Raw genomic sequence first — 69,613 nt, 5'->3', positions numbered from 1 at the left:
TCTCGTGTGGGGTTGGATATTTACACGGCGAGCCGCCGACCGTTGGAAGGTGGCGATGCTGTGATTTCTTTCGCGGACTTTTTCTGCGGGAGCCATTCGGCGTCACTAGCGGCTCTGGTTCTCCTGGTCTCGGAGCCCGTGTCCACCTGCTCCCTCTGGCCCGCGTGCGGGGGAGGGCAGCTCTGGAAGACGCTTCCGTGGCTTTTCCATTTCGTCTTGGCAGAACTGTAACAAGCAAGCTCTGGCTTCTAAGGCTCTCATCATGTCTCTGTTTAAAACACCCGTTCTTTCTTCTTTAGGCCGAGTGGTGGGTCTCAAGAGGCTGCCGTAAGCTCACCTCTGCTGCAGAACCATTTGAAAGCGCTCTGCTGCACAAGGCACAGTGAGGGAGCCAGCGGTGGTAAAGCCCAGGAAATCGCTCTCGTGTCTTTGCTTCTCACTTACACGCCCACCCCGTTTCCCCGAGTGCTTTCCTCTTCTTCCTTCACGTTCGGTGTTTTTAGGCATTGACTGAGCAGGTAGGGGCTACAACCCGAGTCTCCTGGTCTTCCTCACTAAGCCAGCAACCTGTCGTCGAACAGAAGACAAACATTTTATAAATAAGTTTTGATTTTGAAATAGAATGTCATGATTTTTTAAAGATTTATTTATTTGAGAGAGAGAGAGTGAGCGAGCAGGGGGAGGGGCAAAGGGAGAGGGAGAGAGAGTCGCAAGCAGACCCCCCCCACTCTGCTGAATGTGGAGCCTGACATGTGGCTTGATCCCGTAACCCTGAGATTATGACCTGAGCCAAACTCAAGAGCTGGACACTCAACCAACTGAGCCACCCAGGCACCCTGTAATAGAATATTACTGAAATCTAAAAGAATACACTTTTGATAAAATTTGGGAAAATTCCTAAGAAATTAAAATATTATTGCAAAACAAGACAAGCAAGAGAAAGAGATTTGACTTCAGGGAGAAGAAAAACCCTTCAGAGGATTGATTAGAGTTGTCCAAAAAGAGGCAAGGAGGAGTGAACTGCCCATCACTGGAGGTAATCAAGCATTAACTGGACAACCATAGGCTGGGTACTGTGGAGAGATTCATCTTGCAGTGGAGCAAGGCTCGGTGACCTGGAAGGTTCCCCAGCCCTGGGGGTCTACTTTCTGGGGCTGCCGTACACCAGTCCTCCCAAGGTCTCCCTCCCCACCCCCGCTGTAGGTCTTCCTCAAGGTGGGTGCACAGACCTTCTCCTCCTTCCCCCACTTGCCTCCGAGACCTCGGCTTCCCTCTGACGGGGTGGCTGTGGAGAAACAGGAGATCAGGTCTTCATCTTCACGGACTGAAGTCCAAGCAGCAATGGAAGCTGCTTGCGATGGGGAGGGAGACACTTGTGGGCACCACCTCCCACCAGGGGGTATGGGACTGTGGCCACATGGCGCCATCGCTGTGCACGGCCCTGTGTGTGCATCACCCGGAGGGGGCAAAGCTGGGGCTTCGCCACGGGGATGGTGGGGATCCCATCCTGCTGGTTAATGGCTGCTGATTTGGGGTGAGTTACATCTTATCTCTTGGTGCTCACCGGGGAAATGGGGCCTCGGAGGGTGGCTGTGGGGTTGAAATGTCACCCAAAGGTGCAGGAGCAGCCCAGCGCCGAGGAGGGCAGTCACATAGACCGGGGAGGCCCCCCTCCTGCCTTGGTATGTTTTCCTCCAGAACACGGTCTTCTTTGGCAGGATCTGAACATCCTGCATGTAAGTGACAGCCAACATGGGATTTCTCTGGCTTTAGCAATGAGAAAAATCGCCTTCCTTCCTGGGAGTATGTTTCCATTCAAAATACTGAGTTGCTATAGCAAGGTTCAGCGACCCAGAACTTGGGCACACGCGCTGGCTGTCTGCCTCTCTCAGGACGCGACGACAGCCCCGCTGTTGATGGCCCCCCGGGGGCTGCTTGGAGCCAGGGCCAGAGCTGACCCCCGAGGCTCCACAGGCGGGCACGCGGGTGAATGGGGAAGTGGGCTGGAGCTTCAGAGCCGCCGCCTTCCCGTTTCCCAGCCGCCACCTGGGAAGTGGACTCTTGGCATTCGGTCTTCCCTGATGTTCCCACCGGCATAGCAGTGGCCTGAAGACGGTGCATTCAATACCTTTTCTACAAAGGAAGGAGTCAAAAGATAAAGATTCATCCTGTCTTTGACCTACAGAGACTTGGAGACTAAAGAATACTATTACCAACATAAAGGCAGGCTCTTACAGAATTAAAAACAGGATTGATATTTTCAGAACCACTGGTTAAGAATGAAAGCCCAAGATCGCTGTTTTAATGCACACAGAACATTTTTTAAAAAAGAAAGAGCACAAGGCATAAACACAAAACCCCAAACATAAACAAAGATACAGCAGATCAAGCTTCTCTGTTTGGGTCCTAAATAGCTGATCTTCATGTCTTTACTGGAGGAACAAAAACCACTCTCAAATTGGGTTTAAAGACAGTCACTACGTATTTCCCCACCCACTCACCCATCCACTGGTGCATCCATTCATCAACACAGCTAGCCAGGAAGCCGTCCATCTATCCCTCCATCTATCCCTCCATCCACCCACCACCCATCACACACGAGTCCCAGCGCGGATCTGAAGTAGCACCGTGACCCACCTGCAGCCCCACCGTGACCCACCTGCAGCCCCACCGTGACCCACCTGCAGCCCCACTCTACTGTGCTCCGAGGCAGTCATGACTTGCCTATCCATGTTCCCAGGAACATGAATCCATCCATCCGTAGATGGATCCATGAATCCATCCATCCATCCATCCATCCATCCGTCCGTCCATCCATCCGTCTGTCCATCCATCCGTCCATCCATCCGTCCGTCCATCCATCCGTCCATCCATCCATCCGTCCATCCATCGTCCGTCCATCCATCCGTCCGTCCCTCCATCCATCCGTCCGTCCATCCGTACGTCCATCCGTCCGTCCATCCATCCGTCCGTCCATCCATCCATCCGTCCGTCCGTCCATCCGTCCGTCCATCTGTCCATCCGTCCGTCCATCCATCCATCCATCCATCCATCCATCCATCCATCCGCCCATCCCTTCCCAAGCATCCTACTGTGCCGGGGCCCAGGATTCAGAGATGATTCTACCGTGCTTCTTACCTTTAACTCTGTCCACATGTCCTTAGCAAAGACCAATCTGTAAACAGACACGTTAATAAGATAAAGGTGGTGTGTGTGGGGGTGTCCAACAAAGGGCATCAGGGGAGTCAGGAGAGCGTCCCAGAAGAGGTGCATCAGGTAAGCTGGAACTTCAGAGATGACGGAATGCTGGTTAGTGAGCAGAGAGGGAGAAAAGAGCGCCTCCCCATCAGAGGGAAGAGAATGCTAACGTTCTGCGGGCAGAGACTGTGGCAAGAACCTGATATGGGCAGGAAATCACAGAAGACAGGGCCGAAAAGGTTGGAGCTGAGGGACAGATCCTAGGAGTCACTGGGTTTCGGGCTGAGTGTTTTGGACTTAAACTGTGGGCAGTGGGGGGTCTGAAGTCTTTAAACATGGAGTGATCAGATCGCATTTGCCTTTCACAGATGTTGCCGGGGCAGTGGTGGGGAGGAGGTCGGGCTGGAGGCTCCAAGTCGGGAAAGTAGGAGGTCAAGAGGAGGTGATTGCAGTGTCCCAGGTGAGAGACGGGGGGCCCGGGTCAGGGCCTGGCCGTGAGGGTCCCAACTCCTCTAGTAAAGCCCGTGAATGTATGGGTCAGCTGGTTGCTATGGACACATCAGGCGTTTCCCTTCCTGTCTGAGCAGGGTGGACTTGGAGCAGAACAACAACTACCTTGGGTTTTATAGGCGTGAAGGTGGAACTGGGCTTCCCTAAATGGATGCTGCGGTGAGATGTGTGTTCCCACCCTCCCCTGAGTGACACTCTGCCCAGAGAAGGCCATCGTGTCAGGGATGAGCAGAGATGGAGCGGCCCCTTCTATCCTGAGGGCGGGATGGGAAGGCGTTGAGTTCATTAAGGCTGTTTAGGTCAATTACTCCAGTGGGATGAATGACCTCACCCAAGTCTGCAGTTCAGCCGTCCCTTGGCAGCAGAAACGTGTGACCAAGAGCGAGAGCTGGAGGGACTCAGTTCTAGCGCAGGAGCATCTTTCGGGGCACTTCCTGCGGTCTCATCTGGGTGGGCAAATGCTAACAATGGAAAAGCAATGGTAACCGGTGCCGGTGCTGGTGATTCTGGTGGTGATGGTGGTGTTGGTGGCGGCGGCGACGACGGTGACGGTGAGGACGACTGACATTACGTTGTGCCTGTTTGCTGGTGTCTATTCTAAACACTGTACCTAATTAACCCCTTTAAGCCCCCCAAAAGCCCTGTGAGGAGGTATTCTAATCCCACCCTACCAGTGGGGACCTGCGGCACAGAGAGGCCAGCGTGACTTGCCCAGTGTTGGGCGGCACTGGGGGTCGAGCAAAGGCTGGACACCATCCCGCGTTCTCGTTACTCGGGAGTTGATGCAAACAGCAGAAAACATTTTGGGAAAAAGTGTCCGCCGTCAGGATTAGACAGAAGTGGGCTTACTGTTAAGTGACTGGTGACTCTACGGGCGTACTTTGCTCTGCTTTGTGCTTCGGCTCGTGCCTCAGCCTTTGTGTGGGAGACAGAGGGAGAGGCAGTGAGGACGTGAAGGCTCAGAGAGGGCTGCTCCAAGCCACATACCTTTCGTGCGGCTCCAGGGGAAGAAAGGGAGCTCAGGGCCCGTCACCCTGCAGGCCCAGGGTAAAGACGTAGGGATCCAGGGAACTTCCCACCTTCAGAGGCGCGCAAGTAGAGCTTCATGGTCGTGGGCTAAGGGCTGGGGCTTGAGTGACTTCTGTGGCCTCTTCCAACTTTGGGAATGTATTATCTCCCCACACAGATGGGGAAGCTGAGGCCCAATGAGGTGACCTGTCCCTGGAGGCCGACAGTGGGAGGTGGTTGCCGTAGCCGGGATCTTTCTATTTAGCCACCGTTCAGAACGGGTAGACGGGGACACTTCTTCCCCCCCTGCTTGTATTTCCAGGTATTCCAGAGGGACATCTTTTTGTGTGACTCTTCTGGACCCAGGTGAGGAAGGGAGTGGTGGTTCCGCAGCCTGAACCCGCCAGGTCCGAAGCACCTGTTCGGCATCACCCGGCCTCTGCCAGGATCTCAGGGGCCAAGTGGCTCATCAGTGAGGACATCCAGGCAGGTCTTGGGGTAGGAAGGGACAGTTGCTGTGTGGCCTCAGGTAGACCAGTTACCACGCTGAGCATGGGTTCCTCACCTGTAAAGCAGAGCTGTCGTGTGGTTGACGTGGAGGTTGTGGGTCGCATCACCGGCCCACGGCTCAGAGATGAGTCCGCACTGCAGAGCTCCGGCTGGGGATTCCCCCAGGGACTCTCTGCTGCCTGGAGGCCCCCCCAGGGCATCCCAGGCTGAGGGGCTGGAGGGTCCCTCTGTGCTCCCTCTTCAGGGCGCCTCTGCCTGCCTGCCTCACCCCTGCTGGCCCCGTCCACCCTGCACATTTCCCGGCTCTTCTGTTCATCTAAACAGCTGGTGCTATTTGTTCTGGGTGATTTCCCTTATTTATTGCCACATTTTCGGGAGGCACATAACTCTGTCTTCCAACCATTTTCTGCAGCCTCTTTAAATTGAAACAATTGATCAGGCCTTTGCTTTTCTCCCTTTTGTTCCAGCTCCTCCTTCCCAGCTGCCCCACCCCACCCCTTCTCTTTCAGGCAGCAATTAAATTTAAATCCCTTTTCTCTGAAGGAAAAAAAATTAATCTCAGTCTCAGGCCCAGGACCGCCCCAGAGTCAGGGGGACGTGGCTGGACACATGGGGCCAGAGAGGTGGGCGGCTGACTCTGCCTTTTCTGGGGGGAGAAAGGCTCCAGCCCTGCTCCGGCCGTGGTGAAGTCCAACCAAGATGGGTTGAGGCCCCACAGGTCTCGGAGAGTGTGGCCGGGTCTTGGTGGAATGATGGTGGTGGAATGGGCCGGGGGGTCAGGGCAGGATGTGTAGGTAGTGCACTGGCCTTTAGAGATGAGGTCGAGGTTATCATCATGGAAGCCTGTGTGGAAATTCTCTGGGTATCCGAGTATCCGACAAGGAACTGAAGGGGATGGATGTGTCCTTGGCAAAAGGACAGTGAGAGTCTTGTCCCTGCTCATCCTTCCGTCTGCAAGCTATGAGGAGGCTAAGGGCTAAGTTTGCAGTTGAAATTCAAGAGCCGTGCCCTTGAGCCACGGCCAGCCCCCTCGATGGGACCAGGCTGCCTGCCATGCACTCGACCACAGCTACCTTCGCAGGTGTGGTCGTTGATCCTTTGCTTGATATCCAAAGTGGTGATGCCTCCTTTCACCTGCCCTGAGCCCTGCGGAGCTAGTGAACTCCTCCTCGCTGGTGCCTTCCCAAGGAGGAAGTGATGTGGCTAGGAGCGTCAGTCCTGTTTGGAGACCCTACCAGTTGGTGATGGCCAAGGACACAGGGCCCCAAGAAGGGAGAGGCAGCCCTAAGGACCAGGCTCTGGAGGCCCAGCAGGTGGGCATCCCAGCCAGGGGTTTGTGCCTGCCTCTGTGAGGCCAAGAACGGTGCCCCTCCCTCCACCAACTGTGGTGAGGCAGATGCTGGCTTCCAGGCTCTTCTAAAGAGGGCCACTGTGGGGTGGCCCTGGTTCCTGTGAACAGGCACGAATGTTAGCATCTGATAAGGCCCTGGATGTTTCATCTTTTGCAGAACAGAGGACAGAGGAAATCCTTCACAGGGACTTTGTGAGCAGAGCCCACCTCCGCACCAGTGTCTGCACACGGAGAAATCTTCCCCAAACTGCCTCTCACTGCCCACTGCCCAGTCCCCATGAGCGTCCCAGCACCTGCCCCTTCCGTCACTAGAGATGGAGGGCTGCTCTGGGAGTGGCTATAGCCCTGGTTGGCAAGAAGGGGGAGGCTGACAATGAAAGGCAGGTTTTGGAGGATGAGCACAGAGCGTATGAGTCAGCTGACTGACCCCATTTTAGAGGCAGGGAAACTGAGGCCCAGAGAGTTTCAGTAACACACTCAGGGACATGGAGCCCAAAGTGCCCAAAGCTGTTCTTCTGACATGAGGCGTGACCTCCTTTTGCCTCCACCCTACAAGGCCTGCGTGAGCATGAGAGCCCACCTCGTGATGGCCACCCTGGGAGCAGCCCAGAGGAACATCTGAGAACAGCACTGGCTAGACTTCTGTCCTGGCCATGTGGTGGGCTGCCTGCTTTGAAGGGCCCCTTCCTGGCCAATCTGTGTCCTCCACCCCGATCTGACACTCTCACCACAGTTGAGCTCCACAGGCCCTGAACCGAGTATGGGTGGAAGCCTGGAGCGTGTCCCTGCGTGCCCGGCTTCTCGCAGTCAACATACTGGCTGTGAGAGGCTCCGTGTCATTGTACCCGAGGTCTGCTCCTTTCTACTGCTGAGTGTTTTCCTCTCTGTGGTGCTTGACGGCTTATTTATCTCCTGCTGAACGGCATTGGGATCATTCCCAGCTTCATGCTAATATCATGACTCTTTCCCCTTGGTGTCCCTATGCATCCTCTTGGGTATAGTCCCAGGTGTGGAATGCGGGGTCGATGGTTAATGCTTAATTTCAGTCTATGCTGCCAGACGGTTTTCCACAGTGGTCTTGCCGTTTCACCTGCTCCGTGGGGGGTGTGAGAGCCTCCACGCTTCCACATCGCCCGTGCTTGTCACCGTTGACCTTCCCGTTCTTGGCCCTTCTGGTGAGCAGGAGATGGTGCTTCTGGTTTTAATGTTCACTTCCCTGATGACTAAGGAGCTTGAGCCCTAGGCATGTCCTTATTGGGCCCAAGTATCTCCATTTTTGTGAGTTGCCTATTCACGTCTTTTGCCCATTTTTAATTGGATTGTCTTTTTGTTTATTTTGCTTTTCATTTAAGGGTGCCTTTGAAGAATGGAAATTTTAAATCTCCGTGAAGTTAAATTTGTATTTTTCTTTCTCATTACTTCTTTGTGTCCTCTCTAAAAATATCTGCAGAGATGTCTTGGTGGATCGGAGAGGCTGGGAGGAGAGAGGGACTGTGCTCTTGGCCCTGTGACAGGTTGGCAGGGACAGTCCTCCAGGTGAGACCCCTGCCGCCCAGCCCGGGATCTTGACCGAGACTCCTGCATGCATGGTGAGGCAGACTGGAGTCAGTGTGGCCTAAATCAGGTTACACAGGGGCTGACCCGCCAGTCCAGGCATCCTGGGCTCCTGTGTCCTGGGGAGTAAGGTGTCCTTCCTGGTCGCCATGTCAGCAGGGCTGGGACCAGGGTAAAGTAAGCCAGGGGCTGAGGGTACGAGGTTCAAGGGTGTGCTTCTCTTAGGGATGCAGGGCCGGTGCTGTTTCAACCCTGAGAGGTAGCTTCCCCCTTCCATGTTGGTTCCCCCTCCTGACCCTGGACCCTGCCCGGCTCTGGAGTCTCAGCCCGGACATCCTCACTGCCGCCAGAGTGTGGAAGGAGTGACTGGGGTGAGTTGGCCCCCCTTTCTTTGTGCTCTGTCTTTGGGGGTTCTGAACCCTCCCGAGTCCACCGGCCCATCTCTCACGTGCGGACAAGGCTATCCTGTGTGCTGGACATGGTGTGTGTGCGGAGCCAGCACCGTGAAGGCAAAGCAAGAGGGAACAGTTTCCTTCTCGGGATGACTGGAAGGGCGTGTGCGGAAGGGAGCGCCCGCCCCGTTCCACGGGTGGGGATGCTGGGGCCCAGAGAGCTTGTCTTGACGCCTGCTGTCAGGGGGAGGGTTGGTGACCCTCTCAGCAGACAGGACTGGCCAGCAAGGATAAATGGCGGATTCAAATCTAGCTGGAACCACTTGAAATCAGTAGAGATGTGGCCAGGCCTTCAGAGGGACACTCGGGATGTGATCTCCGACCGGTTTTCAGGCTCTTTGAGACTGACTTTCTTGGGGGAGCCACGAGGGGCCCACCTCAGTCCTGAGAACGTCCTGTTCCCAAATCTCCTTCCCTCACCTGTGACTGCCTGAGGCGGGCCTGGTGGGTGATGCCCTTGACTGTAATTCAGTGGGAGAGCCTGCACTCTGGGGCTAAAGACAACCCTTGGGGACCATGCCTGTCCTTCGCAGGATGGTGGGGACAGCATTTAGGCCAACAAGCCACGTGCTCTCACCTCCTCCGACAGCCCAGGATGCAGTCTGAGGGAAAGTCTGCAGACAAGGGGCGGCAGGCCTTGAACCCGGGTCTCTCTGACTCCAGAGCTGCCCTGATTTCCGTGCCTGGCAGCCAGCAGGGCTGCCAGAATCTGATCAGAGGGCAGGGTTCCAGAATGAGGGGGTCATAAGCACAGCATGGTGCAGAGCAGGAAAGGCTCTTAGGCTCGGGGCGCCCCCGGCTGTGTCCTGAGACCCCTGCCCATATCCAGCGAGAACCCCGAGCTAGCCCAGCACCGGGCAGCTTACTTCTTCCGAGGGGGTCAGACGGGCTTGGGGCTGAGGTAGGAGCAGACATGACCTTGGCCAAGCTGTGTCAGCAGACTCAATGCAAATACTTGTCTTGGCGGTTCGAGGGGCGTAGAGGGAGTGAGAAGGGTCCCCGAACCCCAGAGAATGGAGAATATTTCCTGGTGGAAGGGAAGTCAACAAGACATTGGCACGAAGCGTGGGAAATCGGGCTCCGCCATTTTTATCTGCGACGTCTCGGGTGAGTCGTGTAACCCTATGCAGCCCGTTCCTCCGCTGTCAAATGGAAATAGTCCTCTGCGTGGGCCTGACTCGGAAGTAAGGACGCTAAAGCAGCTCCCACAGGTGCTGGCCCTCATACCGTTATTTCCATAACGACAACAATAATAATAACGCTGTATCACTGTATTATTTTGTTCAGAGCTCACAGCTCTTTGTGCAGAAAGCTGGCCAAGCTTGGCCATACCCATTTTGCAGATGAGAACACTGAGGCACGGGGGAGAGTATATACAGTGGCAGGCAGCCAGTGGATGGCCCCTGGAGTCCCGGGTCCTGGTGCTGCCTCTGCCATCCAGGGAGCCCCATGTCTAGCCCGAGCTGGGCCCGCCCTGTCGTGGAGCCCTGAGTTGTTAGAGGCACGGCCTAAAGGATGAGACGGAAACGGTCATGGGGTCTGAGCCATGCAGGGGAAGCATCCCAAAGGGGCGCTGGAAACGATTTGTCTCTGCGGCCCCTGAAGCCTGGTTGTGTGCGGACCTGTTGACCCGTTTGGGGGCAGAGGCAGGAGCTCCTGGGGGATGGCCCAGCCTCTCCTTAAGCGGGAAGCTCCGGGCCGACCCATCAACTCTGTGCCAGTTGCTGTCGCAGGGGATGGAGAGGGAGCTCGGGCAGAGCCGACGGGAGGCAGGAACCTGGCCGTGGGGGAGAGTTGGGAGGCGCGGGCCCAGCCCAGGGTCTGATTTACTTCTGCAGAGACGCGTTGCAGGGACGAGATGTACCAAACCAGCCGCAGCAGGAACGCAGAGACTCGCGGCTGCCCGGACTTGCCAATAGGCCGCGCTCTGAATGGGCTCTTGTTCAGCGCCATCGTCCCGGAGGAGGGGACTGGCGGCAGGTGCCCTCAGAGGCTGTAACTAAGCGTCCTTTCTAAGTGAGGCATTTTAACCGAAAATCGATGTCCTTTATTTGAATAAAAATGTGGTTTGCTCGCAACTCCCTGGCTTTCCGTGTTAACGGATCATGAATGCGCCATGAATGGATAATCATCTTCTTGGAAAACAAATGCAGGGCATAAAAGGAAAATTATGGTTGTTTAAACTTTAAAAAAAGTGATCATCAGGAAGGGAGAGCTGTGCTCAAAAAACAGGCTTCCCGGGTCCCCAGCTCTGGGAATGGGGAGGTTGGCAGGGCCGCGCCGGTGGGTCTAGCCCCGGCCTGAAACCTCCAGAGCCCGACGCGCCCTGGCCTGCAGAGGGCGCTCCAGGACCCCTGCCGCAGTGGTGAGCCGCAGGGGTTGCCCGCAGGGGTGCATTTGGTGAGCCACCCCGGCAGGGTGCGACGGGCCGGGTGCCCGGGAGCAGGCTCTGTAGGAGGGGAGCGTGGGGAGGCTCCCTTTACCGCGGACGGGGCGTCTGCTTTCTTGGAGGCCCACCTCGTGTGGCCCCTGCCCTGCCCCGTGGGTCTGTCCGGAAAGTGACCCGAACACTTGCCCAGATTCAACTCGTGGGAAAAATCCTCTGATGCCGGGTAAACCTTCCAGTCCGGCCTCCGTGCGGCGGCGGTGGGACCAGAGCACGCCCGTGTGCGCTCATTCATGGTCCCGCAGTCACGGCAGCTCCGAGCCAGGCAGGGTGGGGGGCGCTCGTGCGGACACGGACACGGACACGGACACGGTATGTGTGAGATAAGAGGGATGAGTTTCAGGGCACCTGGGTGGCTTCGTCGGCTCATGATCACCTCATGACCCTGGGTCCTGGGTGCCCTCCCCTTCTGCTCCCCCTCTGAGGATTCCCACCAGATTCGTCAGCACAACGCACAGTCCCGGGCAGAGTCGCTGTCCCTCTGTGTGTTTGTCCCCAGAGCGAGGCTCCCTAGGGCAGGTCCCATATCGAATCGGTTTCCTTGGCCCAGCATATGGCATCGGGTGGAGATGGGTGCTTTACCAAAGATTCTCTCGGGGAGAAGTGGGCAGGGAGGGCTTCCTGGAGGAGGGGGTATGCATGTGCTCTTCCTGTACTGCGAGCTGGGGCTGAGAGCAGCGTGTCAGGCCGCGCCAGCCCTTCTGGGGTTGAGCACAGAGTGGTTCTGAGCGGGCTGCAGTCATCCAACATGTCTGGATTTATTGTGGTGAATATTTATGTCGTCTGGGTACACAAATTAATGAGGTTCTGGTCCCGGCTGCTAAGGCATCAATTACGGACCAGCCCCTTCTTGTCTGAAATAGTGTTTTCTCTCGAAACACATCATCCCAACCAGTCCCCGCAGTGATGCACACGGGGGGAGACCCAGCCCAGCTGGGGCCTGGGCGTCCTGCTTCCATCCCATCCCCATCGTAGCTCTCTGGGGACCGTGATGGTGGCATTTACAGCAGAGAAACTGAGGCACAGGGAGGCACACTGGTGGCCAGAAGGAGCAGGCCAGGGGTCGCCCCGATTCGCCTGGATGAAGAGCAGCCCCTCCCCCCGGCAGCGGGCCCACGGGACGGGGCTCAGAGGTGAGTCCCGGCTCTGCCGTCGGCCGGTGGGCCATTGCTCAGGCCTACAGTGACTCAGTTTCTCGTCTGCAGGAACGACAGATAGTGCTTCCTTTCCAGGGTGGTCGTGAGGACCCAGTTTCCTTAATGCCGGTGGAGGCTTACGATAACTCCGGTGGCTGGTTAGCGGTCCCGGCGGGCTGACCCCCGTCGGCGGTCCTTGGGGCCGAGAGGGAAGTGGGGGTTCCTGGGTCAGGCTCTGGGGAATGTGTGTCCGCTGGCCTTTTATTACACACGTGTTAACTCAGCGTTCTTAGCCCCATTGTGCAGAGGAGACTGCTGCGGCCCAGATGTAGCTGGAAGGCAGGATATGGGACATTAAAAAAACCCGAGGCCCCTGGGGGGCTCCGCATCTGCCTTCCATTCAGCCCATGGTCCCGGGGTCCTAGGATTGAGTCCCGCATCGTGTTCCCTGCTCAGCGGGGAGCCTGCTTCTCCCTCTGCCTCTGTCCCCCCCAACCGCTCGTGCTCTCCCTCTCTCTGTCTCTCATAAATACCATATTTAAAAACCCATGTCTTGTTTTAAAACACGATCCCGCCGCTTCTCACCAGAGACGCAGGCTACAGGGCACCTGCCGTCCAGCCCGGGGGGCCAACGCCCGAGAATTCAGGGCAGAAGTTTCAGGCTGAGCTCTGGAGGGAGGCATCAGTTTTTTGGGGGGACATCTGAGTTGCGTCCCCAAGGAGGGCTGTGACAACACCCCCTCAGGCTTGTCTCCCTCACTCCTCCGTGCTGGGACCCCGCTTCCGGAAGCTTCCGCGGGTGCAAGACTCTCCCCGCCGCTGCCAGGCCCTCTCAGCCATAAGGGCTAAGGCTCTTGCTCCTGATCTGCGGGGCAGAGGCATCTCTGACTGACATTTGGAGCCTCCGCCTGAGGGGGGACGCCGGGGGAGTGGTTACTGGAGGACCTCTCTGCCCAGAGCATGCGGGCCTGGCGGGGTGGCCTCCAGGCTCCACGCTGCCTGGGCGCCCTCCTCGTCTTCCTGTGTGTGTCCCGTGTGCCCTGGGTCCTGGGGCTCCTCGTGGCAGGGCCGGGCCTGGCTAGTCTCAGCCAGAGCCGACTCTGACCTGGGGCCTTTCCCTCGGCTGTGTGACCTCTGCCAGGTGACTTAGCCTCTCTGTGCTGTAGCTTCTCTGTCTGTACGGTGGTTCTACTGTCCTTTCTTCGGAAGCTGTTGCCAACGCTCAGTGACATTCAATGCACGGCCCTGGGGAGAAGGCCTGGTTCTCAGCACCGGGAGACGTTACCCCCGTGTGGTCTCCCGGGGCTGCTGTCCGGAGCCCTGCCAGGGGCTCACCGCAGCTGGAAATGACTCTCACGGTGGGACCCCAGGCTGCAGGCAGGGCTCCAGGGGGTGGGGGGGGCGGGCCGCCGGGGGTGGCTGGCCTGGAGATGGCTGTGGGACACGGGGACGCACAGCGCGGAAGGGCAGGGCTGCGTGCCCTGCTGTGCGTGCAGAGGGAGGTGTCACATCAGGAGACTTCCAGGAGAGGGGACACCCTTGACCCGAGTTTTGAAGGCAGGTCCTAGGGTCGGGTCAGAAGGGGAGGGAGGGCATTCCCACGAGAGGGAACAGTGTGTGCCAGGCCCCGTGGGGAAGGCACAGTGCGGTGTGATCGTGGGTCCTGTCGCCCCAGGAGCCCCGGGCTGGAGGCCTGGCTGCGGGGCTGGTTTCGGCTGGGGGTGAGGTCCGCAGGCTGTTTGTCTTTGAAGGGCTGCCGCGTGGCCCCGGGGGGAGAGGCGGGAGGGTCCAGGCCCGAGCAGCACAGGCCGGGTCCCGGGTACCCTGGTCGCCTCTGCCGGGCCTCCCGGGCCTCCCGCGGCGGCACCTGCCCAGCCCCCTCGCCCCGGGGCCGGCCTGGCCTCCGAGCGTCCCTCTGTTCCATGAGATCTGCGCGCGGCGCCGGCGCGGGGAGACCGGCTCGGGGGCGGGTGCGCTTTTGATAAGTCGTGCCGGGAAGGCGGCGGCCGCACGCGGGGGACAGCAGGTCAGACGGAGCGTCCGAGACGGGGAAGCTGAAAGGCCTCCTTCCCTGCTGGGCGACCGGCAGGCTCTCGGCTCTCAGCCTCGCTCTCTCCTGCTGCCGCCGTTGGGAGGCGAGGTTTGATCTGGCCGGTTGGTCGCCGCGGTCTGGGGGGTGACACGGCTCCTGCGGGAGATGGGGGCGGGCGGGGAGCAGGGTGGGCTTGTGGGGGCGCCGGGTCCCTCGGGTTCCGGGGGAGGCGCGTCTGCGGCCTGCGTGGACCGTGGAGCTGGGCAGCGGGTGGGGGCCGGGGAGGCGTGAGTGCCCGGCCGTGCCGCAGGGTCCACGGAAAGGCCGCCGCAGGCATGGGACACACGACACGCGTGCACACAGTAGCACACGGCGGGACCCGGAGCAGAGGAGGGATGGATGCTTCGAACACCACAGAGCCGCGGTGAGAAGCGGCCTCTGGCTTTGTAGCTCCCCATGGATCCCGCTCCGGCGGGTGCTGCCGGCCTTCGGAGGGCGAGGGGACAGCCGGCCGCTGCTTAGGACCTCCGCAGAGTAGGGCGTCCGCGAGGGGGTCGGCAGGGCAGTCACCTCCGAGCTCGGCAGCCCGTGAGGGTCTAGTCTCGGTTCAAGCCCAGGCTTCCCAGCTGAGGGGTCTCCACCTTGTGGGGGCCACAGAGCCTGGGCTGGGCAGTCCACTCCCGGGCACAGCCGGGGCCCCTGGTGTGAGGGTCTTTCCGTGCCTGATGCTCCACCAAGATGGTGACCTCACAGATTCTTTCCTTTCTGCTGCTTCTGGCCCGGAGGCCTGTCACCCCCCGTCAGTCAGTCCCGGCCTTGAGCCTCCTGACGGATGTGGGTTGAACCGCGACTCTGTCTCCTGCCAGCTGGGTGGCCTCAGCAGGGGAGGAGCGACATGGGGGCCGGCCGGGCTCTCGGGCCTCAGCTGGAGGGCCTGTGGTCGGTCAGCCTGCACCGAGCGGTGACTCTGACCTCGGCACCACCCCAACCCCCGCCCGAACATTCCCAAGGTCTCTCAGCTGTCTTGGGAGCACGCAGGGGATGGGAGCGTTCGTGGTCCCCACACAGACCCAGGAGCCGGGGCTGCCGCTGCCGTGGTTTCCCTTGGCCTCCGTCCCAGACCATCCGTCTTATGGCGAAGAAGCCCCATCCCGAGTCACAATATGGCACGGGGCTGGTGGACACCACGTGTGCCCCAAGATGACCCGGGCTCTTGAGCGCCATCCGCCTGGTCCCTGACGTGGTCTCCCAGGGCAGGCAGCGCGTGGGGCCCTGTCACGCTCCCTAAGGTGACCCCACTCCCCGCCGCGGGCGGCACGTCCTTCTTTGAAGGGATGGTCGATGGCTGGGCTCCACCTGCAGAGTCTGGAATGGACCAAATTATCCCAGTTTCATGTCATTTTTACCAGATGCTTCAAAGAGAAAATCAGTTAATTCCAATGATAGTTTGATCATTTTCATCTAATTTGCAGAATCAAAGTAAAGCTTTTGAAGTTCCTCCCGCAGCTGTGGAAAGGGTGTCATTTGGGGGAAGCTGCTGTCCTGGTAAAGACCGTTCTCGGTGCACTAAGCCCAGAAACGAGCTCGGGTTCCGGGGCGGGGAGGGGCGGCTGGAAGGAGCCGCGAGCCAGGCCAGCCGGACCAGCCGGACCAGCCGGCACCGAAGCTGTCCCTGCGGGGAGTTGGGACTGTTGTGTGTGTGCCCGGAATGACTGGAAACCACACTTTCTTGTGACGACGTTAATGTTAGACACGGAAAGACCCTGGAGCTTAAATTTTTCTGCGTGGTGGCGCTTACGTTGTCTCTCTTTTTCCTCGTCCGTCAGATTGGAGAAATGTTCGCGTCTCGGCTCAGTTGCTCGGTAAAGCAAGTCGCGTGTCCCACGATGGCCCTAAACTCGGCATAACCAAGCCCTCTAGTTTTGGCGCAGTTGTATAAAATCCGTTGGAAGTCGAATGGAAGCAGTTAGTGGGTGAAAGCCATGAAATGTCCCTTATTGACAGGCCCCCCCCACCCCACAAATTGTAGTTATTGGAACCAGACTGTTGCAGCCTCGTATTTGATAAAACAGTCACAAGAATCACGAACAAGGGCCCGGCTGGCTCGGTCAGTAGAGTATGTGACTCTCCATCTCGGGGTCCCGAGTTTGAGCCCCGCGTGGGGCGTGGAGAGTACTCAAAATAAAAATATTAAGGAGAGGCAAGAGATGACGTATTTGGCATCGTTTGTCAAAAACAGTAACCTGATATGGAGGCAAAAGGCAGCGTCTGTGACGACGTTCCTGAGATCTTCACACGTTTCAGCACAAAAATATGAGGGTTGGAAGGGCGCTCCGGTTAGCGGAATTTATTCTGAGCTCACCGGGACCTCTCCTCCTGCGGAGGTCATATTTCCTAAATGAAAAAGATTGTGCCCTGTCGAGAAGAGCCAGTCGGGCTGTTAACAGTTTAGAAACGCAATTCGAGCAACGATACAGGGACTTTTAGGAAAAACATAAAATACTCGAAATGCGTTCTCCCGACAAAGACATGGACGCCGAGTGGAGATGTGCGCACGGGACGGGAAATGACCACATAAGCGTGAGCCAAGAAGAATAATTTTATGCTCGCGTTTTCATGTTTAGATAAGAACGTAATTACTGCACTTTGCTTTAATGTACGTAGATATGTCTTCGTTCTTGAAGCTGAAAAACAGCCTCCGAATCAGACTGTTTTAGGCCAACGTAACAAAACGGGTTTACTGGCGGTCGACCGGTCGCTTGAATCACACACACAAACGTGCACGTGTATGACGTCATACGTGGATGTATCCGTAATGTGGATTTCAGCAGCACCACGAGGCCGAGGCCGCCAGGCTCTGAGCGGGGGTTAGGGCAGAGAAGCCAGTTATCGGGGCGCCTGGGGGCTTAGTCTGTTGGACGTCTGCCTTTGGCTGGGGTCCTGATCCTGGGGTCCCGGGATCAAGCCCTGTATCAGGCGCCCTGTTTCTCCCTGTGCCTCTGTGCACACACACACTCACTCTCTGTCTCAAATAAATAAATAAAATCTTAAAAAAAAAAAAAAAGAGGGAGAAGCTTCTTACCGAGGACCACAAGACCACCCGGCGCAGCAGTATTTTGTGGCATGTGTGTTTCTTTAAAGATTTTATTGATTTAAGCGAGAGTGAGAGAGAGAGAGTGTGCAAGTGGGGGGAGGGGCAGAGAGGGGGAGAGTCCCCGGCAGACCCCCTGCTGAGCGAGGAGCCCTGCTGGGCTCGATCCCACAGCCCCGAGATCACGACCTGAGCCGCCATCAGCAATCGGACACTGAGCTCTCGGAAGCCACCCCGGCACCCCCGAGGGGTGAGGGCGTCTTCGTCCGTATCATTGCCAGATCCTTTCAAACGCAGTCTGGATAAAAATTTGCTAATCGAACGTCACGCCCGGGGAGCGGGAACTGCTGCGTGTGGGGCGCTCCGACGTCCAACCGGCGTCCGCGGCCCACAGCACGGCTCCGCACAGCCGCAGGTGTGAGGAGAGACGGTCTCCCGTGCGTCCTCACCGCAACCAAAGCGAACCCCACACCGAGCGTAGGACGGACACACTGAGGTCCCACAGGGGCGCACGGGAGCCGGGAGCCGCGCTGGGTTTTCCCAGGACCCTGCGGTGGCGATGGCCTCCCAGGCGTGTGCGTGTCCACTCTCGGCGCACACACACCCCACGGGCCGTTATGACACTGAGGCAGCTGGTGGCCCCTTCTTTCTGCTGTTCCCCCCTTGTTTCTTTTCCTTTGCTGTTGTTTCTAAATTAAATATTGAGTAAACTAAAAATACGTGCCGAGTATCTGCGGAGGACGCAGATGAGCCCTGGCCCCTGGCCGTGGCCACAGGCTTAGGGGACGCCGTGTCACCTCTGCAGCCTGGGGGCCCCTCGCCCCTATCCCCGCGTCCCTCTGGAGGCACCCTCTGCCGCGGGGTTTTGTAGCCACGGATGTCCTGATTCGCTTTTGCTCCAAAGTGGCACCGCAGTCCAGTGCCTGTCTGCAGGGTTCGCCCGGGTTCCCGCAGTTGGGACGGTAGGTACGCGGAGCGCAGAGCGGAAGGCCCGTCGTGGCGTTGGACCTGCCAGGCCCTCCCGAGGGCCACCCGTTCGGTGGAGCGCATGGTTCCACCTTCCTCCCACGGGAGCGGGCCCCACCTGATGACATAACGGCTTCACGTGTCCTTTCTCCTACCGAGGGCCCCTCTGGCCGACTCTAGCTTTGTTTTTTGGATTCGTACTGGGAACCGGGCATTCCGGTCACGCGTGGGAGGGTCCCCAGAGGATTGTCCCAGGGTGCACCCCAGTGTTACTGTGACCTAGGTGAGTGTCTTCAAGGTCACCAGACCGGGCCAGCGCCGTCCCGCCGCAGAGCGGAGAGGCTGTTCCGAGTCCTGCCTGACGCTTGGTCCCGTCAGACCCTGGCATTCTGCTTCGTTTCCGGGGTGTGAAATGACACATTGTGGCTGTTTTGACTTAGGGTCTCATGATTTTTTAATGAAGCCACATTTTTTCCCAAATGCTCAGTGTCCATTTTGATGAGTCTTTCTATCCGCTCCCGTCTCCCTGGCCTCCCCAGGAGGCCGCAGTGGCTCCCCAGCTGTCAGACAAATTTATATCCAGCGTTAAGAGACACCTGTTCCGAGGCATCTCTCCCTCCCCTCCTGAGCTCAGGAGCCAGAAAGCGGCCACTCCCCATCCCGTGCGCCGTGTTCTCTTTGTCCTCCAACGGTTTGCCCATGTTGCTTTCTCTCCCAGAAACCCCCTTCCTGAGCGCATCCCTCATGTCTCATTTCAGGATCCACTCCTCCAGGAAGCCTTCCTCGAATGCGCTTGTGGTCCTCCTAAGTCACGATCTTGGTCTGCTCAGGCCGCCCTAACAGGACGCCGCAGGCGGGGGGCAGGGGGAGGCGTTTAAGGAGCCGACGCTTACTTCCCACCGTTCTGGAGGCGGAAGTCGCAGCCCCCAGTCTGACTGGCTGTGCTCCTGGCGAGAGCTCTCTCCCTGGCTTACGGATGGCCTCTCGACATGGCAAGGAGGGAGGGAGCAGTGGGGGACAGAGAGGGAGGAGGAGAAAGCTCCGGGGTCTCTCCTCACAAGGACAGCGATCCTATCCGGTGAGAGCCTCACCCTCAGGACCTCATTCAACCCGGATGTCCCCTTAGAGGCCCCTCCGCACACACAGCCACACGGGGCTGAACGCTTCAGTGCACGGACCTGAGGGGACACAGACACGCAGCCCCCAGCAGCCGGCTCCGGGCATGCCGCTGGTGCTCACCCGGACCCTGCCCCTCCAGACTCAGCTCCCCGGGGCCGGCCCGTCTGATGCACGCCGGCCCCCGAGGGGCTTCCCAGCAGGTGCAGGAGCCACGATGGCCACGTCCAGGCGGCTCTGAGGCTGGGTCAGCACTGACCCTTCAGCTGCAACCAGCCTAGCTCGGCAGTGTGACAGACAGGATGGGACCTCGGGCCAGTGGCCTCCAGCCCCAGGGATCAGCGGCGGGGGCGGTGGGTCCGCTGAGCGGCCGGGACCGCGGCTCCCTGAGCTCATCACCCTCCTTCCTGGGTTCTCGACAGGCTCTTGTGTGCTGTGTCCACCTTTTCTCGCCCAGCATGAGCCATCCCTGCTGGCCTCCCACGAGGGCAGAAACCGTGTTAGTCTTGTTCACTTGGTCTTCAGACGCTGGCCCAGCGCCAGGGGCGCGTAGTCGGTGCTGCGAGATTCACGGGGGCCCCTTGACCGTGGCGATCGATAGCCGAGGCAGGTGCCCCTCCCCGCCCACCACCTGGAACAGTGTCCCTCGCTCGGACCCAGCTGGCGGCACAGAGGGGCTGACCTTGATGGGTGGCGAAGGAAGCCTAGGGAGCCCCCGTCGCAGCGCCCTCTGGCGGAGGCGCAGGGGCGGGCGATGCGTGCAGGGGTGCCCGCGGTGGCCTCCGCCCCTTCTCAGCCCCTTCTCAGCCCTGCAAGCCTCGCCTGCACTTGACACCGGGTGCCCTGGTGGGGCGCAGCCGTAGGGGCTCTGGGGCTGTCCAGGCTCCTCTCCTCCTCACCCCGGCCTGTGGGGACCCAAGGACTCGTGCCAGCGACCGCCCGCAGGCAGCCTCCAGAGAGGGCGTGCGACGCGCGCAGCCCCAGTGCTGGGAGAGGAGACGTTCGATCATGGCCCTTCCGGGCCGGCTCACGTCTGGCTGAGAAATTCCGATCGCCTCCAAAGGCTTGTTTCCGTTCCTGGTGCAGATGAGCCTGTCCTCGAGGGGACGGAGGGCGCAGCGCTGCAGGGACGGTGTTTCCGGGGCTGGCGACGGAACGGCCTCGGCGTGGCGTGTGGCCGGGCACACGTGAGGGGCCTCCTCGGGGGGCTGGGCTAGGAGTCCTGCAGAGCACCCCCACCCCCAAGGTCGCACCGAAGTGCGACAAGGATGGAGCCCGGAGGCTGGTGAGTAGGGAGTGTGCTCGAACCCCCAGCTCTGGCGACGCGCACACGGTCCTGCTGCACAGGGAGGGGAGCCACGGGGGCCCTGAGGTGGCTCGGCCTGCAGGGGTGGCCAGCCGTCCGGGCTGGTGGGCCCCCGGAGTCACCTGGAGCACTTGGCATAGATCCGCTTCCCTGGCCCTGCCCCCGGGAGTCTGATCCTCAGGCTGGGACCCTGCCCGGGTCTCTTCTCCTTGAGCTCAGGACCTGCCCATCAGCAGGGACCCTGGCCCCGGGAAGGTTAGTTGTCCCTCTCCTGGGTCCCCATGACCCCTTTCCCCTCCCGTACGGAGCCTCTGTTGTCAGGTTGTGTGCGTGTGTGTGCGCGTGTGTGTGCGTGTGTCCCGTGTGTCTCTCAAGGACTCGGGCATGTCCGAGCCCTCTTGCCGGGTCCTCCAGCGGCTGGTGGGGCCTCCTGGCCTGCAGCGTGGGGCTGCCCTGAGCTGGGTCCCCAGTCTGAGCAGGGCTGGCTCGCGTGGTCCCACCGGCTTCTGGGCCTCAGTGTCTCCGTGCTTCCCGCGCACACTTCGTGCTCAGTTCCCACTGGAGCTCATCTGGACCCAGAGTCCGAGTGCCCCCGGTTCCGGAACTCCCCTGCCCGGGTGTTTGTGAGGGACGTGACGCCGGGTCCCCTGCCGGGGGGAGCTACAGGGGAGCCCACAGGCTCGTCCAGCCCTGGAGCAGGAGCATGGCCCGTTCTGTGTGCTGCGGGCCCGGCGGCTGCCCGGAATCCCATGCGCAGGAACACAGCAGGACGCTGGTGACCTGACCCCCCTGCGGACACACCGCCTCCACTCCCGGCCGGGCTGCAGCACCAGGTTGGCTCAGGGGTGCCGGGGGGTGTCCCCCAGCCACGACAGCTCCCCAGGACGGTCCCACCACTGTGGAGAGCAGCCTGTGGTCACACGGAGGGACCCACAAGAGGCTCGGGAGGGCAGGGCCACAGGGCACAGGTCGCCCAGTCACGTCCTGCACAATAGCCCAGGGCGACGGCCCCTGAGTCAGGTCAGCGCACGGCCTGGCGCTTCCTTCGGCAGACGTGCGGCGGGGCCCCTGGGGGCGCCGAGTGACCGGCCGTGAGAGCCGCCCGGCGGGGTGACCGGGCCACGCGTGTGTGCGTCATGGAGCCCAAGAGACGTTTTCGAAGTAAATCGCACACAGTGTGTATGTGGATGTAGCAGAACGTTTGTTCTCGTGGGGGGTGGTGTGCGTGTGGGTGCGTGTGCGGGCTGGGACTCGAAATCACGTTTCACAGCGAGGGTGGTTGTTTGTCTCATTGCTGCTGTGACATGTGACCCCAAATGTCCTTCTCCAGTCATCTCAGTCTGATGTCTGTGACAAGTCTCTCTCCCGGATCAGAACCACGGTGGGGACGGGGCTGTCCCGAGACTCTGGGCACCGCCACGGGGGAGGGCGCAGGGGAGGAGCCGAGCTGCCTGCCCCCCGGCTCTGCCACTTGACTAGTGGCCCCCAGGCCTGACCGGGCACCTGCAGTCACAGGCCCAGAATGGCCAGGGTCCCCAGGGCCACCCTGCCACCTGCCGACGCCAAGCCACCAGCACGTGCTATTAACGGCCCATGGGTCCTGGGGCCTTGTTGGAATAGCAGCGGCTTCCCCGCTTGTCTCTGTGTCTTTAAACTGAGAAGACGGGGCGCTCGGGTTGTGATCTCAGGGTCGGGAGATCGAGCACCCCGGCCGTCTCTCTGCTCAGCACGGTGTCTGCTTGAGACCATCTCCCTCCCCCTCTGCCCCTCCCCCACCCGCACGCTCACGCTCTCTCTCTGAAATAAATAAGTAAAATCTGTAAACTGAACCGATACTGTGCTCGGTCTCTAGAACCAGCGGTGCGCGATGCCCTTCCAAGCGTCGCCGAGAGGCCCGCTCTCCGTCCGGGCGCTGCTGGGCCAGACGCGGGGACTCTGGTGGCTGGGGTCCCGTGTGTCCCTGCCCTCGGTGAGTGGTGGGGTTCGCTAAGTGGCTGTGAAGCCAGTGAGCCGTGGGCCGGAGCAGCTCATTTTCACTTCTAATTTAATTATTGACTGATTCTGCCTTCACGGCAAAAGGGTCTCGTGAAGTGCAATTACTTCCTTGTACCCAAGCATTTGGAGCGTCTAACGATCGCCTCCAATATGGGCAAGCGTCCATCCTGCTTCTAATTAACCTGATCTCTGAGAGACCAGCCAGCCCGCTCCCGGCCCCATGGCCGGCTTGAGCCACACCTGGGGGCCAGAGCGAGCACAGGCTGCTGGGGTCGGGATCCTGCGTGGCCCTCAGGAGCCACCACGACACCCTGGAGTCGAGACCCCACGTGGACAGGTCACCTTGGTCGTCCTGCCGTTGTCCCTTTGGAAAGCAGCCTGCTGTTCACCAACGTGCAGCTCCCAGCAAGTTCTCGAGGCCCCCGACTCGCAAGCCCGGGGACCCGTCAGGCGGCGTTTAGAGCCAGGGCTGAGGCACAAAGAGGCCCGCGCTGCGGGAGCACAGGCTTGGGGGTGGAGGGAAATGTCTTGCTGTGTCGTCCAGCCGCGCTGCACCACGAGGAGCCTTGTCAACCCCTCCCGGGCTCCATGTCTTCCTCCGAAGCAAGGGTGACACGGCAGGTCTCGGATGTCCCAGCCCAAACCCTCGGGCCAGGCAGGTTTCGCATTGGAGATCTTTCCCTCCGGGTTTTAGGAAGGTTGAACCGCACGTATTACAGACCAGCCGGGCTAGGGGCCGGGGCAAATCCTCCCAAATCCGACTTGTCATTTCAGTAGCCAAACGTGATCCAACTAAGGTGTCGGCAGAGGGGGCAAGTGGTGCTGCCTGGGAAGGCCGCGGAGACTCCGCTGCCTGATGAGCGACGGAAAGTCCGTTCGACTCATGAGCTCTTCGGGTGCTGGAATCGGGGGTTCCCCTGCCCCTCGGGTCACCCCTAGATTATCCTGGTCACCCACATGGGTCCAACATAAACACAAGAGCCTCATTAGAAGGAGGCAGGAGGGCCAGAGGCATAAGGAGACGCGACCACGGGGAGAGAGGTCAGAATTGGCGGGGTGTCAGGCCGAAGCCAGTGGGCGGCCCCAGGAGCTTGCAGCGAGAGGAAATGGCCTTCCTGAGCCTCCGGAGGGAACGCGGGCCCTGCTGACCCACTTTGGACTTGCGGCCCCAGAGCCGGGACATAAGAAATATGTGCCCGGGCCTGGAGGCTGAGGAACGGACGTCCAACCGGCGCCCGGTCCAGGGCAGGTCGGGCGTGCTGGTGTGAGCGGAACGGGGAGCCAGCTGCACTGTTCAGGGCCGTGGGCGAGTCCCTTGCGGCCCGGCCTGGGTTCCCTCCACTTCAGCCTGTGCTCTCGACTGGGCCGTGGCAAGGCTACGAGGGAACGTGAATGTTGCTGGAACTTTCCAAGGACCGGGCGTCGTTGCCTCCTGCTTGCTCGCTGGACGAGGGCCAGGTCCTGCTTGGCGGCGGCCCAAAGGGCCAGACGTCCATCTGCCAGAGTTCTAGTACCTTCTGCTGCTGCCGGCCCTCCGCCCTGCTCTGTCTGGCCTGGAGGGAGACCCGGCCTCTCCTCTGTGCGGGGGGTCCTGCCCTGCTCTGTCCCCCCTCGGTCCTCAGCAGGGCGGCCAGGGAGCCTTTCCTGCTCTGCTAGAGGGCATGGCTCCCTCGGCGGCGTGACTCCCACCGTGGCTCCGTCAGGCCCGAGCGGGGCAGCGAGTCCCCTCCCCCAGGGGGCTTGGTCCAGCCTGCTGTGCTGTCTGCCCGGCCCCGGTAGGACCTTCTTTGCTTCTGGAGCCAGAGCCCCTCGACCCATCCTGCTTCAGCATCGTGGTTGTCAACGGCGCTTGTCCCGTTCTCGTGGGCTGTTGGCTCCCGGGTGACCCGGCTCGGCCACCTGAGTCACGCTCCTGTCTCCTGCGCAGCGGAGCCTGCACGAGTATCTGCGGGGTGGATGAATGACCCCATTCCTGGACTCCCCCGTCCCTCTCCTTAGAATCTCCTTGATGGCCCGAGGGCTGGCCGAGGTGTTCCCGTCGCTCTGCGTACCGCAGCCCCCTTGGCAAAGCGCGCTCGCCTGGGGGGTCTCTGCAGCCTTGGGTCCCCCTGGCGGGCACGTGGTAGCCGTGGTGGGTGCACGTGTCGGGGGTAAGGCACGGTGTCTCCGGTCGGCTAGTGTTGCCCCGGGCCAGGGACTGTGTCCACACCCGGACACAGCTGTGACCCAAACACCGGCCCCCGAGGTCCTGCCTCTCCGATGGTTGGGCAGGTTGTCCCCACCCGCCTGGCAGCCCTGGGGCCCCCGCTGGGGCGCAGCATCGGCAGACGCGGCCCAAACACAGATACAATTTCTGTTTTATCACTGCCTGGTTGTAAAAAGCTACATTTTGATATATTTCCGCTGGCTAAAGATTTCAGATAAAATTAATCTGCCAGCTCCAAGTTGGAGTGACTGTCAAGGTTTAAATAATTCCATATAATAGACCGCAGCACATGGCAGTGGCTGTGTTTGCCGGGAGTGGACGGGCTCTCCTGCGGTCGCCGTTCCACCATCCGAAGACCCCATCCCCAGGGCCACACGACAGCCTCCAGGCTGGTAGGTGCTGGTCTCCTTCCCCGGAGCCCGCGGCACCCTCTGCCCGCACAGAACCAGCCCCGCAGCACGCACGGCGGCCAGGGGGAGCCCTGCTGGCCTCCATCCACGTTTCTCCCCCGCTTCCCACTGTTCTGTCTGTCTTTAAAGTTTGCACAGTTTTGAATCTGACCTTGAGACACCGCCAAGGTACGGGCAAAAGGGGCAAATTCCAGCAATTCCTTTTTACAGTTTTTCAAACCAAAGCCTTGAAGAGAATGCCAACTTGAGTTGTCCTCACGAGGGAACAAAACTCTTGTCACCTGAAGGGCGTCACCTTCGGGAGAGTCTCGACCCGGCCGGGATGTGGGAGGACATGGAGGAAAAGCTCTTGGAGATGGGCCCCGGGGAAGCAGGATCCGCTCTCCTGACTGAGCCCTGGCTGGACGCCCGCACCACCCGGGCCTCAGTTTCCCCATCTGTTGAAGGTGGTGGTGGGTGAGAAGATCCTGAGGGCCCTTCCTGCCCTACCTTCCATGGTTTGTGGCTCCAGGAAGGAGTGGTCAGCAAGCCGGGTTTGATCGTGCTGTAACTCCTGCAGGGCTGTCCAGGGATGGTCCTGCCCCTGGGAGGAAGGGAGCCGCCGAGTGTCGTGGTTTCCGCTGCCCAGAGTCCCTCCTGCTCCGGCCCTGTGCGCCTCAGGGGACCGAGTCTTACAAAGCCCAAGGGGGCTTGAGCCAACCGGGATGAGGGTTTCCTTTGTGCATTTGCGTCCAAACTGACCTTGGTTGGAGGACCTAGCCCCCAGGGGTCACCCCTCCCCGCTGGCCCGGGGCCTGTAAGTGGGGCTCTGGGTGGAGGCGGGAGTGGGCACGTGGGTGGGAGCCTCCTGGAGGCCCGTCTTTGTGTGTCGACGGCTTTGTTTGTGACAGGGGCATTGCCGTGTGCGGGACCAGTGGGTTCCAGGCCCCTTTAAACACCAGGATTGTCAGGGAGCTTTACAAAAGCAGCCCCGGAGTCCACATCTTCTGGATCAAAACGCCTGCATTTGGGTCTGGGTATCCAAGCCCTTCGTCTCCTCTGTCAGGGGCGTGGAGCCACGCACGTGCTGGTCCAGCTTGTTCTGTCCATCTCTGGGGCGCTGGTCATGCTGGGTTAGTTGAGAATTTGCCTCCATCAGGCCGCGTCCTGGCACCAGGGACGTGGGGATGGAATGGCTCCCGGGGACACAGGTGAGGCCCCCAGCAGCTGTGATGTGCCCGCGATGGATGAGTGCCGTAGGAAGACGGGCATCTGGGGGTCCACAGAGACCCCTCCCCTGTGCTCGGGCTCCTCGGTGCCCTGCTCTCAGCCAGGCCTCAGGCTGGGCCTGTAAGGACTGCAGGCTTTCGGGGTAAATCGTTCTCTCTCTCCTCCGTGAGACTCCAATGCTCCAGGCCCGTCAGGGCCCGCCCGTGCCAGCCAGCCACAGCCAGGGGAACGCACGGTGTGTTCGCCCAGCACCCCGACTAGGTGGACAGGCAGGAGCCTAATGGGTGAGGGCTACCAGCAGACCCCGACGGGCTTTGCCCCGGCCGCCCTTCCCACTCCTCCTGCCTCCCTGCCCTCATTCTCCCTTTGAAGCGCAGGTCCCCTCTGTACCACGGACCATGAGCTCGGGGTACACCGGCTCTGCCGCCACGGCAACACACGGAGTAAAACCTGCTCCCACTGCCTTCGCCCAGCGCCTGGCCCTGTGCGCCCAGACGGGGGTCCAGGCAGCCCCTTAGAGGAGGGGTCCGGGCTTGCAGGTCCTCACAGTGGAGACTCTGGCCGGGACTCCCCACTGGAGCCCGGGCTTTCCTCAGCTGGGTGGGCCGCCCCTTTCTTGGACCCGCCTGCGGTTTCTGTCTTCCAAAGTCCGGAGGTTTTCAGGCCCAGCGGGCTCTCCACTGGCCTCCAGACTTGAGAACACTCGTGGTCTTGGGACTCCATTCTTTCCCCAAAACAGCATCTTTAGAGACGCCCTGGATGTCTGTTGTCCAGCCCCTTTCTCCCCCTGGCAGCAGACTCTTGTCCTTGGGGACCCGGGCTTCTCGGTTCTGATGGCTCAGGTGGGCGGGCCCCACGCCAGCTCCCCTCCCAGGACCCCCAAGGCACCCAACATGGGCCATCAGAGCCTGGTGATTGGCTTGGAGAAGGGCCCTGACCTCAGGCTGGCCAATCAGAGTCTGCCCTGGGACCTTCCTCTGGAGTGGACAGAGAAGAGGCACTTACAAAATTCCGGTGTTCCCACCGTGTGCTGAGCGCCCGCCGCGTGTCGGGCGTTGGGCAGGTGTTCGCCTGCCTTGTCTGTGAGCCTTCCGATTGTGCACCAGGTGGGCAGGAGTCTGCCTTTGTTACAGGTGAGAGACCGAGACTCGGGGCGACTTCGCGACGTGCTGAGGCCCACCGACATTGTTTTTGCAAAGCCGAGGTGCGGTTCAAGCCTGCCTGCCGCTCCGTGGCTTTCAGACCCACTGAGCAACTCGCGCTGCACACCGGGGTGACCTGGAAAGGTCAGCAACAGGCGCATAGACGAGAACACCGTCGTCAGCAGCCACATCTGCAATCTAAAAACCCTCCAGGCCACTTCCCGGTGTTGACCCTAGGAAAGGCACCGGAGGTCGGCACAGAGACGTGGGAAACGCACAGCGTGTTCACGAGCCTTGTGAGTGAGGCGTTAGACACCCCCAGCCGCCGTGTCCTATAATGAGCTCATGATTAAGTAAATCACGCCGCCAGAGGTGCTCACAATGAGTTGATAATAACACGGGGAAACATCCAGCATATTAAATGAGAAAACCAGCAGGGTAAAAGGGGATATCTGGTCGCTGATCTCAACCCTACAAAATTACAGATTGAAAGATAGACGTGTCTTTTTCTTTTTCTTTTTTTTTTTTTTCCTTAAACGCTCAACTCAGCCCGTGTCTCTGCCATGGTTTTGTCTTGGTAGTGAGACAGATCCTTGCTTTTTGTTCTCAGACTCCACTTTTCTCCAAAACGGGCAAGTCTCATGTGTGGAGTCCGTACAAAGGAAACGGGTTATTAAAAATTCTGGTAGGGAAAATGTCAACAGGGTTCTCATTCTCGGCGGAGCTGGTAGTGTTCAGACCCCCGGGCCAGAGCCAGAGAAACAGTAAGGACGATTCGCACCGAAGCCACGTTTCCGGTTTACGATGTGCTTTCCTGTCTATGACCTTGTCTGGGAAACGGGTGACCTCTGTGTGGCACACTGGGCGAATTCTTTCCCTCAACGAATTTTAATTTAATTTTATTTATTACTGCCATAGATACCGCACGTGAGAAAGAATGCCTAAAATATAAATACAGTTTACGGAAAAGTAATACGGTAAACGCCTACTCCCCTGCCCCTCGGACGAGACGGGGAGCGTTCCCGTACATTGGAGTCTCTGTGAGCCCCTGCCCAGTCCCGGGTTCTTCCCTCCCTGCCTCACCCCGGCCCACCCCTAACATTTGTGGGGCTCGGAGCGATAATAGAAACACAGCCCCACATACCATATGTCAAAATATTTATAAATTATAAATCAAGTTAACGAACTGTTAAATAAAAAATGTTCCAGCCTCCTGCTTTGACAAATATACCTTCATAATAACAAAATTGAAAAAAAATATATAAAATTATGGGTTATATTTTGCTAACTGAAAGCTGGAAAATATCAAAGAGCTGTGCATTTCATTATCGCATATGCCTGGGTGTTCTGTTGATGGGGCAATAGTGCTCGGATGAGTAATAAAACAAAAACATGCATCATTTATAAATTATCGTATGTTTATTCTATAAAATTTATTTTCTTGCCTTCGTTTCAGCAATATCACTAATTACGTTGTTATAATTAAGATTTTCACATAATTTGCATCATATTGACAGTAGTGACAAGTTGGAACCCTCTCTTGAGTTATTGTAGTTCTTAGATAGTTTCTAAAAATTAATTTCAATTTGGAGGAACTTCGATCGGCCAAGGCCCTCGCAGCTGGGATTGTCAATAAAATTTTTTTTAGAGCAGGGGGAGGGGCCGAGGGCGAGGATCTCAAGCAGACTCCCCGCTGATCGAGGAGCCGATGTGGGGCTTGGTCCCACGACCCTGAGATCGTGACCGGAGCTGAAACCAAGACTCGGGCGCTCCCCTGACGGAACCCCCGGGTGCCCCCCGCCCCGTCAAGAAAATTCTTAAAGGAATGTAATGATTTGGAAATTCACCAATTTCTGTGAAATTTTGCTTATAACGTTTGACCACAGTGATGGGGGTGAGGGTTACACACGCTTATTCCCACAAGGAGACTCCCGCGGTATTTCATTTCACCGGAGACTGTCACCATCCCGCGTCACAGAGAATGGACACCTCGCACGGTTCCGTGGAATTCTCCCGCAGGTACAGATGCGTGAAGGTCGGAGGGTGCTCTGAACTTGCAGATGGTCCCAGCTTACGTGGCTCGTGCAAGTGCTGCGCCCCCTGAGGACCTCCGTGACCGCGGAAGGCCGCCCAAGGCCAAGTGGGAGAACGGACCGTCAGCACCGCTGGGAAGGGGACCTGAGCGGCAGCGCCGTCCGGATGGGCAGACTGGTTATGCGGGAACCTACTGCATCTGTGCCTCGGGGGGATGTTCTGAGCCTTTTCTCGATCCCGGGGCTTCCTCCTCTCCAAGCCTGTCCCCCCAAGGTCAGCGTGTGCCTGTGCCAGGGACGGTGGCACAGCCCCTAACCGGGGCGCGGAGGGAGAGGGGAGGGACGCACGTCCCTGGCTGCTTGGGGCGCTGGTCTTGCTGGGCACGGGCTGCGGGCTGGCTGGGAGTCAGGGCGACACCCGGGGATTCCTTAATGGATGACTCTGGAGGACGTTAGAGTGTGCGGGGTCTAGAGGAGGGAGCCCATGGCTCTGGAGGCCAGAGCCTGACTTGTGTCCACCCTTCCTGAGTTCCGCTGACGGTTGGGGAGGGTCCGCTGGGCGCAGCTGGTGCCCGTGGGCCGGCACAGTGTGACGTGTGAGCGAGGGCGTATGGTGCCGCCGGACGGCTCTGGAGAAGACAAGCCAACAGCCTCCAGTCTCGCCGCCTGGCTCCAGCTCCCACGAGGGTTTGCCAGCCCCTCTCGGGGAGATCAGTGGGCGAGATTGTCTGGGAAGCCCCACATCACGGCATCTGGAACCGCTGTGGGGAGGCCCGGTGCTGTCTCATGGTTTCGGAGCTCTGCAGGGAGGGTGATGAGTCTGGAGGGGAGACAGGGCTCCTTCCGTACGTGGCCAAGCCCAGTGCAGAGCCCCGCTTCGGCCTGTGTCACCGGAGCGTCTGTCCTCGCATTACCGGGTGGTGTGAGGGAGCGAGCTCTGTGGTGCTGTCCATCCTCGGACCTCTGTCTCTCGGGCCATGCCATGACCTGGGCACCCCATGCCCACCTCCCCCTGCCCTTCACGGGGGTCTCTGCCTTGACCCCTGCTTCCCCTTCCTCTCCCCTTTTGTGCTTTAATTCTGGGGACATCGTCTCCTGGGAATTACTTGTAGAACGGTGCAAGGATGTTGACGTTTCGAGACCTTGTATATCTGTCATTGTTTCACCCGCGTGCTTGACCGGTGGTCCTCCTGGATAGTGGACTCCAGCTGGGAAGGTGTCTCTCGAGGCTCCGGAAGCTTGGCTTTGCTACATTCTGGATTTCAGGCTCCCGTGGAGGTGTGCAAATCCATTTTGCTTTCTCATTCTTTGTACCTGACCTGTCTCTTCCCCCGTCTGGAAGGAAGGCTGCAGACTCAGAGTGCAATTTCCTGGGGCATGAGTCACTGCGGATTGGCTCTCACCGGCTTCTTGGGGCACTGGGTGGCCTTCGTAATTTGTCCATGATCTTTCCTTCCTGGGAAATGTTCACGCCTTTTCAATGATACTCTCCTTCCATTTTCTGTGGAACGCCCAGCTTTGTGCCACGGACGTACCATTTTCTTTCTCTCAGGGTATCAAGGGTGTCGTTCAGAAATCTCCTCTCCCTCCGCACTCCTTGCTTGCTCCCTGCAGATCTTTTCTGTGTTTGGGTTCAGTGTCTGCGTTCTGTGCTCAAGGCAGCTGATCTGCTAATCCTTCCCCTCGGCTCAGAATTAGGAATGGGCTCTAAGAAGCATCCGGAAGGTCCGGGGGCGGGTGGCACTGGTCAGGGCTGAGCCTCACCGAGGGCGGTCCGGTGGGCTGTGTTTCAGGGGACGTCCCCCGGTGGGCTGGGCAGATTCCCTGGAGTGGCTCTTTGAGGCCCCTTTCCCCGGGAAGCAGGGCTGGCGGCCAGCCCCTCAGGCAGGGTGGGAATCTCTGCACTCAGAATCCCGTGTCCGCGCCCCCCAGAGCCACCCCAAACCAAGCAGCAGACCCTGTCCGTTCTGCCAGCAGACGCCGTCCCGAATCTGTTTTCCTTCGTGGAGAGGAAACCTCCAGCCTCCCGCTGGGGGTCGTGCCGCTGTGCTGGGGTGGGGAACCGGCAGCCCTTCATCCAGTTTCTGCGGAGTCCTCTTCATTTTGTCTCCCTCCTCTCCGGTTCCAGAGGTGCCTGGTTCCCTTGGTTGTTGACTGTGAGCGTCATGGTTCTGGGTTTTCAGCCTCAGGTCTGGGGCCTGCCTTCCTCGGGGCAGCTAAGCCCCTCACCGGCCACAGCCTCCGCGGCGTCTTCCAGCAGTCAGCTGCGGTGCCTCCTTTCTTGTTCTTCTGGACCTTAAGTCTCCTCTTGACTGGCATTTTGGTGGAGTGTGGGAGGGAGAGACGTGCTTGCCCGCTCTTTGAAACTTTGGTTGCTGGAAGTCCAATTGAAATGAAAATACTGGCAGGGATGAGAGCTTTGGGGGCCGACGTCACTGTGATGCAAAGACAGTCTGATGGACTATGAAAAGTTGGAGCCAGCAGGTGGAGAAAGGAGACAGATTTCTGGCAAGCTGCTGGATCCAGCCACTCCTGAAACCATACCACATCTTCAGTGTGCCCAAGATGGGAGCCAATAAATCCTGTGTTTGTGCTGGCTGTGGTTTATTTAGTCTAGTTTGGCCTGGAATTCTGCCACATACAATGGAAAGAGCTCGGACCAATACTTGAAGTCTTCTCTCAATTTTGTCTGCCCGTATGCCCCTTGTTCCGCCTTCGCCTCAGGGCATTTCAAACAGCTCCTTCTCAGAGAGAAGGGGAAGTAGCACTCTGGTTCTGGTCTCTCTCCTGATGCTCTCCGACTGCTTTATTTCTCACAGTGCTCGCCCCCCTCCAACCACGCCAGAACCCCTGCAGAGATGGCACTCACATTCTGGGACCTGCCAATGGTAGGAGGGTAGAGCAGGCGGGCTGGCCATCTACCGCCTATGGTCTCTTTTTGTTAATAAAGTTTTATTGGAACCTTCCCACGTTCATCTGATTGTATACTGTCTCTAATACTCTATCCGGTAATGGCAGAGCCGTGACTGTCGCCCCAAAGCATGAAATATTTACTACCTGGGCCTTTATGGAACGAGTTTGCCGATCGCTGGTGTGGAGTGGCTGGGCACACAGCAGTCAGACAGGCGTGGGTTCACGTCCCCAAGGGATCACCTGTGCTGTGTGGCCTCTGGCGAGGGTGTAGCCTCTCTGAGCCTTGGTCTCATTCGCTTGCTCGTTTTGAGCAGGTGCCCTGCTGTGTGTGCCGAGGTCGTTCAGTCTTCCCGTAACAGTTTTGTAACCCGGACGTCTGGTCTGGAGCCCCTGAGCCCCAGGGGCCACCTCTCCTCTTGTCCCCAGCGCGGTCTCCCAGGAAGGCCTGTCCGTGTGGGCAGCACCTCTCCCCCTCTCCCTCAGGGTCTGTGACTCGTTTTCTGAGTAAATCAGTGGAAATGCCCAACTGGCCAGGCCTCCCGTGTCCCTCGCTGCAGGTTCTAGGCCCCTGGAGGGAATGAGATCCAATCTTCTGCGGCTGCTCGCAGGCCTGGCTCCTCCCCAGGGCCCCGGGGCAGGTGTTTGCTCTCTGCCGGCTCAGGCCGGTGCCTCAGGCTGAGACCCGATGTGGACACACCTGGCGGGGCAGTTAGTGGGGAGTGGGCCCCGCGGGGCTCTGCAGACCAGGAACGCCCCGTGTCACGTCTGCCACAGGCTCTGAGTGGCACTCATGTCCGACAGCTGTCCCCAGACTGTAAGTCAGTGTGCAAACTGTGTCCCTGCCTGACTCGCCCTGTCTCCCTGTCCTCTCCACTTCCCAGAGAGCCCTGAGCTCCGAGCGTCCCCTCCCGCGTGTCCTGTGCCCCAGTGAGAACGGCTCTCCCGGGAGACCAGGCCTTCAGGGTCCCCCAGTGGTGGCTGATGGGAGCTCAGGATCCCCACGGCCTTGCCACCAACGGAAGGTTCTAGATGCCTGGTGCTGTGACCCAGTGGCTGGGTATCTGGGCGTCCGACATGCGCAGGGTCCCCGGTGGCATCTGTGTCCACCCCTGGCGCCACTGTCTAGCAGAGGTGGCCTCCAGGGCCCGCGGCATGGCTCCCACTTACCAGCGGTGTCCCTGGGCAGGAACCGCTGGTTCCCTGTTCCGCCCCGCCAGCCTCTCCGCGGTGCCAAGGGGGCCTGCTTGCGCACGTTGAACACGCTTTTGTCGTTCTGCGCTGTGTTACCTTCCCGCGGCTTTAATTTTCTGATTCTTCTCTTCCAAATAAGACTGAACCCGGTTTAAGTGAAGAAATTATTCATGAAGGGAGTGGTGTCAGTGTTTGGTGTTGGAACCACCTGAAGCCAATCAACAGAATTAATTCTCCTCCCTGGGCTGAAATCAGGAAGAGGGAACTGACAGGCATGGATTTCCTTAAGTCACGGGATGAGCCAGGATTTAATAGACCCCAGACGCGCGGCCCCACAACAGTGTTATTAGCGTCCTACTCGGTGTTCCTGCTGTTTGAAGCCACTCTGCTGGCCGGCTGGGGCTGCGGGGGGCTGGTGGTCCTTGTGAGTGTGTGCCACAGGGGAAAACGCCTCTGCGGGGAGCCCCAGCTTGGGGTTTCTGCACCCCGCCCGGGAGCCCGAGACCTACACACATCCCGGGACCTGGAAGGGTGACCAGCTCCTCCGGGACCCTGGGGCTGGGATCCGAGAGACGGGGGAGACGCCTCAGTCAGGACGGTAAGAGCGTCGTAAAACTTAGTCATCGAGACAAATGATCTTTCAAAGCCATATCTTGGTCGGTGCTGGTGAGGATGTAGGGCAGTGGGGAGACTCGTGGGAACCCGCGTGCACAGTTGGCGGGAATGCAAGCTGGGGCAGCCGCTGTGGAAACGGCATGGAGGTTCCTTAAACATTAGACATGGAGCCACCATGATCCCGCAATCCCGTGCACGTGGATTTATCCAGAAGCATTGAAATCGGGGCCTCAACGAGATGCCTGCCCTGCCGTGCTCCGCAGTCCTCTGCAGGCCCATGCGGAACAGCCCACGGCCATCAGCAGAAGGACGGATGGGAAGGATGCAGTCCCTAACGACGGGATGCGGACTGGTCCCCGGGGAGATGGACACCCACATCTGTGACCAGGAGCCGGACCTGGAGGACAGAAGGCCGGGCGAGATGAGCCAGTCACGGGACAAATGCCGCGTGATCGCACGTACACGGAGCGTCCGACATTGTCAAACCTGCAGACGCAGGAAGGACAGTGATGGTCACCAGGGCTGCTGGCGGGGGGGGGGGGGGGGCGGGCAGGGGCACGGGGTTTGGAAACGGGAGTTTCTGTTCAGCAGGTGCACAGCTGTCCCAGAGAGCAGCCACCCAGCCCCGTGCCCGCAGGTCACCGTCCGGGGTCGAGCCCTCCGGAAGTCGTTCGGGGGCTCGTGTTAAGTGTCTTACCACAAAAACCCAAACAAACATAGAGTAAGAAGCAAAGGGACACAAGGACGCGTCGCGCGGGCTGGCCGGCCCGGAGCCTCGCGGGCAGTGATGGGGCCGCGGGTGAGTGCGAGTGTCCTCACCCCTCACGCTGCAGCCGCCGAAATCCATGCGACGTGTGTGTCACTGACACGCCCGTAGTGCTGCGGAAAGGTGAAGAGGTGGAAACGGAGGCAGAAGAATCTTCCAGGAACGAGGTGTCCGCATTCCAGACGGAGGCCGCCTGCCGTGGGTTGGGTCAAGGGCCCGGCTTCTGGCCCGCCTGTGGTCCCAGGCCGGGGGCTGCCGTCTTCGCCGTCACGGGGCTCATCCGGGTTGGCAGTGGTGTGTGAACAGCTCGGGCACCACTGGGCTTCGTGGGGCGTCACGTTCCGTGTGGGGCTTTGACGGACCTTTTTCTGCTTGGTTCGGGACGGGAGAGGGTGTTTGGTAAGTGGATACGGGGGTGCGGGGGCTTCCTTTCGCCTCAGACAAGGCTTCGGGGCCGGACACTGGCGGCCTCTCCCCCACCCCCTCCGTCAAGGTCACCCCTGGGCTGGCCCTGGTCCAGGCCGGTCTCTGCCTCACGGGTTGAGCAAGCTTGGGCGTGCTGCGGAGACCCCTTGATCCTAGGGAACTGTGGTTGGGAATCCGGGCACCACGCGTCACCGCTGTCGTGGGATTAGTGACGATGTGGCAGGACGGGGCCCATCCAGCTCCTCCCATCTCCCCGGATGGGTGAGGACGGTCATGGCATCGGGACGCTGGGATCAAGCCCGGTGTGCCTGGTCCCGGCTTGGACGGCGGGGCATGCTCAGGACAGGCCTGCTGAGGGCGAGCTTGGGGTGTTGTGGACCTCACAGGACGGTCCTGTCCCCTCTCATGGAGGTGGGCATCCGGCCACAGCCCTGCGCCCCTGGGCGGCTGGGGTGGAACCCGCAGGCCGCCTGCACCTGGCCTGGCACAGGTGGGAAGGTTAAGACCTCGGAGGCTGTTTACGTAAGTAAAACAGGAAAGTGGCCTTGCAGAGCGAGGGAGGGGGGATCTGTGTGTCCGCTCGGGGTGCGTTCAGGGAGGTGCGGGCGGGCTCGTGGAGAAGATGCCGTGGTGTGCGGAGGCCATGAGGTTGGCATGTGATTGGGGAAGAGGCTGAGGTGTTCCTCCTTCCTGGCCCCCCTTCTCCTCAGTCCCTCCCTTCCCTCCCTCCCTCCCTCCCTTCCTTCCTTCCTTCCTTCCTTCCTTTCTTCCTTCCTTCCTTTCTTCCTCTGGCAGCTCCTTCTGCCTTGGGTTAGGATCCCACCTGCCTCCCAGCCTGGGTCTCTTTGCGGAGTGCCCTGGGGAGGCCATTCGCATGTGCTGATTGTCACGAAGACCCCGCGCTACTGACCAAGGGCGGAAACGGACCCTGCTGGAGGAACGGGCGGCCTCGGTGCAGGTCTGACGCCCGCCGGGCTCCCAGGCCTTCGGAGCAGGTGTCACCGAGGGCCCAGTCTGTGGTTGCAGGGGGATGTGGGCAGCGTGGGGGACCTGCCTTCCCCTCTGAGCAGGGCTTCTAGGGACTTCGTTTTTGGACTTTCTTTGCGACTTTCGTGGGGGCACAGGGGATTCTCGCTCAGGGAGTAGCTGGTTTGTTTGACTCTTTTGAGGATTGGGGGACAGGAAGGGTTTTGAGTGACAATCTCGGTCTTCCTGCGATGGGCTGGGCTCTGTGACCGACCTCACTTGGGAAGGCTTTCTCCAAATGGGCAAATATCCGCGTGAGAACCGAGACACAGATGCCCACTGGAAGCAGCACGAAGAAGGTGTTTGTTCCGCGAACAGACCAGGCCCCACGAGATAAGAAATCGGACTCGAAGGAGCTAGTGGGCTGTGTGTACCTGGGGTCTGGGCTCAAAACTCACAGTCAAAGGGGGGCGGCTTCTTCTGCTCTTGGGAGCGTTGGGGTGGCCTCTCTGAGCCCCAGGCCCCAGTGGCTGAGGATGGGAACTGTCTGCTGAGCACCGAACCAAGCACTTTGCACAAAACACCGAGGCTTCCTCACTCTTCTCTCACAGAGCTGGGGACGGAGGCTCAGAGGGTAACGGGCCTCATCCTAGCACAGCAAAGGTTAGCGGTCACATCCAGGTCTCAATCCCATTGCTGTCTGACCGCAGAGCTCCGGCTCATAAACAACCATTTTCTGTAGGACTCTAAGGGTATTTGGAGGAGGGGTCCTCGGAACGAATGAAACCCCAAGCACATTCGTATTTATGGAAGCCACTGCCATTCACGCATTCACTTAAAATTATTCACGTATTCCGGAACATTCAGGACTTGCCCCAGCCCTCAGGGGTGGGTCCCAGTGGGAGTCCAGGCCCTGCTGGGTGGCCGTGGTCCAGGTCTGCTGCTCCAGACTGTAGGAGGTCCTGCTGGCTCCTTGACGTCTCCCTGCCTCGGTTTCTCCTCTGCCCACTGGCCAGCCCAGCTGCTGTCTCCTAGGAGGTGTGACCTCCAGACCACTTTGCTCCTGGGGCTGGCAAGTGCTTGGCAAGGATGAACGACTAGGAAGGTGGTTCGCCCCGCACAGAGCCCCGCGAGATAAATCCCTCTCAGGATTCAGAACCACGAGGGAGTTCCCTGATCCTGAGAATTCAGCCAGTTTCCTTGTGCCGCCAAGACCAGTTAAATACAAGAAAGTATTTCTCTTTTTGCCCTGGCTACCAGGGAGCTCAGACCTAGATCTTGGTGACCTCTAAGTGAGCCAATTTTTTTTTTAAAACAGTTTTTATTTCTTTACTCATCGAAGGATTTTGGTGTTTTCCAAAGGCTTACATGAAGATCGCTCCCTGTGATACTCAGCCTCAAGCCCTTCTTGGAAGTCCTTGACTGTGCACGTCTGCAGGAAATGGGTAAATTACATGCAACCGTTCACATTTCAGTGGTTTGCCGGAGGGGCGGGATATGCGGGCGGCCCTCGTCCAGCCTGACTGGAGCCCACTGGTGAGGGAGGGTTATGGCCCCGCTCACTGCCCCCGTCTCGCCTCCGTTTTATCTGCCTCTAAATCAACTTTGGAGGTATCTGAGCTACCAGGGGGAAAGAGAAGACTTAAAAAGACAAAGTGTATTACAGGAAAGCAATGATTTCTCGGGCTATTTGTCACCTCAAGTGTAATACATTAACAGAGTGCTGTAATAAGGCGAGCTACTAAAAAATGATTTATTGATACTTGAGACCTGTTAGAACAGGTTAATGTCAATACAATTAGCTTCCAGATCAAGGCAATCCCCTGCAGAGGGAAAGTTGATAAAACAGCATTAAAGGCCGCTCCATCGCAGGCGGGAAGGAAGGAGGACTTCAGCCGCAGGGAAGGGAAGAGAGAAACATGCCTTCCCACCGCCCACCCCCAGCCCCTCCACGGTCCCCCCAGGCCGGAGCCGGAGACTTTGGGGCAGCTCTGAGAAGCGGTCAGTTTATCTGGAAGGCACACAGCTCTGCTATTTCATGGATGGATGACTCCTGAGTAACTTGGGAGAATACGGAGCGGTTGCAATGCTGGGAAGCGGGCAGGGAGACAGGCTCGTTGCCAAGAGCCTTCTCAGCAAGGAGCGGAGCTCAGGAAGCCGGCACTGGGAGGACAGGTCAGGGCCTCGCTCAGGGCGGTGCCCGACCTTCCGAGCCTGGCTTCTCCTCGGTCTGGTTGTGCGGCTGTGAGCGCTAGGCAGGTGGGCACCTGGTGTGGCTGGGCCCTCGGCATCCTCTGGCTGGTCATCGGGGTCTCACTGTCGCTGCGTGAGTGGGGACCAGCCCCCACCACCAACCCTGTCCTCTGGTGTCTGGCACGGTGGCCTGGTTAGGAACTCGGGTGGGGCTTCAGGGAGTGTGGGGAGTTTTCATTGCTCTCCCGCGCTGCCCCGGGCCCTGCTCTTGCCCCCGAGGCTGTGGTCACTGTTCCTGGTCCTGGGGCACCTTCCAGAGGTGGCCTGTGTGGGGCCCCTGCGTGCCAGCCCATCTCTGGGCTTATCCCAGATCACGGTGGCATTTCCAGATCAAAGGCTGAGTTCCTGCTCTCTGAGATCAGCTCCCGGCCAGGCATGGCCCTGTGGGGACGCGTCTCCTCGTGGCGGCGCAGTGGGGACATGGGGCGCCTCTGCTCGCTCTTCATTGGCCGCACAACCGAGGTCACCGGGGGGGCACGTGCTCTCCTGGGCGGTTCTTCAAGCTGCGGATAACAGGCAGGAGCTGGTAATTCTCTCAGGGAAGGGCAGTGAGCAATTAGAAACGATGGAATATTCTGCGGCCGCCGGGTACCCGTGCGGAGCTGCGAATCCTTTATTCAGGGACTGTGTGGTGGCCCCTACCGGGATTCCAAAGGGTTTCTTCCATCGTTTTATCACCGAAGGCCTCTTGGATCCCCAGCAGCCCGACCCCGGAGCCCGTACCCCTGACCACCATACCGCCGGCCTCCCGGGATCCCCACTGCGTTCCAGATGGGGAGTTCTGATGCTGCGAACCCGTCTGCTCCTGAGTCCCGCTGGCCAAGCTCTCTGGGTCAGGGTCTCTCCGCTTCTTAGAGCCTTGGTGCTGAACCGAGCCTCGGTTCAGCACCCTGCACGTGCTGCTGGGGTCCCGAACCCGGCGGGCAGGGCTCCTGACAACCCCAAACACAGCAGGTGACAGGCCTGGGCTTGGCAGGGGTGTTGGCAGGGCAGGCAGAGGGCAGCTTGCTCCTGCTTCCCTGTCCATGTTGCCACAGTGGAGGTAGGGTGGTCTCTGGGGTCAGATGCTGCCCGCTGTGAGGAACGGGTCCAGACGGTGGGGGAGGTGCCAGGCTCTTACTGCTGGAACTCAGGTCTGGAATGACAGAGGCTGGTGGTAGCCTGGCCCGGCCCTGCCATCCTGTTCTGGGACAAGCCCTGCGTGCAGGGACCCCGAGGCCGGAGAGGCTGGGGGAGCCCGCCCGGTCCCTGAACCGGCCCAGGCTGGCAGATGGAGGGGGTCACAGAGCTGAGGTGTCCAGCAAGGCAGGCTCGGGGGTGACTGTCTCACTCCATGCCGGGCCCGACCCTGCTTTCCTGAGGTTTTCTGGGGCTCGGACCCTGTCGGACAGCTGCGTGGTGGCGAAGGGGACGTTATCCCACAGTTATCCCGTTGCGTCCTTCTGGGCTCGCCTGCGGGATCCAGGGAATCTGGGGCACCCCTATCCAGGTCAGCCACGCAGGAGCCGTTGTGCCACTCAGAGGAAGAGGAGATGAAGGCGCCAGAGGAGGACGGGCGCCTGAGGCAGGGCAGAGGCGAGGTGGGTTCGGCAGGACCCGGTTTCTGCTGTTTCTGCTGCCGCGTCCTGAGGCAGAAGGACGTCTGTCACTGGAGCCGGGTCCAGCACGTAGCTCCGGGCCGTGTGGGCGGGCCCTGTAATGGTCTCCAGGGTGTTGGTGCCCTCATTCCTGGAATCCGGGAATGTGTCCTCTCATGGGGCCAGCGGGACTTCCCATATGTGGTTAAGTTAAGGGTCTTGAGTTGAGATAATTCAGGGGTATTTGGTGGGTCTGGTATCATCACAAGAGTCGTTAGAGCGAGAGAGGGATGCAGGGGGCCCAGAGTCCGGGACACCTGATGTGTGCGAGACAACCAACCGCTCGGTGCTGACTTTGAAGCCCGAGAAAGGGGCCAGGAGCCAGGGAGCACGGGCACCTCTCATGGCTAAAAAAGACAAGACATCGGGCCGTCCCCTGGAGCCCGTGGAGGGAGCGTGGCCCTGCCCACATGTCCGCATTGGCCCCGTGTGACCCATTTCAGACTTCTGACCCAGAACTGCAAGAAACGAATGCGAGACGGTTAGCCAGTAGATGAGTTCCAAGGCCCTACTTGGAAGAGTGTTGGGGACAGGGACAGGACAAGGAGGCATTTGTGCTCCTGAGGAGGGACAAGACATAAAACCTGCTGCCTGGTCAGCTGGTTGCTGGGCCCAGGGTCCCCTGTGGTTGGAGCTGGTCCCGGGCTTCTGAACTCCCTGGTGGAGAGCAAGGGTGTCTGGGTGGAGGGCAGAGCCCGGGGAGGGCTGGCTGGGGTGGAGGGTGTGGCGGGCCCCCAGGACTCCGGGGAGATGCTTTCACTCTGCCCCCTGGGCAATCAGGGATGAAGACCAGGGGATGGATGGAGGAAAGCGTCAGAGAGAGGGAGAGGGCGAGTAGCCATGCCGGGTGGGTGCCGAGGTGAGGGCTGAGGGTCCCCGCCACAGAATGCCGAAGCTCCAAAGGACCTGGACACCCCAGGATGCTGACCTTCCCTCTGCCCGGGTTGGGGGGCTGAGACCCCGAGCCAGTGAGGCAGGATGGGCCACTGGAGACCAGGGCTCCCGAGTCCCGTGGGGATGGGTCCCTGCCTCAGGCTGCCTTTCTCAGCACCTGCGTCCGCCGCCACAGGTAGAAGGCCCGGGACCCCCGGAGTCGGGTACAGGGGGCAGGTGGAGGTCTGTGGCAGTTCACTCTCCCCTCCTCGGCCCCCGGGCTGCAGTCCCTCCGCAGATGGCTTCCTCCCGCCTCCGGTCCCCCTGCCACCTGCCATCTCGGCTCCCCAGCTGCAGAGCACAGCACTTGCTCACGGTCCTGGTTCTGCTTCTCGAAGCCAAGGTCTCAGGGCGAAGCTCCCCCTGGGCCAGCTTGGGCTGCTGCCCACCATGCCTCCTGCCAGCCTCGCTTTGCGAGGACCCAGGTTGTCCGTAAGTGCGGGGGTGGGGGGTGGGGACTCTGGTCTCGCGGCTCTGTCCAGGGCTGGAACTTGGGGCAGTTTTGGGACACATGTAGGTTGACCGGGAGAGACATCTCCCTGGTGCGGCTCACTGTGGCGTCCCCGGGACCAGAGCCGCACCGGGCAGGAGGCCAGGAGCCAGCAGGTGCTTCGGGATAATGAACGGATGAGTGAAGATGGAGCAGATGCCTCGTCAACACTGGAAGGGCCCAGCCTCACTGGGGGTCCTGTCCATCCTCCGGTGGACGGCAGGAATCACCCCCACCATGGCCCCTTCAGTTAGAAGCTCCCTTTGTCTCCCTGGCGGGGTCAGCTGTGGTCGGGATGAGGACAGCAAGGAAGGCCCTAAGTTCCCAGGCAGACAAGGAGTGGGGCCGGGAGCCACGGCCCTCCCCTAGTCCTGCGCCAGCCCCAACGCAGCCCTGCCCGCTCCCTCTGTGGGGTGGAAGGTTCTGTCCTGGTCTGGGCGTCCCTCGGTGCTGCAGTGAGGAAGCCAGGTTGGGCAAACAGACAAAAGTGGTCCCTATTCCCTGGGACACAGACCACCCCTGTGATCCCAGACAGTCCGGGCGTCAAGGTGAACTTGACGTTCAGTCCGGTGATGCCTCCCCTTGCTCAGCCTGGACACTGTGGGGGAGGAATTGGGGTCCCTCTGCTTTGGGGGGCTTCTGGAAGGAAAGATGGTCTCCTGCTCAGGGAGGGGTTGGGGGCTGGACCCTTCCCCACCCACACGCTATCCTGGAAGTCTCACCCACCTTGGGCCACCTGGCAGGTGGGAGACGGCACGTTCCTTCCTGGGACCAGCGCTGGGCTCTGACCACAGCTGTCACGGTCCCTGCAGGGTTCGCCCTGTGCCCTAAACCAGACCCGTGACCAGGGCTGAGTCTTGTCTGAGGTCTGGGAGTCCCCGCTGCCGGCCTGGGCCCTGGCTCCGAGGGAACGGTCGGCAACGGTATGGAGTGAATGGGTCACGGGCAGAGGAACTTGTCTGTTAATCATCTGGTACAGATCGAGCACCTGCTGGGCTCTGGAGGCCCTCTGCTCTGGTCTGTGGGGTGGCTGGGCCGGGGTCCCCAGCGGCCCACGCAAAGCCTGGGACCCTGATGGGTGTACCCTGCTCTGCGGAGTGAGTCCCTGCGTGGGACAGGCCACGGGCTGTGTCTGTCGTCGGGGGCCTGCCCAGGTCTTCACAACACGTTGTGGGTAAGCAGAACCACGTGTCGGAGCCGAACCCACTCTGACTTATTTCAGGACGTTTGTCCCGAGAAGATGGCGGCCTCAGGTGTGGCCCCCGTGCGGCTGCAGACGTTGTCCTGACTCCGTTCGTCGTCCGTGCCTGGGCGAGGTCACACAGCTGGTTCCCGGAGGTGCTGGGATGCGCCCCCTGTCCTGACACCCGGGGGGTTTGCCCACACGCACTACCGCTGGAACCGGCCTGGCCGCCGTACGTGGTGAGTCGGGCCACCCTGTGCGCGACCCCTGCTGTGACCCCGCACGGCCGAGCGCGGGGGGCAGCAGAAGCCGGGGTCTCCACTCCAGGGACGACAGCCCTCGGCACTGGCCATGGGGTGAGGTTTGTGTGATCTGCCCAGAGCCGCACTGCCCGGCCTCCCTCCACCCGAAGGTGTCCAGGCCGGTCCTGCCGTGGGCGGGCTGCTGGGGCGCCCTCCCCTGGCACCTGGTGGGTGGTGTGGGAGCTCGAGAGGGGCCTGGGGAGGGGCCGCGGGGGCCCCATGCCGGCATTCCTGGCGCTCCCCGCGTGAACAGGGGGTGTGATGGAGCAGCGACCCCCAGGCGGCAGGCATTACCTTACTTATTACTAATCAGTAGCAGCGGGTCGGGGCCCCGCTTTCTCCCAGACTTGACCAGAAAGCTTGTTTCTTTAAGGAGTTATTTTCCGGTCACCGAGGCTAAGATGAGCTCCTCACCGACGGGTCTGGGCAGGGCCAAAGGACGGCAGTGTTGACTCACGGGCCACGGGCGCCTGGGTCACTCAGAAGGACCCCGAGACCGTGCGGGCCTTGTGTGACTTCTCAGAAAAGCCGCGAGGAGCGTATCACTGTTATTGCCCCAAATTTCAGGCCAGAAACGTAAGGCTTGGAGGAACTGAACCACTTGCCCTAGGAGCCAGCTCCGAAACTCAGGCATCGCCAGGAAAGGTCCCCACGACTGTGTGTTCCCAGAGAGGAGCCCATCTCCAGCCACACGGCTCTCCGGAGGACCCGTGGGGGGCCGTGGATACCTGCGCTCGCCCGGGGCCTGGGCGCCAGGCCGCTGTCCTCTCAGCCCCGACGACCTCGCCCTGTCGTCGTCCGTGTGGTCACATGTGGGACAGCCTCCGAGGGCTCCTGGACCCATGCATGAATGCTCGGGTGCCGAGCCTGGCCCAAAGCTGTGCCCCGCACACGCGCATGTTAGCTTTTAGGGTTTCTCTGTGCATTTCTATTCCTCCGATTCTGAGGTCAGGCATAGTAAATGGTTTCGAAGCACGTGGGTTTTTTCTCAAACGCAAGGTGGAGGTTTCCTGCTCCTGTCCCTCCCTCTCTGCCGGGCTCCCCGGCGGTCCTGGAGTGGGATGGGCAGAGGGGCCGAACACGGACCGTCCCACGCTGGGACGTGACCCGGGTCCTGACTCTGGGGCCAGGATGAGCCGAGCCCCCCGGGAAGACAGCACACGAGCTGGGCGCCGCCTTCTGGCACGGAGACCGTGCGCTGTGTGTGGTGGGCGCTTGGCCAACCAGCCGCCCCGGGAGACGGCCTGGCGACGGGGGCAGCTCTGCTGGGCCTCACGATCCCGGGACGACTTCGGCAGGGGCGCAGCGTGCCGCAGGGAAGGTCCCCGCACAGCGGAGGGCGGCTGCCGTGTGGATTCTGGATGCGTCCAAGGTCCAGAACCCCGTTTGGCCTGGGTCTGATGCGTGAAGGTGACTGGAGGGGGCCCAGGGAAGGCTAGCTCTGTCCCCCACGGAGCGCCTGGGGCGCCCCGCAGAGGGGGATCCCTTCAAGTACTTTGGCCAGTGGCCGCTCCCTCTCTTTGAAGGGAGGAGCTGGAGGGAGCGAGGGGTCTGGGGTCCGCAGCACGGGGGGGTGGTGCGGGGGCCTGGAGGTGGAGGGAGGGGCCAGAGCCCGATCTCTCCCCGTCCCGGGTGCAGGGGGGGCCGGGCCGCACCTGCGCAGAGCCCTTGCCTGTGGAGTGGGGCTCTTTCGCTCAAGTGCTCTCCGCCGCTTGGAGTGTGGATTTGGCTCCGGAGAACTCATCTGGAATAGATATTTCTCTCCACTGCCGGAGGGATTTATTGGCAAAAGTAGCCATCTATTAACATTATCCGGGCTCTGCCCTGGTGAGAATAGATACTATAAATCTCCGTTGTATAAAAACCCAGGGGCTAGAAGGCTTTAGTGGACGGCAAATAGAAAAGTCCGATGAGTTCAGACCTGTTTATTTTACTTAGAGGAAAAGAACATTCTGTACCCAGCCAGGCAGGAAATGGGTTTTGGGGACGGCCACTTAGCCCGGCTGTTGGCCCTGAAACCGGGGGAAGGATCGCTGTCTGTAATTAGAGCAGGAGCCTCAAAGGACCATGTTTTGTAGCCAGAGATGGAAGTTTCTGGAAAAAGGCTCGAAGGCTTGCGGCTTTCTGCAGATGTCCGTGGGGCCTGTCGGGAAGGACGGTCCCGGCGGCAGGCTGCGTGTTGAGGCCGCAGGCCCAGCAGTGTGTCTGATCAGGGAGACCCCTGACGCCACGGCCGCTGGCCCGAGGAGGGGTGAGCAGGGGCCCGAAGTGTGGCCTGTCGGTCCTCTCTGCCGGCACTTTGGTCTGGAGTGTGTGGGAGAAAGTGTGGGGGAAACGAAGGGCTTTGTCCTTGAGTGTGTTTCCTGCCGAACCTCTGATGGCCAGTGCCCCGTGGAGGTTCGTGTCGGGCTCAGGCTGCCTGGTCCCTGGGGGCTGCTCGGCCTCAGACCCCCCTCTCCAGCCTTGTTCCGTGCTGGGACACCCACATCCTCCGGGGACTGTCCCCTGGCCAATGGAGCCGGCCCTCAGCAAGGCCAGATGTGCCCGACACCTGGACACGGGGTGCTCTGGTGTGCGTGACAGACTGGGGGGCGGTGTGAGGGGCGAGCAGGGAGGTCTGTGCCCCTCCACATCGGGCACCAAGGCTCAGTCACCAGGCCCGGAGCAGCGCTGGCCGAGCGCTAGGAGCTCTAATGTAGGTGCTTTGTGACCACAAGCCTGTGGTTCCGGTCACGGCCAGAAGGTCCGTGGTTGGGGGAGGGGGTCCTGGGGCTGCTGCCACTGGTGAGTCCTGGGAGGTCACGGCTTGACTCCTGAGACCCCTCCATGGGGCCTTTGTCCTCCCCAAACCTGAGTCATGGGCCAGAACCAGGGTCCCCCCTCGGCCTGCTTGGAGGCTGTGAACCCCACGTCAGGCACTGTCTCTCCGGGCCTCAGTTGCCCCGGGACCAGGAGCCTGGGCTGCACTTGCAGACTCAGACTCTCCGAGGCTGGTCTCAGCCACCGCCCCCCGCAGCTCTGTCTCCCCGTCTCTGAGGGAGGGACCTGCCCTTTCCTGGGAGAGAGGAGACCCAGAGAGAGGCGGCGATAATTAATACTGATGTGGTTTCAGTGTGAAAAGTTAGAATTAAATAGGAAACAAAAGGAGGGGGTCACATGCAGCCAATTAAATAGTGACTTCTCCTCGGCCTCTCACCCACTTTGGGGGCAGAACAGACCTCGGACCTCGTCTGACTTTGCCAATTAATCTCCGCTCGCCTGACTTCGCCGGGGAGCCAGCGCTGTCTGCAAATTGAAGGGAAAGGCGAAATCAGCAGTCTGTCTCCCGCCGTGCAAATGCCAGGGAGCAGAAGGCCCTGTCCACCCGTGGGCTGGGGCTGCCGCAGCCCTGGGCGGGAGGCGGGAGGCGGGCGGCCTGGCTCGGGTGTGGGTGCGGGAGCTCGGGAAGGCAGCGGGGAGTTGGGGGAGCAGGGCATTTGAAGCGAGGCCCAGCAGGTTCCCGGAGTTCGGCATGAATTTCAAAGGCAGGGATGGTTGCCTCTCGGACTAATGACCTTGCAAGGAGGGGAGAGGCTGAGGCTCTGCAGAGAGAAGCAGATGACCCGCTGGGGCCAGTCAATGGGGCGGGGAGGGAGGAGCCGTGGGTCCTCGCATCTGCCCAGATCCGGTCCTCTGGCAGAAAGGCCAGCGTCGGACACGCGTTGCCTCAGGTCCCGAGTGTAAACAGTGGGTTTGGGGGGAACCCGGAGGGCATGCAGGGATGGGGCTCAGCCTCAGGGTCTGTCCTGCCCATGCGCGACCCATCTGTGGTGATGGGGAAGGCCCCCAACCATGTCCGTGTTGGAGACGGGGACACTGAGGCATGGAGAGGCTAAGTGATGGCTCTAGGTCACCAGGCTGGTCACCGGCAGCGGCAGCGCTCTGCCCGGGCAGGTGTCTCTGTGCCCAGATCACTGACCAGCACCACTGTCCCCTGGTGACGATGGGGGTGGACTGTGGCCGAGGCCATCAGGCCAGCTGGCTCCCGAAGGGAAGCAGGGTGTGTCCGGAGCTGGACAGTCGGGAGGAATGCCTGCCGGGCTGAGCGAAAGAGTGTCTTGGCGGGGAGGCAGGGGGTAGCTCAGGGACTGAGTTATAAGAGCTCGGGGTGGGCGTCAGTACCCACATTTCACAGGGGAGAAAGCAGGCTTCCGGCATCTGTATCAGTAAGCTCTCAGAGGTCATACTTGGGGGGTCAGAGGGCGGGCCGGCTGAGGTCAGGCTACCCGGGACAACGGGCTTCTGCTCCGTCTGGTCCCTTGCCCCCGAGCAGGCTGGGCCCAACCATCTGCTCGGCCGCTGGGCGGGGAGTGGAGACGTGCAAGGGCCCCCCCACCCCACCCCCAGGCCGGGCTGAGAGTGTGATGACATCGCCTTCGCAGGGTTTTATTGGCCGAAGCAAGTCACAGTGCCCGCCCAGCTCACGGGGAAGGACAGACTCCTCGTCTCCTGGGAGAAGCTGTCAGGTCCGGGGTCGGAACAGTGCGCCAGTGATGAGGCAGTCGGTTCTCTCAGAGCCCAGGGAAGGGACACGGGGATGAGCTTGTCAGGGAAGGCTTCCTGGAGGAGGTGGGACTCTCTTGTTTCCAAGAAACAGTGTGTTTTAGAAAGTTCATTTCTTCGCTGAAATTCAAGGCTCATTAAAAAAAATTTTTTTTAACCTATTATGGCAGAAGGCAAGTTGCCTCCTATCAGATGGGCTTAGGAACAGGCCTGTCGCAGACTCGTAATTAAAAGAATTTGACAAGAATCAAGGAAGACTGGTATCCACCGGAGGCTTGGGGAGTTAATTGCTGGTTCGCACTCCGCGGTGATGGCGGAGGTGGGGAGGGCTGGGAATTTGTTGTGAAGAGGCTGCGAGGACGTGTGTGCCAATTCTGATTTTGTCAACGGGGCTCCGTCCACCAGACATCCGAGAGGCGAGAGGAGCAGCTCTGCGCCTGGTTCCTCGTGTGCTCAGAAGCCGTACTTTCCTCCAGACCTTGTAGCATTGCCCTGGAAACCGGGGCTCAAAGAGCGACCCCCCCAGACCGCCCTGGGACAGAGCAAGGGTGCCGAAGTTGCTTTCGGTTGATTAGAGACGGCGCTGGGGGCCTGGGTTCCCGCAGAGCGTTCTCTCCACTTGACTCTTCTCTTCTAAACCCTTGCTCCCGGCTGGCTCGCCTGCTCTTGGAAGAGATGCCGCGGGCTACAGGACATGGCGTCGGGGGCGCCCCCTGCCCTCTAGAGGCCACTCTCTCACTCTCTCACACACTGGACCTCACCCACCTCCGTTTTCTCTGGTCTTCGGCCTTGACCCTTGCTGGTCCTGGTGCCCGAAACACTCTGGAACATTCTTCCTAGTCCCTCCCTCTTCTCCCACTCCGGGGGCGACAGGCCAGCAGACCAGACGTGCATCTGTGTGTGGACTTGCTCTGTGCTCAGGCCCCGTTGCTTGGTGCCTGGAGGAACTGCCCTGCACCCAGCCTGTGCGGAGGAGCCCCGCCCACTGACTGCCCAGCTGGCCAGCCCATCTGCAGGTGACCTGTGGACCCGGCGCTGGAGAGTGCGTGCCTCTGGTGAGAAGGGGCAGGGTTTCAGAGCCATTTGTTATGCAGCAAAAGCTGACTGATACGCTTGGCTACAATCGTTTACTCTTTCTCTCCATCATGACATCCGCTTCCTCCAGGAAGCCTTCCTTCACCCCCCGGGTCTGGGCTGGGCATCTCTTGGCATCTGCTGGCATGCTGCATTGCCATCATCTTCTCCGAGTCCGTGTCCAGCTCCCCCGTGGGCTCGGCGAGGGCACGGACAGCCTCCCCTCCCCCGGGCTTGTGTGTGGACTGCCTCCTTGTTCCTCGAGCCGCTCATACCTTCCTGCACGCGGGCCTGAACCTGGAGGAGCCCAACCTCTTACCTCCCTGGGGCTACTGATTTCTTAAAACACCCGATTTAGGCTGCGTGAGTAACACGTGCTCATCACAGGGTACTTGGGCAACACAGAGAGCGGCGCGGCGAGAAAAGTCCCCATTCCCAGCCCGCGGAGCGGAGCTCAGGTGATGCGCAGTGTGTGACAGGAAGCGGCACCTGTGGCGGGAACTGGGCTGCAGAGGCTTCGAGGCTACGTTGTTCACTTTGTAGCATTTTCTAACCTTTTCTCCTGCCCCAGCCGTCGTCTGCAGCCCCATCTGGCGGCAGTGGCCCCGCGCCCCGTGTCGTTTCCATGACCCCCTGCTTCAGTCTTGCAGAGCTTGTTAGCGCTGCTACCTCGGGTGAGTCTTATGCAAATCCCTGCGAGCGTCTCCGGGGTCGGTTCTTGGAAGTGGGTGCGCACGGATGGAGCACGCGCGTCTGGAATAATGGATCGCTCCGTTGGCCTCCACAAGGCAGTGGCGGGGCTGGGGGCCCTCGTCCCGACTCCTGCCGGCAGCAGGCAGGACCGCCGACCCGCAGCCCGCAGGGGCATCGCCGCAGCTCTCCTGGCATTCCCCGTAGCCCCTCCGAGCTGGGCCTGGTCACACAGGCCTGTGACATTGATAGATGCTGTCCTCTGTCCTGCACATGGAGCCTGCATGGCAGGGTCCCTGTGCATGACTGCCTCTGGTCCCTGAGCACCCAGCCCCAGCCCTGTCCCTCACACAGGGAGGTGGTGGTCACACATCAGCACACGGCCGGCTTCGGGTCACATTTCCTCTGGCAAGACCCAGCCTTGGCCTCTCCCCTCCCAGGTGTGGGAAAGCCAAGCTTGGGAGTCGGCACAGAGGTCAGCCAGCCCTCTGGAGCCCTGGGCTCGGTTGGCATTTAATTAAACAAGATACAGCTCTGCTTTAGCAGATCATAGAGCTGTTATTTTTAATGTTTGTCCTAAAAATTAACCCTGCCATACCAAGCTGATGGGCAGCATAGCCAAGTGGGCATCAAGCCTAGTTTGGGCCCCGCCTTTGCTGTGTGACTTTGGGCAAGCGGTTGACCTCTCTGTGCTTCCATTTCTTCATAGAGTGGGGCTCATCATAATGCCCAATAATCCACCAATTGTTGTGGGATGAAAGAAGAACTAGAAAGTTCTTAAGCAGAGTAAAAGCCCCACAAAGAGTAGACATTGCTATTATCACTGTTGGGTGGGATGTCTGGGGACCTGTTCGGGTTAGGGAAGTAGGTGTCTGTCAGCAGGCTCCTCTCGGCCCCGATGGAGGCAAAAGACCTGGAGAGGAGAGGCATCGAACAGTGGACCCTTGCCTTGCCCGAGACGGGCTGGCACAGGGCATACGGGAGTCTGTCTTGGATGATTCTCTTGCAGATGGAGGCCTTCCCACAGCTCTGTGTAAGGAGGAAGGTGAGCCCGTATTCAGCCCCGCATGCCCGGCCGGCATGGTGCGAGGAGCTTCGCACCGAACACCTCCCTGATCCTTACCGTAACCTGAAAAAGGAACTTGTTGATGTGTCCATTCTGCAGGTGAGCAATTGAGGCCATCAAGACATATAAGATGTTCTGACTATGAGTGTTAGGGGTCGCGTTGTGCCCTCCCAAATCCATATGTTGGAGTTCCAACCCCCAATGCCTCGGGATGTGACCACACCGGGAGAGAGGGCCTTTATGGAGGTAATTAGGTTAAGTGGGGACTGGTGGGTTTTGGCCCTAACCCAAGGTGACCGGTGTCCTTACAAGCAGAGGGGATTAGGATGGAGGGAGGCAGAGGGATGGCTGTGTGGACACACAGGGAGAAGGTGCTATCTACATGCTGAGGAGAGGCCTCAGGAGAATCCAGCCCTGCCCCTGCCTGGGTCGCCAACGCCAGCCCCAGCACCGCGAGAACAAACACTTGATGTTTAAGCAGCCCAGGCCATGATATTTGTTACACAGCCCGAGCTGACTGATGCAGCGATGTTTGCTTCCAAGAGCTGAGCCACAGCCGGAGGCCAGAGCTGGCAGGGGCTGAGCTGGGACTGGAGCCAAAGTTCTGTCCTTTGTGCGGCCTGTGAGGCCCAGGGGTTCCATGGGGAGTCGGGAGGGGAGTCGGACAGCCTGGAAACCTGCTGGTCACTGCCTGTCCCTGTGCTGGGGTCCCATCTGTGCAGGGAGGCTGGATGTTCTGGGGCCCCTGCAGCTCTCTGAGGGCCGCTGCACCTCTCAAGGCACCTGGGCCTGTGGACCCGTGGGGACTGTTGTGGCCGCAGTGGGTGGGGTCCCCCAGGCTGTTGTGAGCCGTGATGAGCTGCAGGTAATGAAAACAGAGGAGAATCCCAAGGCCCGGAGCTGGGGCTGGTGTGCTCCTACGGGGCTGCTGGTCCAGCCCCACTTCCCAGGCGCCTCGACTCCTCCGCTCTTAGTTAAATTGGGTTTGTTAGCTTGCCGTCTGCGGAGGAACACGTTTCTGTGAGATGCTGCCGGTGCTCTGGCTCAGGGTCTGATGCGTCAGGTCACTGCCGGTGGTCAAGCATTACAAGCAGGAGGAGACCACCCCCTGCCCCATAGTCTTCTGGGAACTTTTTCACCATTCTATGGAGCCTATAGGCCCCAGTTAAGTCCCAGCTCTGGCAGCTTCCCAAATGAGGTCTCCCAGCCTCAGGGCTGTCTGCTGTGTCTGCCTTGTGGAGGGGGTGATCATGGTAGAGGGTGCATGCAAAGCCTTCTGTCCCCTCATTCATCCATCCACCCACCCACCCACCCACTCACCCATCCGTGCATTATCCATTCATCCATCACCCATCGATCCATCCATCATCCATCCATTCATCACCCACCAGTCTATCCGTCCATCATCCATCCATCATCCATCCAACCAACCATCTACCCATTCGTCCATCCATCATCCACTCATCTATCCATCCATCATCCATCCATCCACTCATCCCTCCCCCCCTCCATCCATCCACTCATTCATCCCTCCCTCCAGCCATCCATCATCCATCCATCCATCCAACCATCCAACCATCCATCCATCATCCACTCATCTATCCATCCATCATCCATCCAGCCAGCCATCCACTCACCCATCCCTCCCTCCCTCCCTCCCTCCCTCCCTCCATCCATCCATCCATCATCCATTCATCCACCATCCATCCATCTATTCACCCTCCCATCCATCCTCTCCATACTGGGGTCTACTCTAAGCCAGGTACTGAAGCCTGGAGAGGAGCCCTCCGGCCCTTCTGTGTAACGTGGGACTTGCAGCCCTGTACTAACGTATGTAAGTTGGTGAGGTCATCAGCCGCCTGCTCGCTGCCCCATCCTGCAGTGTCTACCTGTGGATCGGGTGCCGGGCAGGCCTGGGACAGAGCCAGGACAGACAGGGACAAGTCTGTGGGAGGCCTTAGTGAGCAGGTGGCCTTTTCAGGGCTGGGCAGATGTCTGGAGCAGGTAAGGCAGGCAGACGGTGCCAAAACTCAGTAGTTAAGACTCTCAGCCAGTGGTGAGGGCATCAGGGCCCATGCCTGGCATGGCGCACCCAGGGAGGGACACCGAGGTGTAGTCACCTGGCAGTGAGGGCCAGGAATGTTCCCGTGCAGTCAGCCCCCTGCCCGGGACGTGAGGTCACGGGCACCCCGTGTCCCCCCAGGACCCCAGGGCGGAATCTGCATGTGAGGGACCAGTGCGCATGGCCATTGAGGTGACGCACGTCCGGTTCCCAGGCACCGGGTAAACCGAGGCTCTGGAAGAAGGAGGAGGCAGGACTGCCTGCCTCTCTCCAGGGTGAGCGCTCCTTGTCTGCCTGGCAGGATTATCTGTGCTGCCCAGCCAGTGTTTCTGGTTCATTCCATGGGGGGCACACGGTGCACGGCACACCCCTTTGAAGCCAGACCACGTGACCGGGATGAGCTGGTGAAATGTGAGTGGGACTTGTGTGTGCGTGTGCGTGTGTGTTTGGGGGTTATGGACTGTGAGCAGCGCATTGTGTGGAACTTGTGCGTGTGCGTGTGTGTTTGGGGGTTATGGACTGTGAGCATGAAATGTGTGGAACTTGTGCGTGTGTGTGTGTGTTTGGGGGTTATGGACTGTGAGCATGAAATGTGTGGAACTTGTGCGTGTGTGTGTGTGTTTGGGGGTTATGGACTGTGAGCATGAAATGTGTGGAACTTGTGCGTGTGCGTGTGTGTTTGGGGGTTATGGACTGTGAGCAGCGCATTGTGTGTGTACTGCATGTGCACACATGTGCGGGGGTGCACGTGTAGGAGGTTACGGATCGCACGGTGTGTTATATGTGTGTTGTGTGTGTTATGTATGTGCCGCGTGTGTGGGTTATGGATGGTGAATGTGTGTTTCTGTTGTGTATGGTGGGGTGTGTGTGGAGGGGTTATGTATAGTGTGTGTTGTGTGTGTGTGTGTGTGTGTGTGTGTGTGTGTGTGTGTCTTCTGGCACCTGGTGGGAGTGGCTTTCTCAGCCTGGGTCCCCTCTGACTCCTGGGGCCCTGCCCCCGCCCCTCATTGGCCCTGTGCTGAGTGACAGATGGCCGTCCTCTGGCTCTTGGGTGTTCCTCACTGGGACACACCCTTGTCCATCCTCACTGATGGCCCCTCTCCCTACAGTGCCTGGGGTGTGCCCGGCCCCAGTGGGGAGGGCATACTGGAGCGGACGGTGTAGTCCCGGACGGCTGTGGTCCCAACCAGAGCACTGGGCCAGGCTGGCAGGGGCCATGGGGGTGCCTATGGGCCTGGAAGGGACCCTGGAGCTCCTCACAGTGTGACCTGGGCTCTGCGGGGCCGGCGGTGGCTGGCACAGGGAGAACTGGAGCAGGGAGAGGCAGCGGCTGCCCGTGGCCCTCTGCCCCGAGCAGCCGGGCCCCACCGTATCGCGAATACCCACGGGAGCCCCGGTGCTGGTCGCTGGGTGTTTCACAGAGACTCTGCCTGCAGTGTGGGCTCCCGGAGGAGAGGGCCCCTTCGCTCAGGGCCAGCCATGACCAGGGAGGCCAGGGGCCGCCGGTGTCCCCATGGCACAGCAGTGCACAGTGTGAGCTCGCCTGGTGCCGTCGGCCTGACCCCGCGTCCTGGGTGTTGCGCAGAGCCCCAGGCTGAGGGCTGGACCGGGAGGCCTTGGCTGGCTCTGCTAGACGGCCTGGTCACCCAGGGGCGGCCCCAGCCGGCGGTCCACCTTTTTGGCCTCTCTGCCGGCCTCTTGCCAAGTGGTTTCAGACAGACTGAGCCATCCTTCTGGGTCAGGATTTGCCTATTTAACCTTGATAAAAACGTTCTTACACTATCTGTCCCATTTTACAGGTGAAGTATGGAAGCTCGGGGAGGCGGGGTGCTCGCGGACAGCCTGCAGCCGGAGGGGTTCATGCCGGCTCTGCCTCGTTGACCCCGGCCCGTGTGGAAAGCTTTCCGAGTCCCGCCCTTGTCCCAGGACACAGGACAGGCTTCCGTGCGCTGTGCTGGGGGCAGGCCACGGGCGATGCGGGGCCTCAAACATGGGGCTTGGTGAACATGTCCATATGTCTTCATATTATACAATTTTAAGAAAAAAATGCAAAGTAGCAGGAAAGATACTGAATACTGAATTTATGTAAAACTTCAAAATGAAGCCCTTGCAAAAACTGAAAATCAGATGCTGAGCCACATGACCTTCTTACTGTCGGGCTCGTATCTGAAATGGGCTCAGGCATCCTCCAGCTAGTGAGAGCTGATGTCCCCATTGATAGGACCCCAGCCAGTGGCCCGAGGTCACCAGTGGCGGCTCAGTGGCAGGGTCCCCTCCCACCACCAGCCAAGGCGTGCCCGCCTCCCCGGCTGAACTCCAGCCCCTCCCATGCCTCTGATTGAACCACACGTCATCATCTTTCATTGGCAAATACAATGTTGGATTTTTTTTTGTGATCGTGCAAATGGATTTTGAATCTAATTGAACTTTTTATATCAAATATTTCAAAATAACGACGACATTCTCCTCGTCACCCACAGATGCTTCCCCGCCATACCCGTCAGTCTTCTCTAGGACTCAGATGACCGCCCCCGCCCAGCAGCGCGGCGAGCCGCTTCTGACTCCGCTTCTCCAAAGTCGACGCTTTGGCTCTGAACCCATAAACTTTATCGTTAAATGTTGCCGTATTTTCATGCAGTTCTTGGCAACGTTCAAATAAGCTCATTTCAGTGCTCAGAATGTCAGTGATGTAAGCCGTTCCTGCCGCCCATGACTTTGCCTCAGCCAGTCTGCAGAGTGAAGTTTCTGACGCCGGGCTGGAACTCCGGTCGGCGCCCCCCACTGCTGCGAAGGAGAGGTGGGGGGCTCTGACCCTGCTGCTCCCCGGAAAGCTGAGAACAGTTGGTGTTTACCAGATTCCTCAATTTCATCCTTTCAGACCTACTGGCAAATTTTGCACAGAAGACCTTGATGCTGGGGTTCCCAGAGCAGGCTCCTTCCCGTCCTGTCTTCCTGATGAGCGGCGCTCAATGTTTCTGTGCCATCTCCGTGTGGCTGCTCAGAGAAACTCATTGCCCTGTCAGGTCCCCTTTTCCCCCTCCAACACAGATGCTGTTCTCGTACGTGTTCCCATTCAGGGGCTGATCTCTGCCCTTTCGGGTGAGAGCGCCAGCCCCTTGCTTCGACTCCACGAGCAGCATGGGGGTTCGGGATCTCAGTGTCCCACAGTTTCCCTGTGTGGACCCCTACAGTTCCCAGTGAGACACTGAGCTCTTAGCACCTCAGTGGACAAGGGTAGGGGCCCTGGCTGGCATGCTGTCCGGGGAAGGAACCAGTCAGGAAATCCCATCTATCAGCCTCCTGTCCTGGACCCTTGTTCCAGGATGAGCTGCCCGGGTACTTGAGCCCACCCCTCTCTGTGCACAGACGTCCACCTCGCTTGTCCCTTTCAGGGTCACCTTCAGCGCTCCTAACCCACCCCTCACTCCCAGCTGCCGTTCTCCCTGAAGACAACCGTGATCCTGACCTTCAGGCTTATTCTTGCCTTATTCTATCATTTGCCATCCTCAACTAGGAGGTGGGGGTTGTCCTCAAATAATAGAGTCGAGTTTTGCATTTCCTCAACATTTATGCAAACACAATGATAACAGTACGCAGTTTTGTGTTTGACCCAACATCGCATTTTCAAGATTAAGTGTTGCACGCAGCTGTGATACATTGTTTTCTTTGCTGGATACCAAGATCCTTTCATCTGTTCTGCTGTGGAAGCACATCTGCGTCCGGGGGCATCGGTACGCATTTGTCTGTGGTGTAAACACCTAGGAATGAAGTCACTGATCATTGACTGTGGGCACCTTGACATTTCCTAGAAAACTGTCAGTTGCCCATTGCTTCAGGGCAAAGGGCATTGTGGGAGTCTCCGTGGCTGTGCGTTCTCACCGGTCCCCTCATTTCTAGCCCCACTGGTGGGTTTGCACTGCTGGGGTTTTATTAATTAATTAATTTTAATTTTTAAGATTTTATTTATTTATTAGAGAGAGCATAAGCAGGGGAAGGGACAGAGGCAGAAGGAGAAGCAGACTCCCCACTGAGCAAGGAGCCCGACATGGGGCTCGATCCCAGGACCTGGAGATCATGACCTGAGCCGAAGGCGGAAGCTTAACCATCTGAGCCACCCAGGCACCCCTGCTCGTTGGGCTTTAAATGTGCACTTCCCTCGGGCCTCGCGGGCGCCATTTTTGACGTTAACTGGCCCGCTGGAGATCTGCTTCTGGGACGGGCTCATTCAGGTTTCTGGATTTATAGTCTTGAAATTTACGTTCTTTGCATATTTCAGCTACGAGAACTTAGCTCGGTGTGTGTGTTGCACGTGCTTTCTGCCACTTCTTCTCTTGCCTTTCCGTGATTTCACTGGAGTTTTTGGGCGAACAGAAATACTTAATTTTTATGTGGCCAAATCGTCCAGCTTTTCCTTGACGGTTATCGCATTTTGAATCCTGTTCAAAAACCTCTCCCCATCCAAAGAACATGAAGATGTTCTCCTATTCTGTCTTTTGAAAGCTTTGTTACGTGTTCTGGGGTTCACACGTGGGATTCCATCTGCCTGGAACGAATGCTTGCGTATCGTGGGCAGCAGAGGGGTCAACTTTCTCCCCGTCACTACTCTCCAGGAACATCGTTGCTCTAAATCAACTGCCCATACATGTGTGGCCTGCTTCTGGCTTGATTACAGGAGCTTTATAATTAAATCTTTGTGTTGGGTGGAGCAAATGTGCCCACCTTTTACTTGCTCATCGACAATGTCTTGGCTTTTCTTGCTCTTTGAATTTCCGTAGAAGTTTTAGAACCAACACTCCAAGTTCTCCCGAAATTCTTTTTCTGGGATTCGGCTCGTAGGACACAGGCTCTGCTTGTGGGCAGCAGTAACACCCATTTAGCCTTGTGCCTTCTAATCAATGCAATTTCTGGCTCCTCCGTTTTTAAGAGCTTCTTTAAAATGTCTCAGTAATGTTTTACGGTTTCCTAAATAAAGACCTTTTACATCTTTGTTAGATCTGCTCCTTTGTACTTTTAGACGCTCTTATAAATTTGCTTTCCTGAGCTTTTCTTATTGAGGTCTAATTTATGGACAATAAATCACACCGAATGTATAGTTCCATGAGTTCTGACATATGCAGACACTCAAGCAACAGGATCCCAATCAGGAAAGTTCTCTGGTGCCTCTTTCCAGGCAATTGTTGTACCCCCTTGCTGAAGCAACCACCACTTGGCCTTCTGACTCCGTAGATTAGATTAGCCTGTTTGAGAACTCTGTGTAAATGGAATTTGACAGTATTTACTCCTCGGCGTCAGGCTTCTCATTCAGCATGATGTTTCTAGGCACGCTGTTTTGCATATCAGTAGCCATTCCTTTTCATTTTGGAATGGGATTTCATTAAGTGACTGTACCAACTGATGGTATAACAGATTTACACCCAAATTTATCGCCCATCGATGGATGGTTATTTGGGTTGCTTTTAGCTCTTGGCAGTTATGAACAAAGCTGCTATAAACTTTCCTATCAAAGTCTTCCTACGGACGTCTACTTTCATTTTCTTGGGTAAGTAACTATCAGCAGGCTCTCTGGTTCATGGGATGGAGACATGTTTAACTTTATGAGAAATCATAAAAGAGTTTTTGAAGTAGTTGTACCATTTTTCACTCTCACCAGCCAATGTTTGGAGAATCCCCCTCAGTCCACGTCCTTATAACATCTGTTGTCTGCCATGTGCATTTTAGCCTTTCTAAGGACAAAGAGCTATTCATTGTCATTTCACTGTGCATTTTCCTGGTGACCAAGGATGCTGAGCATCTTTTCATGTGTGTATTATCCATGCATATATCTTCTTTAGGAACAGGTCTGGTCAAGTCTTCTATTCATCTGGAAAGCAACTTTATTGAGTTGCGTGTACAATAAAATACAGTTGCTTTCAGTTTACGGTCTGATGAATTTTGACAAATGTACACATGAGTATAACCACCACCACAATCAAGATACAGACTGTTTCCATCACCACGGATCCCTTCCTGCCTGTTTTCATTCAGCTCCCACCCCCACCGCCGCCAGCCCTACGTAGCCGCTGATTTCCTTTGCAGCCCTAGAGACTGCTGGAATGTCATATAAATGAAATCGTCCAGTAGGCACTCTTCTCTGGGTCCTTCCATCCAGCGTGAGAGTTTCAGATTCACCATGTTGTTGGACGTGTGTTGTACCTTCATTCGTAGCTTTGTGGTGTTTGCTCTTGTAGTACGCCCACCGCATGTTTGTGTCACTCTCTGTCTACCCAGTCATCTGTTGATGGTCATTTGGGTTGTCGTCAGCATCTGGATCTTCGAACTTAAAGCTGTTATGACTAGTTATCTACAAGTCTTAGCAAATATTTTCATTTATCTTAGGTAACTAATAGGAGCAAAATTTGTATTAGGGTGGGTATATAATTAAGATATTTCAGGGGCACCTGGGTGGCTCAGTGGGTAAGGGTCTGCCTTCAGTTCAGGTCACAATCCCAGGGTCCTGGGATCAAGCCCTATGTTGGGCTTCCTGCTCAGTGGGGAGCCTGCTTCTGCCTCTCCCCCTGCTGCTCCCCTTGCTTGTGCTTTCTGACTTTATCTCTCTGTCAAATAAACAAAATCTTAAAAAAAAAAAAGATATTTTGGTGTGATTGTGGCATTTTATGCTACTACCTGTGTTGTGTGAGAATCCCGGTTACTCCACACTCCCTTCATTTGGCATTATATTTTTGGGGTTGCTGTGGATATATAGTGATATTTCATTGTAGTTTTAAGTTGCATTTATCTGAGACTAGTAATGTTAAGCATCTGTTCATGTTCTTACTGACTTTTCTCTACCTTCCTTTAGGAAGGGTCTTTTCAAACCTTTCTCCCATTTTTACTTGTCTTCCTACAATTGAGTTGTAGGAGTTCCTCACAGTTTCTAGATGTCAGTTCTTTGTTAAGATATATGGTTACAAATATCATCTTATAGTCTGTGGCTTGCTTTTTCATTTTCCATGTGATGTTTTTGAAGAATAGGGTTTTGAATTTTACGAAGTCCAATTTATCAACATCTCCTTTGATGTTTGTGTGTTTTATGTCATAGCCAAGAAATCTTTGCTGTCTGAAGGTTGCAAAGATATTTTTCTTGAACTTTTATAGCTTAGAATGAACATAAACTCTATGACTCATTTCACTTAATGATCTCAAATATGAACCTGTTACCCGTTAGTAAAAGTATCTTGCTCCTTCTTTTCTGATCTGGATGCTTCTTATTTCTATTTCTTGCCTCATGGCACTGGCTAGGACCTTCAGGACAATGCTGGGCAGAAGTGATGAAAAAAGTCATCTTTGCCTCCTTCTCAGTCTGAAGGCGAAAGGATTTGGTCTTTCATTATTAAATATTATGTTAACTGTAAGCTTTGGTAGGGACTTTTTATTATTTTGAAGAAGTTCCTTTTCGTCCCTAGTTTATGGAGGATTGTTAACACAAATGGATATTAAATTGTGTTACGTGCTTTTCCTATGACTACTGAGAACAATATATAGTTTTTCTCCTACATTCTGTTAGTGAATCATTTTGATTTTTTTGAACGCTAAAAGATCTTTTATTTGTTGGTGGATTTGATTTGATAAGATACTGTTCAGGCTTTTTGTTTTTTTTTCATCTAATATACATGGGAAATATTGGTCAGCACTTTTTCTTGTAATTGATAACGGTGGCTTTAGGAAATGAACTGAGAAGCATTCCCTCTCCCTCCATTCTCTGAAAGTAGTTGTGTAGAATTTGTTTTACTATTTCCTAATGTGTAATAGCATTCACAAGGGAAGACACTTGGGCCTAGAGTTATTTTTGTGGGTAGATTTTTGTGAATTTAATTTGTTCAGTAGTTACAGGGCTATTCAAGTTTTCCATTTCTTTTTGAGTCAGTTTTGGTAACTTGAGTCTTTTAAGAAATCTGTTTTATCCAAGTAGCTGAATTTGATGGCATAAAAATTTTTCATAATATTTTCATACTGTCCTCTTAATGATTGAAAAACCTGGAGTGATGTCATATCTTTCATTCCCGAGGGCAAATCTATCTTCTAGCTCATAGTCTTGACCTGCCATTCTAGACATTTATCAACTTAGCTGATCATTGCCGAGAAACAGATTTTGGCTACATTGATTTTCTCCATTTCCTTTTTTTCCCACTTTGTTTCTGCTATTAATTATATACTTTCCTTCCTTCTGGTAACTTTGCATCTTATACTCTTTCTCTAGCTTCCTAAAGTGAAAATTAGCATAATTAATTTTAAACCTTTCTTAATTTTTAATGTAAATGTTTGAAGCTCTTAATTTCCCTCTATATATTTTATTAGCTGTATTCCAAAATTTTAGAGAATGTCCTTTTTATTTTTATTCATCATAAATCATTTTCTAGTTTCCCTTGGGATTTCTTCTTTGACCCATGGATTTTTTGGATGTATATCGTTTAATTTTCAAATGTTTGGGGATTTTAAGATACAAAAATATCCTTTTCTGTTATTGGTTTCTAATTTAATTGTTTCTGTAAAATTTCCATTTTCGTATAATTTTGATTCTTATAAACATAATGAGACTTAATTTTTAGTCCAGACTATGGTATATGTGCTGACTGTGTTGTGTGTATTTGACTAGAATGGATGTTCTGTTGCCACTGGCTGGAGTGTTATGTAAATGCTAACTGAGGCCAGTTGGTTGATAAAATTGTTTAAGTCTTGGACATCCTTGCTGATACTCTGTCTTCATGCTCTATTAGCTACGGGAGAGGAGTTTCTAAAGTTCCAGTTATAATGCGATTTGTCCATTTCTCCTTTCAGTCCCGTCGGGTTTTGCTTTATGTCTTTTGAAGTTCTGTTATTAGGTATATTCATATTTGGGGTCATTGTGCCCTCTTGAGGAATCGGTTCGTTCATTATGAAAAGTCTCCCTTTGTCACTGGTCACATCCATCTTTCTTAGGCTTAGTGTTGTGTAAGTCATGTTTCCCATCCCTTGAGTTTTAACCTTTTTCTGTGTCTTTATGTTTAAGTACATTGTTGCAGACAGAATATTGTAGGTTTTTACTTATCCAACCAGAGCAACAATTACTCAAAATATATTGTGTACGTAGCTGGCTTCAACCCACCACCTTCCTATTTGTTTTCACTCGTCCCACTGACCCTTTCTCCTTTTCTACTCTCTTCCTGCCTTCTTCTGGATCAATTACTTTTTGTGATTCCGTGTCAGATGCAGGGGAAGGACCTCACCACTATGTCTTCCACATCCTCCTTCGGTCCTTTTTACCACAGTTATCCCATGTACTTTACTTCTATTTGCTTTCAGTCTCCAATATGTGTTTTTCCTTGAAACAGTCCATTTTATTAATTTGTTTTAAGTTAGGATAAAAGTTTTTAACTGGACCACATACTTACCATGTCCACTGCTCGTCGTTCCTTTGTGCGGGTCCACGTCTCCAGCTGGTGTCATTACTTCACTAAAGACGTGTGTGGCAGGTTTTTTTAAATTTTAAGGGCAGGTCGGCTGGACGCAGGTGAGCAAGAGCTTGTTGTAGCAGACGCGCTGCCACATCCAGTGACGGAGGCCTTTCCTCTTCCTCATCTATTTTATTAGCCCCCGTAGACCAAAATTACGTTATTCGTTGGTCTGTTCAGTGTTGTTGTCGACCTCTCACGTTTGAGTATTTGCTCCTCGAAGGCTGGGACTTGATTTTCCCTGCTCTCCCTACTGCCCGAGCCGCATTAGGCGTTCTGCAATTATTTGTTGAATAAATAAGCAAAACGTTTACTGGGAGACTAGAGGGGATCTGGGCAAAAGGAGGAAAACGTTGCAGGAGCAACGGAGCATCGGGGAACCAGGCAGGGGCAGCTCAGGGGGAGGCCGTGAGTCCCCGTCATAAGGTGGGACTGAATGGATCACGGAGGCCAGAGATGGGCCAGAAAATCGATGATCTCTGCAGAAAAGCTGAGCTGTTCTCTTTGGTATCAAGTCAAAGCGCAGATTTCTTTGGTTTCACCGCCATAGAGGAGAGGCAGAGACAAATCTGGTATGGAAAATTTCATTCAAAAATAATAGTAATGATTAAAAACCCTTCCTCGGTGAAGGGCTCAGCTGGTGACATCCACACAGGGAACCAGAACGGAGCTAGAGGCTCCTCGGAGAATGGGATTCACAGATGTGTGACAATGCCTGGTGGGTGGGCAAGAGGCTTAGAAATGCAGATTGTCGAGTCCAAGTTCCCATGCTTTGGGTGCTGAGCTGTTGCAAATGGGAAAATAGACAAGGATTTAGTCAATCTGGGGACGCTCTGGCTTCTTCTTCTCCCCCCCCCTTTTTAAGGTTTTATTTGTTTATTTGAGAGAGAGAGAGAGAGTGCAGTTGGGGGGGGCAGAGGGAGAAGCAGACTCCCTGCGGAACAGGGAGCCCAATGTGGGGCTCCATCCCAGGACCCCGGCATCATGACCTGAGCTGAAGGCAGATGCCCAACGGACTGAGCCATCCAGGCGCCCCAGGAAGTGCTTGCTTCTGATTTGTGGCTTCGAAGAACCTCCTAGAAGCTGTTCCTGATGATAACATCAGTATCAATTTCTGTACTTTCCAGAGGCTGGTATATCCCGCCTGCATCACGAGGCACTCAGCACCAGCCTCGGGAGCTCTTTCACAGGAGGGAATCCCGACCCTCCCGGCTCCCAGCTTGCTGAGGGGCAAAGCAGACCCATTCAGCTCTGGGCGTGTTTCACCAGTGACTCAAAAGGACATTTTTTTTTTTTTTGCATTTCCTTTCCTTCCTATTTGCTCCGGCCAATCAAATCCATCTTCTTTCAGAGCAGTTATGATGTCAGCAGAGCTGGCTAAGCACTGTGGAGAGATGGTGGGGGTTTGGCTCAAGCTCCAGCCCCTTCCCATTCCAGTTACATGACGTTGGGCGAGTTTCTCAGCCTCACTTTGCCTCCCCATCCTCAGCTGTACAATGGGACAGGAAAGGAGCTCCCTCGGAGGTGCTGTGGGGGTTAAATGAGTTGTGCAGGTGGAGCTCTTAGGAAGGGCTCAGCACACAGTAAACGTCGTGCATGTTCTACAGCTTTTTTTTTGAGAAATGATTTGTGTCCCCCAGGAAGCAGCCGGGTTCCAGCCAGAGGGCATGATTCGGGACCTCACCCCCCCTTGCCCGTACCGCTGCCACTTTCCTTCAAAGGACCCCCGTCACCCACTTTCTTCTCCACAGAGCCCCGAGCCTGTTGTGCAGGAATGTGTCCAGCTGGAAAACAGCGACCCCTCCGTGGTCCACGTTCTGTGGCTCAGGCCGTGGGACCACGTTCTCTCTAATGGGAGGCAAGGAGACAGCGCCAGTTGGGGCCCTCAGGAGGCATTTCTGAGGGCAGGCAGACTCGCGAGCTGTAGATCGCGTTTACCCTTTGTGTTCCCTCCTTCCCTCCCCAAAGCAGACATGATGCAGGGGTCGGGGCAGCGTCTTGTGACCCGTGGACAAGCAGCTGCTGCGTGTTGGACTTCCCTGGGCTGCCCTCCCGGAGCGGTGCACACTGGCTCTGCGGTCCCGAGGCTGACGACCGGACGCCTGCAGTTGTGGTGTGGACGGCCGGCTGCTGGCCTCCCAGCCTCTCCACCTAAGGGAGGAAACCCGGGTGGACGGGGTGGGACTTTGAGACTCCGCGGGGCTGTCTCCCAGGTGAGCATCCCCCTCTGTGTGATGATGTTCATTCCAGAACCTTCCGTGTCCTTCTGTGGCCTCCAGAGGTTTATGAGGTTTGCAGCTTTTGGGGGACAGCCTGCCTTGGTTTGCTCACAGGGGTGCTGGGGGGGCGTGCTCAGTCTTTGCAGGCTCTCACTGGGTTTTTCCTGTGGTTGGGGCAAAGACGTCTTTGAGGACGTTTCTGTCTGCCGGCTGGGTGAGGGTCACCTGGCTTGGTAGCGCCCGGCCACCTGCAGGGGTCAGCTGAGCCTGAGACCTCGCCGGGCAACACCAGAGAGCGGCTCTGGGAAGGGCACCGAGCGTGTCATTTGTAGACGGACCTGTGTGCGTCAACCCCCCGGTTCTCAAGTGGGGAGGGCATGTGGGGGCCACTGGGGTGGTCCCAGACGAGTCTGTGTGTGTATGTGTGTGTGTGAGAGAGAGAGGTGAGGTGTGAGCCCACGGGGACGCACGGACGGAGCTGGAGGGCGGGGTCAGCAGCCCAGCTGAGGAGCAGACATGGCCCAGGGAGCTTGCCCGGCACAGTCTCCTGTCGTCCGGCTCTGACAGGTCTGCCTTGCCTTCCCCCCTCCCCTGCCTTACTCTCCGCTGGGGGCAGGGCAGAGGCCTGTAAGGACAGGCTCCCAGGAGCACGGCCGTCCCGACGTGGGTGGGTGGTGACCCCTGGCTTAGGCTTCACGGTTTCGTGGGGACAGAGTCTGTGGGGACAGCAGCAGCCGAGCCACCGGCCACCCTGGACCTTGCGGAGACCCCGGCCCGGCAAGGCGGTCGACTTCTGTTACTTTCCCCAACTTCAGTGTTGAAAATCTCTCCCCTCCAAGAAGCTAAATAAAGCCCGACCTGACTTATTTAGCTGGTTAATCCGTGTTAAAGCCATCAGAAACGATTTATTGATCGGTTTAAAAGCGAAATCCCAGAAGGAAGATACAATCACTTTTTTCCCCAGCAAATCTCGAATTCAGTCTGATAATGAAAACTTTTTCAAGGCAGGACTTGAAAGTAGGAACTTCAAACTCACGTGAAAGTGCTTCATACCATCCTGTGTTTGAAGAGTAAAACCGTTGTCCGACCCACAATCTCCGGCAGGGACCGCCGTGTGCCTGGCACGGTTCCTTGCACGTCCCGGCCTTGGTCCCACGGGCCTGCAGGGCCCGGCTCAGGACCAGGGACTGGGGCAGGCCACGCAGCAGCTTGTGGGGATGGGGCCCGGTGTGGTGACCGTGGGGGCTGCGGTGGACAGTGCAGAGTGCTGGCCCGGGTCCAGGGAGGTGGTGATGCTTTGGGGGCCCATGTGTGAGCCGGGCAGGAGAACCAGGGCGTAGCACTCAGGGGGCAGCTCAGGCCTGGGGAGGGGGCTGGGGAGCTTGGCGTCCAGGCATCTGTGACCAGGCGAGGCTCCAGAGGACTCTGAGGCCCGGGGGCCTGCTGAGAAACTGTGGGCCCAGGCGGGTCATGTCACCCTGTGCTCGGTCTCCTTGTGTCTGAGACAGACAGCATTGTTCCTAGTCCGTGCAGCTGTCCTGAGCCCAACATGAGTGAGCCCTGGAGAGTCGCGAGCCCCGGAGAGTCGTGTCCACTGGCTCCTCACGAGTCTCCCTGGAGGAAGCACACGGGGTGGGGGGAGGGGGAGAAGCCTCATGCTTGAACCGCAGCGCTGAGGGGAAGGTCAAAGGAAGCCATTCAAGGTCAGACAGGAGGAGAGGACCCTTTCTGAGAGGTAGTAGGATGAGAACAAGGGAGGACCGCGCCATGGGAGGACCAAGTGGGCAGCAGGCTCAAATCCTGCAAAATGAGCGCAGAGAATGGCCCGCGGGTGTGGTGACCGAGGCTGCTGTGACCTCGGGGTGAGTCCTGGGGAAGGGGCCGATGGCAGGGGGTGGGGGGTGCATGTGTCGGGGCTCCCTAGGGGGCCGGGACCCATGGGAGACGCCCGTGCATACCTACAGGAACACACGCACAGACACACAGACACACACGCACGCACACACAAACACTGAGATGATTTTATGGAACGGGGCCGCGTGACCGTGGGGGCTGGCACGCCTGGAACCCGCAGACCAGCCTGCAGAGCCAGGGGAGGGCTGATGTGAAGTCTGGGGTCCTGCAGGCCGGGGGCAGGCAGAGAGAGCCCCCTCCTCCTCGGGGGACCTCCGCCTGCTTTCCTCAAAGTCAGCTGATTGCAAATGCTGCTGACACCTGCAGAGTCCCTTCGCAGATCCGCCCGGACGGGGGTTTGACCGGCCTCCGGGCGCCTGAGCCTGGCCAGGGGGACCTGTGAAACGTTGCGATGGTGGGCGGGAGGCCAGCGGGGAGGGGAAGGGCTGTGTGGGCACATGTGTGGGTAGAGGGGACAGAGCCGAGGACAGAGCTGAGGAGGGGGGAGACGGCTGTCGGGGGGTCACTGACACCTGCCCCCAGGACCAGAGTCGGAGAAGAAGCAGGGGAGAGTGTGATGGGGACCAGGTGGTGAGGAGGGGCCGGCTGCAGGGGTCCGTGGACTCGGGGAGCGGGTGGGAGGTCGAGGGACAGGAGAGGGGACCCACCTCCTTGGGGCCAGCCTGCGCCCATCTCCCTCCTGGGGGACTTCCCAGGCTCTGCCTCCCAGCAGTGTTCTGGGCGAGCAAGACGCTCTCTCTTGTCCCGGCGGCCCCCGCTCTTAGCTCCCCGGCGGGGCCTGCCGCAGGTTGGGGGCCGGGCTCGGTTGTAGCAGGATGAGTGACCGACGGGGCTGCCTGGCTCTGAAGACCTTCCCACAGATGGGGCCGCAGGGTCGGGACCGGCCGACAGGCCTCCTGCTGCTGTAGCTTCGGACGCGCCTCGTCTAGTCACCAACCTGCCCATTTGGGTTTTCCATGGTCCTAAGGCTGCAGGGGACATTATTCTTGATGCATTTCTCTATTATTCCCTTAAAATAGAATCCCAGACACAAGGGAACGGCACGGAATGTTTTCTGTGGGATCAAGGGGGACTCTCCAGTGTTGGGTGGTATTACTGCCGGGGACCCAGGAGCACACCCCCCCATCCGCAGGGGCGCTGTCTCAGCCCTCCTCCCTGAAGCCCCGGTCCAGGCTCGCCGAAGCCCAGCCCAGATCTGGGGGTCTAGAAACAGGAGAGCGGCCATGCCCTGTGGCGAGGGACGTGGATGTCAGGAGGGACATCGGCACCGGGTTTGAACGCCAGCTGCCATCCCGCCCAGTCTGTGCCACGGGGTCTGACCAACCAGACGAGCCCCTTGCTCTCCGCTGTGGAAGGAAGGAGGGGGGCAGGGCGGGCTGTGGCTGCAAGGCCGTGGTACTGTTTCTGCCACTTGCTCCCGTCATACTCTGGCCGTGGTTCCCACGGGGGACAGAAGGCTGTGCTGCCACGCCTCTCCCTGCCCCACCCGTCTCCACATGCTCCACCAGAAGCTTCTTCCCCGTCTTTGGTTCTGTTCTAAAATAAACTGGAATCACGTAGGAGCCAAGCTGCAGGCACGGCCAACCTGCTGGGACCCAGCCACTGGGAGCAAGGCTCTTAAATCAGTTTGGAAATCGCTTCTGTGTAATACAAATGGACACGGTAGAGGAACAGAAACCCCCCAACCCCCAACCTGGAGTCGGATGAAAACTCGATTAATCGGAGAGGAGCGGTCAGCAGGCACCCACTTGCCCTGTTTCGGACATGCGGGAGGACCGGAGAGACCGTGCGTGTGGTGGTCTCCGTGCGGGGCTGTGGCTCGGCGTGGCTGGCCACGTAAGGTCCTTGCGCTCTGGCCGGTGGCTGCAACCAGCTGAACCTTGGTTTCTTCGGGGCTGAGGACAGGCACACTTGCCTTGCCAGGATGCCGGGTGCAGGCTCTCCCCACCACGTGCGGGAAGCTGATCACGGAGAGAACAGACCGGGCAGAGGCAGCCTCAGGCACCTGCTTTCTGGAAAAGATCCGATGTTTGGATATTTGGGAGCTGCCAGGGCCATTGGCCAGCTTTCCCAGAGGGCAGGGGCGGCCCCCGGGGTCTTGTGTACCGCGTTTTACTGCATAGATATGAGCGTGTCTGGATCCTGCTTCATTTCCCTTGCCCTGGCCAGCATTTTCCAGCTGCTAGGGCGTGCGAGACTTAAACACGCGTCCTCAAGAACAGCAAGACCACACATGCCAGGTGATTTTTTGGTTGCTGAGTTTGCTTTTCATTGTTTGTGGTTAGAAAGTTGTTAGAAGCCTCCGCCTGCCCCTGGCCAGTTTCGGATTACGACGGCTTCTCGTCCACTTCCCAGCAGTGAGACGAGGGTCCCGTGACTCTCGACTTCATGTCCCAATTCTGTTCTACGCCTGAGCCCGTTCATGCTGTTGCCAGTAACCCGTGACTGCATCGATGTTCTTGAACTCTTGCCAGGAGTAAGACTCATTTCTCAGGACTTTTGAAGTGGCTGTGAAACACGACCACGTATTCTTTCTCAGAGTGCGGCGGTTTCAGGGTGTGTCACCTTGGTGAGGTGAACTACATTTTCTTTCTTTTTTTTTTTTTTCCCTTTTTATTAATTTTTTCAGCATAACAGTATTCATTCTTTTTGCACAACACCCAGTGCTCCATGCAAAACGTGCCCTCCCCATCACCCACCACCTGTTCCCCCAACCTCCCACCCCTGACCCTTCAAAACCCTCAGGTTGTTTTTCAGAGTCCATAGTCTCTTATGGTTCGCCTCCCCTCCCCAATGTCCATAGCCCGCTCCCCCTCTCGCAATCCCACCTCCCCCCAGCAACCCCCAGTTTGTTTTGTGAGATTAAGAGTCATTTATGGTTTGTCTCCCTCCCAATCCCATCTTGTTTCATTTATTCTTCTCCTATCCCCCTACCCCCCCATGTTGCTTCTCCATGTCCTCATATCAGGGAGATCATATGATAGTTGTCTTTCTCCGATTGACTTATTTCACTAAGCATGATACGCTCTAGTTCCATCCACGTCGTCGCAAATGGCAAGATTTCATTTCTTTTGATGGCTGCATAGTATTCCATTGTGTATATATACCACATCTTCTTGATCCATTCATCTGTTGATGGACATCTAGGTTCTTTCCATAGTCTGGCTATTGTAGACATTGCTGCTATAAACATTCGGGTACACGTGCCCCTTCGGATCACTATGTTTGTATCT

At 57.9% G+C, this 69,613-nt stretch overlaps 1 protein-coding gene across 1 annotated transcript; it reads left to right on the top strand.

The window, feature by feature from the left end:
* The first annotated feature begins 50,490 nt into the window (after positions 1 to 50,490).
* Positions 50,491 to 65,806, top strand: LOC123946008. The gene is made up of 3 exons (XM_046011044.1): positions 50,491 to 50,817; positions 54,580 to 54,724; positions 65,571 to 65,806. The coding sequence occupies exons 1-3, from the start codon at positions 50,551 to 50,553 to the stop codon at positions 65,804 to 65,806; spliced, it is 648 nt and encodes a 215-aa protein (XP_045867000.1). The 5' UTR covers positions 50,491 to 50,550.
* The last annotated feature ends 3,807 nt before the right edge of the window (positions 65,807 to 69,613 follow it).

This window comes from Meles meles, chromosome 7, assembly GCF_922984935.1.
Source record: "Meles meles chromosome 7, mMelMel3.1 paternal haplotype, whole genome shotgun sequence".
NCBI lineage: Eukaryota > Metazoa > Chordata > Mammalia > Carnivora > Mustelidae > Meles > Meles meles.
Note: the sequence above shows the minus strand (reverse complement) of the source record. Positions and strands in the feature narration are given on the sequence as shown.

Coding starts and splice junctions, on each gene's coding strand:
- LOC123946008 (XM_046011044.1), top strand. CDS start 50,551: ATGGAGGCAAAAGACCTGGAGAGGAGAGGCATCGAACAGTGGACCCTT. Junction 50,818..54,579: donor TTGATGTGTCCATTCTGCAG/GTGAGCAATTGA, acceptor CCCATTTTACAG/GTGAAGTATGGAAGCTCGGG. Junction 54,725..65,570: donor AGGACACAGGACAGGCTTCC/GTGCGCTGTGCT, acceptor AATCTCCGGCAG/GGACCGCCGTGTGCCTGGCA.